Below are 72,089 nucleotides of genomic sequence, written 5' to 3'. Positions count from 1 at the left end.
ACCATAGATGCCATCAGGTTTGAAAGCAAGAGGAGCAAGAGCAGCAAAAGACGAAAAAGACAATGCTCTGTCAGGTAGCCAGAAGCACAATGAGGAGGAGCTCTGGGGTGTGGCCTTTTCGAGGGGTGCTAGTGCGCACTTCGCAGACAGCCGCGCATAAAGTAATGATTATTAATTTGCTTATATAGAGAAGTGTCTACCATTAGTATCACAGTCTTCAGTCATTTCGTCACGTGGACAATTTTCTTCAAGCCATTCCAAAGTACTGGACATTTCTGTGTAAAAAAGAAAAATATATTACTTTTAGTGGACCTAATACAGAAAGTTTAGAAATATATAAGAAAATGAACTTTACTTACTAGTTTCTGATAAGTTGTGTTGTTACTGTTGTTTAGGTCAGCTGTTGCTTCTTGCTGTGCAGTTTCTGTGAGGTAATTATGTTGGAGGCATATCTTTTGTGTTTTGGTATATTACATTTTAGTACATATGCTATTTAAATGGATGGTTAATGTGTTACATATATAGGTTCCACTTCTTATTTATTATTACATATCATGTGTTTATGTGCTGCTTTTTGTACTTGTTCAGTGTTTATATGGCAGTATAAAACAATTTAAGATACCCCCTGATTTTTTGGGTAGTGTTGATGTTGTCCGCGTCCGTCCACTGACATACGCAGAGTCCGCGGTCATCAAAATCACTAGCTGTGGGTTCAGTACGTTCTATGTTGCATGTATATAAAGTAAGGGAATCCTAGAAAACATGTATCAAATTCACACTATGAGTATGTATATTCAGTAAAAAAAAACGTTGCTAAAGGAGGTTATGGTTAAGTTGCACTACTAAAAACCTATGAAATTCAGTAAAAAAAAAATGTTAAATGGACATTATGGTTAAAAGTAAAACCGAAAAACCACTGAAATTCGCTAGTTATGGTAAACTAAGCAACCATAACTCGCGCCACCAATGTGCATAGCTAAGATTAACACCCAGGACATCAATGATGACATCACAAATGTCATTGATGATATCACTTGTCTGGCTCCCTCTTTTTTCCTTTACTGACATATCTTAGCCAGTAATACTTAGGAACAAACAAATCAAAAAGTACTATATGTGTATACTTATACTTCAAATATGTTCTTGCAGTAATTCATTTGGGGTTCACTTACAGCATATGAAACATATACATAAGGAGAATACACACTTGAAAGATACCAATGCTTTCGTTGTATCAAGACAATCAATAAGGTTATCAACATTTTCGTATTGTTCTGCTGTTTTTTTTATTACTGTACTTGCTCTGGATATGCTCATATTTGTATTCACATTTCTCTCTTTAGGGTGCAGTCACATCATGTTATAGGTATACATAGGGAAGTAGTAGGTTTGAAGCAGAGCAATAATTTCTGTACATAAAGATAATCAGGTAGTTATGAATAATGTCTGGTTCTACTGCTGTTATTTTGCGTACTTCACTTTTCCTGTATAAACTCATATTTGTATGTGTTTTTGTGTCTTTGTGTTTTGTATGTAATAATAAAATTATATAGGAAGTGGGTTTTATTAGCTACTTATTACATGTTGCACAGTACATAAAACTCTAATGAGAAAGCAATTATCATTTCACTATTCAACATGGTAAGATTATGAATATTGAATCTCTATCATTTATGTTGCACACAATGTTTATATTTATACTTGAGCAGCTTAGTATACTGTAAATAACTTCATAATAGAATGCTATTTATATCAATGCATTGCTTAATACACTACATAGCTCATTATATTTATTCCAATGATCCTTGACACTTTTTGGTCAACATTATAATTAGAATCCCTTGTACAGACGTTTCATAAAAAGTACATGCACATGTGATGTCATCAGTGATGTCCTGGGTGTTAGTCTTAGCAATGCATGGTGGTGGCGCGAGTTATGGTTGCTTAGCTTACCATAACTGGTGAATTTCAGGGGTTTTTCGGTTTTACTTGGAACCAAAATGTCCCTTTAACAACGTGTTTTTACTGAATCTGATAGGTTTTTAGTAGTGCAACTTAACGATAATATCCCTTTAACAAAGTTTTTTTTTTTATATAGATAGTTCTTCTCCATGCATATCTCGGTAGTGCTATGGCTAAGTACAATTATATCATCTGCATACTTGAGCATTTTCAAATGATTGCGTCCCCATTTAGGTGGGACATTTCTAGTTGTGTGCAGTCCCTCAGGTAAATCAGCCATTGTTAGAATGTTTTTCTAAATTCTGGCCTGGTGGAGCCTTTATGTTTGTTCATTGCTTTCCATAAAGACATGCCTGTGACATGCCTTGGAATGTTTCTGTTTTGCTTCTGCTGATTTCCTGGTGCTCCTGCATATTCACGTTGAGTCTACACAGGGCTAGGCAGCATGTCTTTAACTGCAAACAAAGTTCTTACATTCCATTCACCTGTAACCACCAGTCAAATGGGAATGAGCAATGGTCCTTCTATTCCTTTTTGCTGGTTGAGTGATCTGATGTCTGCAGACACTGATCGAGCATCTTCTTCAGATCTGTCTTGGCAAGACGCAGTCGGGGATAGCTTCTACCTGATCCTATGCAGGGCAAATGTGTGTTCTTGCAGGGACCTGTCCCAAAGGTAAATAGATATTTTGTAACATCGTAGGGATAAAGACTCTGCGATTAAAAAAAGAATTTGAGAACTCAATATACTCATAGGTCCCAGTTATCAGGCTGCATCTATTAAACCATTTGGCAGAACACAATGACTGGGGGTCATCATATTTAAATACTCTCAGTTATATTCTCAGGCTACGCTGAGATATGGATTATGAAAATGAATCTATGACCGTGTACATATCTCACCATCCGTATGCTAGACTTGGTACCTGATTGTATATGTACATTATGTGTAAGGACATCTCCTGTGTACAGCTGGCTGTTACATATTAACGCTTTGCACATGCAATGTTGATTGGCAAAAACTAGTGTAGCTCAAACAGATAACTGTGCTGGCACATTTGGAAAGGTACCAGGATGACTTTTGTACAACCTGAAACTGAAAGCCCACATGTACACCCTGACTTGACCCATGAGTTTCCGGAGACGGCCTGTAATTCCAGAAAACATCTTATATATCCTGTCCCCAAAGACAGATGCTCAAGGTGTTTATGGCCTTGATGTGTCAGATAGGCACTCTGAAGATAGGAATTAATGTGGTCTTCTCCATCCCAGCCACTATATCACATGTATGTATGTATGTATGTATGTATGTATGTATGTATGTATGTATGTATTGGATTTATACATTACATACACTGGATATTGCTATCCTTGACTCCTGTCATCTCGCACATGTCCACCTTCCCCTTCTTCTGGTTCTTCCTTGGACCTGATCCTATCCTCCGATTTTTGCCCATAATTCAGGTTCAGCCCTTCCTATTTATTAATCTGATGATGTTATTTTCTTTTCTGCTTACTCCTTCCTATCTTTCTTCCACCTGCCCTTCTTCTTCTACATGTTTCTGTCATGACCTGCAGTCTTTTGACAGCTCCTCATTTATTTTTTCCATAACTTCCTCTCTTTCGTCTCTGGACGCTCTCTCATAATTTTCAGTTGAGTCGTTTTCCTCCTTTCTCTCAACTTCAATTCACAATGTATTTATTTATTTATGTATTTTTATAGTTGTATTTTAGTTCATAGAACTTTAACAACTGTAACATCAAGTAGGAATGTTTACAAAATTACACAACAGTCATACATTCATCATAGCTATTCCTGTCCATAAGTGCATTAGTATAAGTGTTGCTAACTTCTTATACATGTTAACTGTTATCTGTTATTTTTCTTGTATCACTGGTGGGAATCCACTTCACAATGAAAAGATAACAGCAAAAGGAAAGGTATCCTACCTGTTCTTCGGTTTGTAATGAAGAATAAAGAAGCCTACCTGGAACAGTATGCCTGTACCTATCAGGCACTGGGAGAAAGCTCCAGGGAAGCCCTTGTGGGGAAGAAAGCCCTTTTGGAGCTGGGGAGTGAAGATAAGCTTGTTGAAACTAGTCCTGTAGTTATTTTGAGTGGTATGTTCTGGCAGGTAAGCCGGTAGTTGTGGTCAGGCAACTACTCTGGTGTATAAGTGAAAACAGAGAGACAGAGTAGAATCAGGAAAACATGGATGTCTTCTAACCTCTTGATTTCTTCGAGAAAATACCTGCTCATGTAGCTTTTAGGATTTAAGAGGCAGAGCTTTGTTTGTTGAAAATGCCCATTCCTAATTTAGAAAACAATGGGAATAAATCAGGAACAGAATCGGAAGGTAAGAAAGTTAAGAGAGAGGAGAAAACACCTACCAAGTATAGAGAGTGAATGTGGCTTCAGGCAAGTTGTTCCTATGAAACCGTATGGGTCGTGAAATGACGAGATTCAAAAAACTGTAGTTGGGGATTTCAACTGGGAGACAAAGGAGAGAGGTTAGTGAGAATGAAGAGTATTCAGAGGGCCGGAAAGAAGCCGAGACTAGCAACCTATGTAGTCAGATGGAAGTCCGCTCCGAGTCTGGAAAGCGAGTGCGCGTCCTGCATGCAAGGTTTTGCGAGGGAGGAATTTCCTAAACAGACACACAGAAGAAAATAAGTAAGTTGCCTAATAGCTCAAGATCAGAAAAGGGTAGAACTGCTAACATGCGAAAACTCACGGAGTGTAGCCTCTGTAGACAGTAGCAACGCGCTGTGGCACAGGATCCATGGGAACTTTTACTGCTTCTGGATGAAAGGGAGGGGCTTCTTCCTCACATCCTATCTGCAGCACTGCACTGCTACTCTGTGATGTGGGCGCCATGTTGGAAGAAAACATTCCTATTCTGGAATATTTATACCAGCGGGGCCACAATGAGCAGTCACTGCAGCAGATCGAAACAATATATTAATTACACAAATCAGATATAATACATTCTGAACAAGAACATAACTTCACAATACACATTCAAACATATAAATACTAATACTCTCAAAAGACTATAAAGTTCATTGATTTAGTGATGGTATTGCCTTCAAGTCATTTTAAGATATAAATACTATTCTCGTATTATTGTTATTTAATGTTCAAAAACAACTTTCTTTACTTTGTGATTCTCCAGTTCGATTCAGCCAAAGACCAAATCCTACAAAGTGCAATTTGTAAAGAGTTCATGTGAGAGTTTAGGAAAAATTGCCAGAAATGGACAGTGGCTATAGTGGAATACCGGTGCACATATTTATTGTACAGATTGTGATACAAGTTCTCTATTTTAGGGCATTTTGTAAGGATGTGCCGAGTAGTTTCGAGTGAATCTAATTTATTACACATCCTACAAAATCTTTAATTAACATCATGATCCCACTGTGAGCCATAAGTAGCTCTGACAGGTAGTTCATTGGTTTGCATCATGAGTCTAAATTGGCACACTGCAGAACTGGGACATCTAATTACATATATTTGTGGCTTAAAGTATGTATAGAGTATCCCTTCGATATATTTGCTATTATGTAGACCTCTCATGTATTCAAAATTGTTGGTCCAGTCAATTTTCTGAAGTTTCTTTTTGAAGGCAAACTTAATGCTCTCAACGCGGCTATTTTGAGAGACGTCTATGATCCAATTCAATTCACTGAAAAGCTCTCTACATTTTAGGTCATACATATTGGGGGTCTCCTTGTCCTGAATTTGGATGATATCAGTCGCAATAATGCGAAGGATCATGCTCACAGGGTGGCATAAGGCTTTTATGACAAAGAGACCTCGTTGTAGTAGAATAATACCTTTTAATGGAGCCAGGCCCATTTTAGTGTGAATGTACTAAATGGGGCATGAATAAGGTAGACGTAAAACAGTGCACCAAAAATAGCCTTCAATCTGACTAAGCAAATCGTAATTTTTTATCGTCTGAGCTTCTAACCCATTAGCAACCACAGGAATGAACCATTGGAAATAGAGCATTATAATGTCTCTCAAAGAATAGTGAAATGAAAATGAAAAACAAAGCTGCGGACAAGCATAGAGATGGGTTTAGCTTGTTGAATCTTCTTAGTCATTAGAGTTGCATAGCCTCTATCACAGTCAATTTCTACACCCAGATATTTGTAAGAAGAGGTGTATTCATTAGTGCCCCAACTAAGGGACATTCTTGGACGATTCACTTTTTTACTGGAAAATAGCATTACTTTAGTTTTAGTGATATTGATGTTCATATCGAGTTCTTTAGTAAAACATCCTAATTCCTCAATTAGTAGTTTCATGGCAGTGAACGTGCGGTCAACCATAGCCAGATCATCTGCATAAAGGAGGGCCATGATCTTAGTCCCCTTACAACTCACTGGGCACGTGGCACCCATTTCCAGACATCTTATTGGTTGTGCTATATAAAGATCAAACAAGAGTGCTGCAAGCATACATCCCTGCTTGACACCGTTGTTAATCCTCATAGAGTTGGATAGCCGACCCTCATTATCCAGTCGCATTCCAGCTACAGTGTTAGTATGTAGTTTCATAATGATTTCAAGTAACCATTTGGCACACTTTAGGTGTGCCAAGATTGCCCAGAGTCTCACACGTTTGACCTTATCAAAGGTGGAACTAAAGTCAACAAAGGTAACATAAAAAGAGGGATACGAGGATTGTTTTGCTCGCGTAGTGTTAGCATCTAGAATATGAATATTATGGGTGGTGCTGCAGCCTTTACGAAACCCTGACTGAAATTGATGTAGTAAGTCGTTGGTGTCTACCCATCCCTGTAAATGGTTGATTACAATGGCAGTAAAGATTTCACTTGTAGTATCTATTTATGGAAAGAATTCTGTAGTTGCTAGGTATTGATTGAGACCCAGCTTTAAAAATTGGTATCAAAATAGACATCAGCAAAGATGAAAGAATAGTTCTTTATTCGCAGACTTTTTTACACAAGATATATAAGATATCGACCCATTTTGTAGGGTCGCCCTTTATGACCATGGCTGCTAAGACATTAGGTCCAGGTGCCCTTGAAATGTTTAGTTTAATTATGATTTTCAAAATGTCGTTTTTTCTTAAACGCAAGGGCTATTTATTTACTTCAGAATCATATTCAAGCATCTGTGTACTATCATCATGGTGTTCGTAATATGGTTAGTCCATATTTCTTCTGCTATCGCATTAAGGGGCTGAGGGCCAGATGATACTCTGGCTTCATTTAACATATTCCATATCAGATGGGTGTCACCATCTTTTATAAGACCAATCATATCTTGCCGTTTTTTAGTGGTAGTTTGGAGTTTATGGCGTTTGCACCAACCTCTATATTTATATATTCATGGTTCGATAGAGAGGATTCTCTTAATTTCCGTAATTCACTACAATGTGCCCGTTTAGCAATCAAGATTGCATAATCATAATTGCTGGTGCCACTTTTCCCATTAGCAATACATGGAGTGCCGTTAACACTTGCCACTTCTTCAGAAGTTATCTTTATTAGATGTTCAAGTTCTCTACTACTCATAGAATCAATATTAGGTGTATTGCCTCTATCATCAATTGATTAAGCTTATGGATCATTCTCTTACACTTAGATGTATTCAACTTAATTTCCTCCCACAGTTAGACACTGTGCTGTTTGTTGGACCGCGCCATTAGGTTCAAGGTCACACAGATAAGAGAATGATCACTGAAGAGGGGCTGAACTGCTTCAAAATCATTAATGATGTCTAAAGCCGACATATTGCCACTTATGTAATCGAGCGTGGCAACTTTAGTACTGCACTACCAAGTACATTTCCCCGGAGTGTCGCTTTCATTCTGGCCATTTAGTGGCCACATCTCCCAACCTTTCATAAAATTAGACATTTTGCCTTTAATGTTCTGTTGAGGTTTGGTCATGGAATTTGTGGCCTTGATTTTATCAAGGACAACTTTCTCCGTAGACGTTCCACATTGCACGTTAAAATCTCCACTAAGCAATACCACATGGTTATCCACATTAAGTAGCCATTCAGCTAGTACAGAATCAATAGCATCATGCAGTATATTGGTTAATTTCTTTGCTAAATGTTAATAATTAACATATTATGAGTATTGATGATATGTTTTTAGGTTGTACTTGTACAATTAACATATTATCATGTTCTTCTGAGTTGGGAAGGATAGGACTAGCTAGGAAGTAATGAGACACTCCAATAAGAAGACCACCAAAAGGTCTGACAATGCTACCCTTCTGAGCATTGCTCTGAAATATCTGATGGGTATCAATGTGGTAGTCATTGAGGAGCCAGGTCTCCTGCAACAAAAAGATGGGAAAAGACATTAAGAGATCAAGTGAGGCACCAGGTTCAAGGACTTCTTAGATTTTCTATCGACCCGCTCACTTATTGTCACAATCTTAGTGTCTGCAAGAGAAAGAGGTGAATCGATTGTTTCTTGGGCATTTTTCAATGCCGCCTTTTTCTTCTTGATCAGAACTCTGGGTTGGAGAGATTCATCAGATAATTCATGAGAAGATTGGTCAATCTCAAAAACTAGTTCTGTATTAGTCAAGGAATCATCATGATCATTATAATTTATCAACCAGCTGGTCAGGGTTCCAATTTTTTTCAGTTGTTTCTTTTTCTTATGTTTTTCACGTTTACGGAGGCATTTAGAATTATGTTGCAGGGTGTCTGTGGAAGTGGTAGTAGAGTTGAGAGGTGGACAATTTGCATCAATAATTTCGACTGTGCATGACAGAATTGCATTTTTTGACGTTCTCTTTCTTTGGTTCTTTACCATTAGTCTTTGTTGTTTACGTGTATGATAGGAAAGAGGGGACTCAATGATGTTGTAAGATGCATTCAGACTGACTTGAATGGGTGCATGGTCCTGTGTGTTTCCTAGATCACTGGTACTTACAACTGTTTCATTCTCCACGTTAACAGCATTATGATTCTTGTGATGTGCCATAAGTGTATCTAACAGCTCTCCATTTCTTTGTGTTTGAAAGTATGTTTGGTCACATAGTTTTTCAAGGCAAAATGCATCAGGCTGAGCGAGGGTAGTGAGCTGTTTTCAACAGTCTTAGCTTCCTTTGATTGCACAGTGGTGGAATTCTCTTGAATTCTCTTGACATATAATTGGTTCATTAGAATTATTCTCTTGAAGGGATGATGCCGTAGATGTCTGATGAATGCTTGGTGGAAAAAGTGACGGTGTGCTGGAGAGACGTTGGGACTCCGTCACTATATTGCATGAAGCATCAAGAGGCTTGTGAGCAGTTATAGTATCGGGGGAAGGATTCAAAGCCTCTTCAGCGTCAGCAGCTTCAGCTGCAGAATGATTTGAACCACACAGGCGATAACACAAATCCAATAAGGAGTTGTCATCAATCACCCCCTTCGGACAAGGAGGAGGAAGGGTTACAGCTCATGCGGGGAGGAGCTTGGTGCACCATGACAACCGTCTTGTGTTGCGGGTTGTCTTGCACCACATCTCCCATTACAGATTTCAGGTTTGAAAAAGGCAGTGATTTGCCCTGGAAGTGTAACAGGAAGAGTATTGGTGCCTTTTGTGGGAAGACAATATTTTCACTTTGCTACATGAATCGGATACCAAAGCCTCACGATCTTCTCTGCGGTAACCGGATTTTCGCAAATTATAATGTTTTGATTTAGATATAATTTTACCAGGCATGATTAAAGACATGATTAAAGACTGTTATGTGATATTGCAGTCACTTTTTCACAACAGGTCAATAAACAAAACACAAAAGGCCAAGTAATACTTGATAGAAGAAATAATCGTAGCGATGATTGCAATTTTAAAAGAGGTTTATAACACAGTGGCTCCAATTACCGAACACGGTTGAACACACTCTGAACACACTCTGACTCACACTCCGCTCAGGCTACGCATGGTGGCTATGAGTAATTATAGAGTTCTGTGTACAGTCCAAGAGCGTCTCCTTAGAAGACATAAAGGAAGGAATTCAAAAGAAATAGCAAATCCAGGAGGCACAGAGACAGGTCTTCGCAGTCTCACAGTCGAACACACTCTGACTCTCACTGCTCAATTCACAATACTCTCGACTCTCTCTATTATTCTTCCCCATACATTCCTATACATAAGTCACCTGAACCTTGGCTAACCACTGCACTTATTTCCTTGTGTCACTTTCTGCTGCTCCCCCTTCTCTCTGCCCCACCACCACACTTGCCTGTGTTTGCCCACCTTTCACTCCCTTTCTGCTTCTGATAATACAGCTTTCTATCCAAAGCCCTTCCCATGTCCTTGCCTTCTGATGTCCGTCCCTCTTCTCTTACTCCCAAGGTATATCCCTGTCTCTCTTCTTACTCAGCTCTACTTTTGAACTTCTCTCTTTAGTCCTTTCTTTCTTTATTCAAACATGCTTCAATTTTCTACATTCTTAAGAAGCCTTCTATGGATTCTTCTCTCCCCTCTAGCTATTGCTCTATCTCGCTCTTACCTTTTCTCTATAAGATTCTAGAGCATATTGTCTACTCTAAAGTCTCTTATTATGTTAACACTTCCTCCCTTTTCCACATATATCAATCTGGCTTTAGTCTTCTCCATTCCACTGAAACGGCTCATCACTCTGTCTGTGATTCACTATTATTTGCTCTCTTGGTTTTAATTGATCTGTCGGCCACATTCCACAACGTTGATCACTCGCTTCTTCATTCTCTGTCTAATCTTGGTTTTCTGTTTCTATTCTGCAATGGTTTGACTCTTAGCTCTCTAATCGCACTTACTTGGTTTCTCTGGCTGGTCTAAAATCTCCTATTTTTCCTCTCCAGTATGGGGTTTCCCAAGGCTCAATTCTGGGGCCCTGGTCTTCTCTCTTCACACTATTCTGCTTGCTTCTTTTATCTCTTCCTGTTGTCTGTCCCATCATCTCTATGCTGATGATACCCAGCTCGTTCTCTCTTTCCCTTCATTCTCTCCATCTATACATTCTGCTTTGACATCTTGCCTTCTTGCAATTCAGTCTTGGATCATGGCCCACTTTCTCCATGTAAATCCTTCCAAGAGTGAAGTTATTTTCTTCTCTGCTGTCACTGTATCCCCACCTCTGCATCCCCTTCAATCTCTTGTACCCCTTTTTCTCTCCACATTTCCTTCATGCTTGGAATTATGGGGTCATTCTCGACTCGTCTCTTTCTTTCCCAAGCCATATTATGGCTTGTTTCTACTCAGGTAGGTTCCTCTCTTTAACATCTGCAAGGCTAGACCCTTTCTTTCCTTTAACATTCTGGTTTCCCCTCTTATCTTCTCTCATCTGTTCTACTGTTCATCCCACCTAGTAGGTCTTCCTGTGACCCATCTCTCTCCTCTTCCCTCTATCTATAACTCAGTTAATTGTCTCCTCTTCTCTCTATCTCTTCGTGATTCCATTGCCCCTGCTCTTGCCTCCCTTCACTGCCTACCCTTTGAATCATGTCTACTGTTTACATTTCTCTGTCTTGTTTTTAAATACCTATGTGGTCTTGTCCTTCCCTATCTCGCCTCTCTCATTTCTTGTCTCAAATTACTCTCTCCACTCTGAAGCTCTTTTTTTCCCACTGTTCCTAGTACTCCTTGTGGTAATTCCTGTTTCTGTTCTTTTTCCCTTCTGGCCCCTAATCACTTGAACGCGCTTCCTCTCTCCCTTTGTTCCCTCCCGTCTTTTCCTGTTTTCCACTCTCGCTCCCATACATGCATGCTTGTCTGCTAATTTGTATAGTCTATTTAATTTACATTACTTGTACCGTTTAATTTCTTGCACAGCGCTTTTGTGTATAGGGCTATGTAAATAATATTCATATCAAATCAAATAAAGCATGCTCAATCTAGGAGGCAAATGAGCATTCTGGGAAGCAGTGTATCCTTCAAGAAAGCAATGACATTAAATGACGCAAACAGCAGATTGTAGGATGAAACAGTTGTTCCATTGGTTGTTGTTTGGCTAGACATCTTTGCTGCATTTTGTAGGCATTTGGCAATGGAGAGGTTGAGATACAAAGTGACTTCTCTTTGGGCTGCAAAGTATTCAAGACTTAGAACCCAATTACACGCACCACTTTTCAAATCCAATTGTAATTTGTAAATGGTGACCATACCTTATTTTTCTATTTGAGAGTTCTCAAAGAAAGTATTGAACAAGTGTCAGCATATGATGCATAACAAAGCAGCATTACCAGTGAGGTGTTGCTTTCACATATTTATTCCTGGCTCCCTGTGGGAGATCACAGCCCAAGGTTGTGTGATGTTGATATCTAGTAATAACACCAGGACCCCTTACTTATTAACTGTGAGCATGCTTAATCCCAGCTCAAGTAGCTTCAGATCCATACTGAGCACAGTGCCATGATACATTTGTTTTTGCATAAGTAGTACTCTTCACTCACAGCTTTTAACTGTTGTTTTAATCTATACTCGCTGATATGCCCAGCATTGCCCGGGTTATTATTATGTCAGAACAACATGGAGATTCCTGAGAAGCATAATGGGTGACATGATGGCGATGGTATCAACAACTATGGCTCTAAAGTTCAATATTACTAAAGTGCATGTTCATTGTAAGGCTCCTTTAGAAATAACATGTTTTGTTTCCCTTACTAGTAAACATGGTTTACAGATTCTTTGGCAGGCACCATCTTGCAAAAATCCTCTGGAAAAGTGATTTCACCTGATGCTCCAAACATTTCTGTTTCCTTTCCCGGTGAACATGGTTTACGGCGTTGTAAGCCTCGTTTAGAAACAACATTTTTTGTTTCCCTACCGGGTGAACATGGTTTACATCTTCGTCAGGAGGCACCATCTGGCATAAATCTTCTGAAAATGTAATTTCACCTGATGCGGCAAACATTTGTGAACTTCTGGAATGCTACCTCTCCTCACCTTCACCTCTCTGTTCCATTCGCCTCTCATACATGTTTTCTTTCCCTTTCCAGTGAACATGTTTTATGGCTTCGTCGGCAGGCCACAAACCCACAAACACATTTTGACTTTTGCTGAAATCTAGAGAAAGGGGTGGGGTATCCATATGTCATATAGCTAGTATTGTCTGCAGGGTCCTACAAGGTAACTATGCTAATGTGGTCCAGATTGGTGAAATGGTGGGGAATTGTATAGAGAAAAATGCTTTGCCAAGACACAAACCAACAAACACATTTTGACTTTTGCTGAAATCCAGGGAATGGGTTGGGGTGTCCAAATGCCATGTACCCAGTAATTTCCAGAGGGTCCTAATAGAGAACCATGCAACATGTTGTGCTGATTGGTGAACAGTGTGGAATTGTATAAGGAACAATGCTTTGCCAAGCCACAACCCCACAAACGCAGAGACTTTTGCTGAAATCCGTGGAAAGGGGTGGGAGGAGTGCTCTCTAAATGCCATGTACTCAGCAATGTCCGGAGGGTTCTAACAGGTCCATGTGTAAAATGTGGTACAGATTGGTGAAGCAGTGTGGAATTTTATAGGGAACATACACAAAGACACACACCCACACCCACACCCACATGTTCACTTTTGCTGAAATCTGGGGAAAGTGGTGGGGTCCCAACAGGAGACTGCACAATTTGGTGCAGATTGATGAAACGGTGTGGAATTGTATCCAGAATATACACAAAGCCACAACCCGACAAACCCACAATCAAACTTGCACATTTGCTGAAATTCAAAGGGGTGGAGATTCCAGATGTCATGAAGCCAGTAATGTGATGAGGGTCCTAACAGGTGACTGTGCAGATTGGTGAAACGGTCTGGAATTGTATAGGGAGCATATGCTTTGCCACAAACCCACAAATCCACACATGTTCACTTATCTATATATGTATTATTTGATCATGTTAGATGTGGTTATTTTATCTTCTGTTGAATTCACATGTTTATACATTGCATGAGTTTCAGTTAATGTTTCTTTAATGCACGCATTGTCATTTAAGTATTTATATTGTCATAATTAAATATAACTTCCCTGAGAGTAACATGTTTACATATTGTGCTTTTTATTGGACTAGTCAGCCATCTCTCTGAAACCTTTCCATTCAATTTAATGTATCACCAATTGACAGCCTTCAAAGATGATAATCATCATGGCATGACTAGGGATCAAATCACCTGCACACAATGGCCCTTGCCCTGACCATACATTAACTCAAAAGTGGAGAGTTTTAAGTAGATGTACTTTCAAGCAAATAGGCATTCATGTGCCTGTTGTTTGCTGTAAAATTGGAAGACACATGTTTGAGCATGTGACTGATCTACCGTTATAGATTGGTAATCAGGATCGAAGCCTAGTGAATGCCTCATCAACTGGATAAATAATTAATTATTTGGGTAAGTGGTCATTCAACTAGGCTGTGGGCGCTGATCCCCTCTATCAGTGTTATTTTGTTATACTCATGGGACACTATTAAGAGTACTGTACAGTATTTTGTTTTTGTTTAAATCCGTTATTGAATTTCTATTTCTTTAATAGTATAATATAGTCAAAAGAAACTTTATGTACTGCATGTTTAACATTAAAAGTAACATGTTCAAACCTTCCCAAATAGGTTCCAAGGTGCTAATAAATTAATTACCAGACAATTCATCAATAATCTCTTGATATACCTCCATAGCTTGGTTAGATGATAGATAATATTCTGATTATTTCCAGTCATGAAAATATGTCAAATTGCACCACTCCCAATACACACAGAATTCATTTCACCATACACAAGCATTGTTCTTCTATAGATATCATTAGAACCTTCACAATAAAGCGTTATATGCTTCACAGTTTCTCATTCCTCACTACAACACTATTGGCACACTCTAGCTATTCTACTCATATGCCACCTAGCACCAGTAACCTCTCATTACTCAACCCGGTTGAGCTTCATCCTAATGTAATCCATTAGGATACTTTTATTTAGAGATGTCATGATATATGTTCGGTGTTTGTAGGGAGACATGTTCTATCCAATCGATATTGTGTGTGCAGTGTGCTGTTAACCTTTGCTACCAGGTTTACCATCTTTTATCTTCACAATATTCTTGCAACATCCTTTTTGTAAGAGGACTGAACGTTTTGTGAGAACTGATAAAACATCCCCCCTTCCTAGCGAAAGAAAATAATGTAGTCAACAACACTGTTTCTTAATAATGTTGAGTGTGATAAATATTCTTTGTTCTCCATTGTATTTATGTCTATGCTTAACGGTGTGGCCACATTTCAGCCCCATAAGTAAAGCTAGGCAATATCTAACCCTTATATATTTTCCAAATTGAGTTTACAGAGTTCCCCCATGTTTCTATGCAAAAGCCCCAAGAGCCCTAATTTTATTTGATACCAGTAGTTTTGTATTGTTGTATTGCTGAGCTGTGAAAGCAATCTCAGTCTATTATCTATAATCCCAAGATATCCAAATTATCTCAGTTTCATTCAGGTGCTACGTGAATCCCCTGTTCTTTATTAATCATTTAGGGCAGAAAATCATTTTCGTGTTTTCCCTGAGTGGACTTTCAACCCATAATCATTGGTAATACAATGAGAAGTCTTAGTTGACCCTGGAGTCATCGAGGTGCACTGTACATGAACACCAGATCATCAGCATAACCTAGCCAATGAATGGGCCAGAATACTGGAGGAAGATATTGCTGATGAAAGATGAGACTGGTATGGGTCAAACAGGGTCTGCACCAATATGTATTCCTGGCCGATGTTCATGGGAATCCAATCAGTAACAGGACCCAGCCCATTATCCCTAACTCTGACTTTACCAGATGTATGTAATGTTATTTTAATTCTGAACATTTCCAAGTGACTTTTTCAATGTAATAGCTTATGCCTAGTTGCTCCCTTTTCACTGTGTCAAATTCTGTACTATAATCAACACATTGGGCCTCATTATGAGGTTGACGGTCCGACAATAACAGAGCTGTTAAGGCAATACCGGCCTCTAATACCGGTCCATAGTATTATGACCCTAGACGCCGGTACCACCGGCATCGACAAGGACCCGCTGTGGCTGTGCACCACCGTATCGGGATGCGGGCGCGTGTGCGGGCGCCGTGCCCGTAATACTGGCATCCCGCAACGAAGAGGACATCACGAGTCGCACGGACATGTACATACCGGCATCGAGATGCTGGTAAGAAGGGCTACCATGATGCCACCAATACTGGTATCGAGGACCACCCATTAACAGCATTAACAGCATTAACAGCAAACTGATGTGGTTGAGCCCTTTGTTCCACTGGTGGCGGGCTTCTGCACAGAAGCCCTCCCGAGTGGTGCCATTCTGTTTGGGTACCACAGGGGGTGTTGGAGGGGGTTTAGGCACCCTGGACTGAGTTGCCTTGCCAACTCAAGTCGCACTCTGGTGTGATTGGCCCAAGTGGTGAGCCACCCCGCTCACCACTTAGCGTGTTTTGATTGACAGCTAGGCTGAATGAATGGGGGTTTTCTGCATAAAAGCAGGGCTTTTGGGACTGGATCTTCAGAAGTCGCCACAGGACCTAAGAATCTGACAAGGGTAAAGCTGAGCCAACCTGCAACGACGACACCTCCGGTGGAGCCCTGCTGAACCGACTCACCACTTCCCGACGACAGAGGAGATCTCCCTGCTGGAGAGTCTTCTTCCCTTGACTGGTGGGAACAACCGGTCCCTTGCTTTTTCTTCGCTCCCAGGACGTAGTGGTCGAATTGCCCGTGCTGAGCACCTCGGCAACCAGATAGCCACTAACCACTGTACTGTGACCAAAAGGTGGTGCCTTGTGACGGAGCACTCCGCGGCTGGTCTCTTCCCTGGTGGTGCAACGATCTTCGCTTTCCTCAACGACGAGATCATCTCTTCTTCTGGCAAAGTCCCGACTTGCATCCACCACCAGGAACAACTGCCCCCGCCGGAGCTGTCTCTTCACTTACAAGGTACTGTGTCCACCTGGCCTCCCTTGTGACGGTTAGCCTGAGGTGTCTTAAATCCTTACCTTTCCACTGGGTCGCCTCCAGACCTTCTTAATTTCTTGTTCTAAAACAGGTCCAACCTTTCTGTGACATTTTGCTACAAAGACTTGAAGTGCATTTCCACTGTGATACTTTTGGGACATACCGTCTTGCCTCTCTCCGAGTGGGCCTGGCCTCTGAACTTTGTGATCTACCATAGACCCTGCCTTACTTGTCTTGCATTTGCTTCGTAAAAGTGTTGGTACCGAGTTGGTTTCATACCCTGCCTTTTCTCTCCCGTTCATAACGAATATTAGAGTGCAATCTAGGTTAAAGCATTCACCTCTGTCTGCAAATATGTGGTACCGTGGAACCTAGACTTGTCGAAATATTGTTAGGGGATTGATATCTACTTATAGTAATTGTGATTGAAGTTGTTTGCCGTATTAGTGCCAGTGTGTTTTCCATAGATGTGTTTTTAAATAAATAATTATATATCTTTACACCCAAGCTCTGATCAGTGTCTGCTTGTTCTACTGTGAATTGCCCTATCTTGTATACTCTAAATACTGCCTAACTCATCTTGAGAGAAGTCTGATTGCTGAGCCACAGCTACCAGGTAAATCTGGGTGGTACAGACTGCTACCAATTGGGTTTACTGCTAACTCCTGTAGACTTAAATCTTTTGCAGTGGTCCCAGAGGGAACTGCACAGGTTTCTGCCTAACAAAGAGTTCGGAGAGTAGAGGCAGGCCGATTTAGAAAGAGGCTGCTGCAGTAGTGCAGCCTAGAATGGACCAGAGCTCTGAAGACAGTGAGCTTCTTGGGGAAAGCGAGGAATGGAAGAATACCTTTGAGGAGATGCAGCTGATAGTTTTACTTCTTAGAGACATCAGAGATGTGAGCAGAGAAGGAGAGGGTGGAGTCCGGTAGCATGGTTGACCGTATCAAAAGCAGAATAATGATCAAAGAAAATGAGGAAAGAAAGAAAGTTAGAGTCAAGGTTAGAGACCAGGTCTTCACGGGTGTTCTGGAGAGCAATTTCCATGCTTCTGGTTGCTCTGAAGACAGACTGGTGGTCGTGCAGACAACCAACAGATTCAGTGTGCAGATTAAGCTGAGAGATGGACAGCTTTTCCAAGAGTTTGCTCATGAAAGGAATGATGGAGATCAGGCAATGGTAAGCATGAGAGGAAGGATCGTCAGAGGACGTCATTAGAAAGGGGTGCAAAAGGGAGTGCTGAGAGGAAGGTTCCAGTGGCAAAGGATTTGATTGTAGAAATCAACTAAGGCTGGAGCAAGGGTGTCAATGTGGTCCTTTATGGTTCTGGATGAGCAGGGGAGAACCTGCTTTGAAACATTATCTGGGGTTGACAAGGGAAAGGAGTAGAAAGGAGGATGAGAGATGGTCACAGGCAGGCCAGGAGTGGAGGAGGAGGAGGATGAGAGGGTGGACAGGATGTCTTGAGTTTTAGTGATGAAATGAGAAGCTAAGGCCATGCAGAAGGCCTGGGATGGAAAATGAGAGGTAGAGACTGCAGCAGGACTGGCCAGCTCCTTGCAGATTTTGAAGAGTTCATCCAAGTTGTTAGATGCCACAGAGACACATGCTTGGATGTGGGCTGTCTTCCTTGTGAGGACAAGGAGTCTGTATTGCCTTTGGAGCAGGCAGCAGGTCAGTTTGTCAGGGGGTGCGCCTGATGCCCTCCACTTCCTCACAGCCACCCTACACTTGTGTTTAAGGGTGACGAGGTCGGAAGAGTTGCACTTGGATTTGGGCTTCAAACAGACCCTCATGACAGGGGCAAGGACATCAAGATTGTGAGAGATAGAAATGCACTTTAGATAGTGCTGTGTCAGGCTGTGAGTCAGTCAAAGGTGCAGAACGAGAAGAGAAAGTATCAGCAAAAACCTCAACTGACGCACGCTTTAAGGGTCAGATGACTGACAAGGTAGGTGGTAGTGCATGAGTCGGTTTGATCTGAGGGTAGCGAGAGAGAGGTGGGAGGAAAGGGGAAAGTGATTACTCCAGGAGAGAGAAGTAGTAGGGGATTAGAGACGGGAAGGTCTGAGGGGATCAGAACATCCGAGGTGTGCCCTGCAGAGTGAGTCGGGCCAGAGGGAAGAATAGAGAGAGAGTAGAGAGAGAGAGAGAGACAGAGGGAGAGAGAGAGAGAGAGAGAGAGGGAGAGGGAGAGAGAGAGAGAGAGAGAGAGAGAGAAAGAGAGAGAGAGAGAGAGAGAGAGAGAGAGAGAGAGAGAGAGTCGCAGAGGTTGCAAAAGAGTCCAGAAGAAGGGCAAGTAGCATCCAGGTGGAAGTTCAGATCTCAGAGGAGGAGAAGTTGAGAAGCAGAGGTGAGGAGAGAAGAGGGGAGGTCAGCTGACTCAGAGAGGGAGACGACAACCTGGCCAGGTGGCCTGGAGATAGTGGCCAAAGTGAGAGAGAGTCCATGAGCGATAGAGAGCCTGCAGACCAGGCATTCAAAGGAGGAGTAGTCTTGCATAGGAATGATAGAAGCAGGGAATTCAGATTATATACACATTTCCACATCAATTCATCTGTTGGTTTTATTTCTCCACAAACTATAGAGGCAGTCATTATTGTGTTCCTTATGCAACTCTTATGTTCTGTAATTCTCATTCTGATTTTCCTTTCAATCTTCCCTATTGGTAACTTATTTCATGGGGACCAGATCACATACACAGACATGCTGTAGTTGGAGTTAGTAAGGGTAACTTGTTTCAACATTCTATACATGACAATATCAACCTTTAAACTTCTAGGGTCTTGTTTGCAGTACCTGCATTGTCCATAAGGAGCATGTACTGCTACTCTCCCTATATTCCACATTTCAGGTACCATAGTAGAATTAGCCTTTCACATGTGTATTTTCATTTCTCATGATCTATTCCCTCAGATTGTAACTTCTCTTGAAATCATAAAGTGGTTCTTTCAGGTGGGTTCTTCCCACCTTCAAGGATCTTCCAATTTCTGAATCTTATCTTTCTGATTTTATTGGACAGGTTTTTTAAAGTACACACACAATCTAAACTGATCTCTATCAGTCTGCTGCTTAATTGTTCTTCTTCCTCTGCAATCACTGCTCTGGGTGAACAATTTCTCTTTTGATGCAACAACTAACCAAATGTTTGTTTAGGGTGAAAACTACGGTAGAACAATAGGATATTCTTTTCAGTTGGATGTGGAAAGGCTTAATAGTGAATTTCCTCTAAACCGTGTCTAAAAATAGGGTAATGCCAAAGAACAATGTTCTTATTCTCTGATAAATTGAGCATCACTTCCCTACACCACTTTGTAGTATTCTGAAATGGTGAATAACTAGTGATTACATCTAAGTACTAGATCTTTGTTCATACTACCTGAGGCTGGGTGATCTGATCCCAATCGCTCTTCCCCTGGCTGACTGCAGATCCTTTGCTGACACATTTCCCACCTTCCTCCTCCCCTTTTGTTAGCTGCACACTCAATTGTTTCTATGTTCCCCTCACCTTGTCATTACCTCGATGATTGTAATACATTATGTTGATGCTTTAAGCTATGTCTGTGCTCATGATATATTAAAATAAGAATAATAAGAATAATAAGAATATTCTTTTTTTCCAAAACCCACACCTATGTACTATGAGTCTGTATAGGTGGGACAAGGGTAGAAGGATTTTGTAGCGCTGAATTATTCTGTCTCCATTAATAATTATTTTAAATGTATTTTTTGCATAAACTGACACAATTCTAATCGAAATTTGTTTCAACGGTTGTAAAGAATCCCAATCTTTAATCTAATATGCTGACTTAATTTGGTGTTAGCACAAGGTCTGAAAGATAACAATACGACTTACCCACTCCGGGTCTGCCTGGGTTAGTTTTCCCAATCCAATTATCTGTCCTGTCCTCTTCCTAACAAAATGTAACACCTTTCCCTCCCTTTTTCCATAGGCTATAGAATCTTCTATTTCTAGGCCCAACTCTCTATGAATTACCTTGTTATATGTATTGTGTATTGTTTCATTTACCTCATTGATGTGTACTATCATTTCTTCAGCTATAGAAGCTGTCGCTGAACATCACAAAATCAGGATCCAGTGTCCATGGCCAGTCTGGCGAGGAGAACACGGGAGGGTGCTGGAGCCCACTGGTGGCCTCACCTGATGTCTGGGACGTAGAGGTAGGTGCATCAGCCACACCATGAGCTGGCCACAGTGGCCATGACATGGCCACCATCAGGCAGCGCCAGGAGGACATTACAGTGCTGGTTGGGCAGCATGTGGAAGAGGCTGCCTGTCTCAGGGGGGAGATCACGGAGACTGCTAGGCAGTCGAGGGAGGCGATGGAAGCCTGTACCAACAGGCAGTGCGTGGAAATTAGCCAACTGAGGCAGGTCCTCACTCGCCTAGCGGACGCGATGGACCGCCAGTTTCCACCACAGGGACAGACAGCCTCCTCATCATCTGCGAGTTCAAGGCAGACAAGCCCCCTCTGCCGCTCCATGCGCACCACGAGGTGCATATCATCCCAACCTCCTAATGGTGGTGGTGGCAATGGGAATTAGGGACAGCAGGGTCTAGCTGGCACGTGTGCAGCAGGACACCAACATTGTGCAAGGCACAGATGGGGTCGTTGTGGGGGGAGGGGGAAAGGGTGTTTCAGGAGTGTTGTAGGGGTAGGGGGGAAAGGGTGTTTCGGGAGTGCTGTGGGGGGAGGGGGGAAAGGGTGTTTCAGGAGTGTTGTGGGGGAGGGGGGAAAGGGTGTTTCGGGAGTGTTGTGGGGGGGGTGGTGGGTTAAAGGGTGGTGGGATAGTTTGGGACATGCACATTTTCATCTCATTATACCTTAATACACTGGTGACTAGTTAAAACACAGGCTTGGACTTTGTCATTGTGTATGTGTATTTTATTGGTGACAGGGTCCATTGTGCGCTTCACCACAGACACCAGTGCACTAATACCCACATCCATCCTACAGAGTTAAACCATGTGTCTCAGAATATTTGGTTGATCAGATGCTGTTGCACATCGCGTCCCTCCTGGGCATCGCCTCTTGCATGACCAGCATCCCTGTCACCTCCGTCCTCATCAAAATCATCATCCTCATCAGGTGGTTGCATTTCAACGTCAGGGGGCAGTGGCAAATTCCGTCTGATACACATATTGTGCAGCATGACACATGCCATGGTGATCTTGGCCACCTTCTCATGGCTGTAAAGGAGAGCCCCACCTGACCTGCTTAAGTACCTGAACCGTGTCTTCAAAAGGCCAAATGTCTGCTCAATCACGGCGCAGGTACGGGTATGTGCACAATTGTAGTCCTCTTCGTGTCTGTTCTGTGGGTTCCGTACAGGGGTAAGGAGCCACCTCTTCAGGGGATAGCCAGCATCACCTGTATGGGGGGAAGAATGGGGACCTGTTACTGTTCACCTCAAGTGCGGCCTGTAGATATCACACAAATCGACTTTGCATTTTGATTGAAATCCACGATTACCAGCATGCATGCAAACGGTCTGTGTGACTGCAATGTGCAAAGGTGATCTCGACCATGCAAGTGGACATGCCTGATTCATGCCTCCGACAGTAATTGACATGTCCTGGGTGAGGTCAGGTCTTAGGTGTCCCTGGGGCCAGGCAAATTTGGTACCACACTGCTATTGTACTGCCATTCCGACATTGATGACACCATGCTGTGAAGCATCACTTCAGTGGTGCTATAGGTGTGTGGTTCAGTGCTATGGCTAGGGGTGATCCCTTTGCATGCATTCAAAGGCACATTGCTGTATTGATGTTGTGCTGTGCTAAGTCTGTATTACTATCTTGACGCCATGTTGCTGATTTGTGTATTATGTGGTGTGGCATGATGTGCAATGTGGATGTGGATGGATGTGTAATATTTGGAAACCCGGATTGTTCTCAATGTTGTGCAGCTTCAAATTCCATGTGGGTTCTTCTCAAGTACATTGTGGCCTTCCCTGATGGACATTGGCGTACATCTGTATGTCCATTTGTCCTACGGACGACTGTCAACACCCAGTTGGAGTATGTATCTCGCCCCCCCAATCACACCCAGTTGGAGTATGTATCTCTCCCCCCCAATCACACCCAGTTGGAGTATGTATCCCCCCCCAATCACACCCAGTTGGAGTATGTATCTCTCCCCCCCAGTCACACCCAGTTGGAGTATGTATCTGTCCCCCCATTCACACACAGTTGGAGTATGTATCTCCCCCCCCCATTCACACTGCCATGTGCTTGCCCTGCTACTCACCAAGTAGCCACGAACAATGTCTGGCTTGTCGCTCCATGTAGCGTGGTATGGTTGAGTTCTGCAGGAACATTGAATCATGGGTTGATCCGGGAAATCAGGCACAACAATGTGTGATTATCTTGATTGCGTCACATACCATTTGGACATTGATAGAGTGGAATTGCTTTTTGTTTTGGTAGACTACTTCATTGTGATGTGGGACCACCAATTCCACATGGGTACAGTCGATGGCCCCGATGTAACTTGGGATGCCTGCCAGTGAATAGAAGCCAGCTTTGGTGTATGCGATCTCCTGGGCAGTCTGTGGCAGGAATATGTGTTCACGTGCATGCTTCAGGAGGGCATCGAGAACCTGGTTCAGCGTGCGTGAGAATACTGGTTGTGAGATGCAATGCATCTGCCCCACTGTATGCTGGTAGGTGCCTGTGGCCAGGAAGTGGAGCACAGTCACCACTTTCAGTAGAGGGGGGATGGCAGTTCTGATGTCTATGAGGCTCACAATGTCGTCATGTAACTTGTCCACGGTGCTGGTGATGGTATCCCAGTCCAGACGGTACAGGGTGTGTATCTGCTCAGGGGTTAGGTTAAATGGACTGGCTCGGATCCTGGGGTTTTATGGTAGCCTCTGTGGTATTACTAGGTGCCCTGGTGGTGCATAATGCGCCTGTCTTGCCCACCTCCTCCTCCTCCTCCTGCGTCTCCTCTGTGCTGCCTGTTGTTGTTGCTGGTGCACTGCAATCATGTCCTCCAGCCCATGTAATGCTGCTAGTATTGGAACCATCTTGGTGTGGGAAGGGGTGTGTGAAGGGATGTGGTGTGCTCCTTTTGTGCTGCCACAGTCTCCATTGCCTCCACCTGTGCTGATTGTGTCCACCTGTGGCAGGTGGGAACACTGCTCAGTTCTCTTAACGGGTGGTTCGCGATGCCGGTATTAGCACCATGCCGGTAAGGGTTTTTTGGGGCTTTACCATGCCGCTATTAGCATGTCCGCATGGCTTGTGATGGTGTGCTATTAGCGCCAAACCGCTATTTACGGTATGAAGGATCGCGCGCCCGCAAACTAGCCGCTATTAGTGGCACCATACTTAGCGGTGCCACTAATAGCGGTAACCCGGGTCGTAATTGCATGGGTATTTAACGATACCGGTATTCCCTTACCGGTAACGTTAATCCCTTACCGCACAACATGTAATGAGGCCCAATGTCTCACCTGCAATTCCTTCATTGCATTTCAATTTTTCATTTCTGTTAAAACCATCAGTTTTTTGTTGTTGAAATATTTGTGAAGAACGAGGTTAAATAGTGTTGAACCATAGAGTCAGTGTGAAAAATAGGTTCTGTTTCCATTCGAACTTTTCCTGCATTTTCAACCCGCTCATCACTGGAAGAACTCAAGAGGCCGATTGTTTCGGAACAGATACTTTTGTCGTTAAGGACTTCAGTTGCAGTGCATTTTTGCTCTCCTCATTCAGCTCGCTTAAGTTTACTTTTTGTTCAGAGGGAACCGCGAGAATTTCTCCTTTATTAGGTCTTGTTTGTACTGTGTTCTTGCTAGACAGTTTAGTAGATAGTTCCTGCATTTTTTTCTCTCCACGCACTGAGATTCCTTTGTTTTTTGTTTTCTTTTCAGAGCTTTTAGGGGATTTTTCTTAGCTCTTCTTGAAGTAAAATAGAAATTCTCCTTTGCGGCTGTGCAATCTTGTTGTACTTCATTGGGTTGAGCCTTTCTATGAGATTAAGCAAAAGCGAAGGACTATCAGGAGGAATTTCTGCCACACTTGTACTCAAATTGGATACTTGATCCACCATGAGCATTTCCAAAATTTTGTCTTTAGAGTTCATCTGAACCAAGATTTTTTCAACTTGTAAAAGTCTGTCATGTTACAATTTTGCAACTTCTAGATAATCAATTTTGTCCCCAGCTGAAGGGATTGTTTTATCAACTCCCTGCTCATCTTTACACTGAAGTATTTGTGCAAACGTCACTGGGACTCTGTGTAAAAGCAACGGCTCATCCAAGTTTTGCGATCCCACATGTTTTTTTCAACTTCGGCATCAGAGGGTAACAAGTCATTTTTTGTAGTTGCTGGTGCTCTTACTAGACAGTCCGCATGATATACCTGCCAAGCTTCTTGCGCCATGATGTATCCTTCAATTTTTGCTATTTGCGTGTTGTTTGTCGCTAGGTCCCTTTTTATCTCCTGCAGTAGAAGGTGCGAATATTCATGCCCACGATCTAACAAGTTTAAAATTCTTGTGAATATCGGCAGTTCGTTGATCTTATTGTCAAGCAGATCTTCTTCAAGATTTTCTTTTGATAGAGGCAGTTCAGGCACATTAGAGAAGTTAAACACAGGAATCGATGTATTCAAATTCCTCTGTTCAGAGACTGGTTCTGTGTGTTTAAACTAGAAGCATATTTCGTCGTAGGCGAACTAGTTGAAGGAATTTGGACAGAATTTCTCTCTTTTTTTTTTCTTGGTCAGCGCATGGATAACATGACTCTTTGACACTTGATTTGTGAAAATGTACATGGTCCATGCGCATTCCCTGTGTGGAAACTGGTGTTGATGGACCAAGAGATAATTGTACTCTTTTGTCCAGTTCAGACATAATTACAGGAGCAAGCATGGAAATGTCAGAAATGGGAAGCTATTTATTATCATGAATATCAACAATAATTTTTTGTATGTTAAGTGTCTGATCCTCTACAGAAAATGGATCATTTGTGATGTCATCATTTGCTTTTTTTAAAGAGCATATTTCTTTTGGACCAACTAATGCTATTTGACTTTCTGGTGTGAGACTCTTTTCAGTATTAGGCTTCATTTCCTCAGACTAAATTGACATAGATAAGAATGAAGATTTCCCATTAAGTGAGGCTAAGGGACTATTTTTTTTCTTTCTATTAACATTTTTTTGGGGATTCTATTGTGGGAAGTGTTTTAGACTGACACTCCTTCCGCTTCTTCCCATTTCTCAAGACCAACTCCATAACAAAATAGATATGAGGAAAGGACAGGGCCCAGAATGCTTTACAATAAACAGATACAGTACACAATTTTCACCCCAAAAGATTCATATCTAACGAAAAATAATTTCATACAAGTTGACTCACAGGATTATTGCACACGGAATACCGCCAATAGATGCTTTAACTGCTAGCCGAACCCTGCGATCCGCGCCGCGCACCATGAACAGCAAACAGTACTTCAGAGTACATCACGGTGCGCGGCGCGGGTGCACCTGGGCCAGGCTATTTGTTTTGTCCACAGAGGCGCACCCACGCACAGGGGGCGGGCTCACGTGGCAAAAACACACCTTAAAAGTAGAAAGAAAGAAAGGATGGCTGACAATAGGAAATGACAACTATAACGGCACCATTCAGATTGCACTTTCAATAGAACCAGTCAGCACAACGTGAAAGCAACAGCTTGACTTTTAGGTTATAATAACAACACGTGGGCACAACAAAAACATAACATGTGACCTAGGGCTATGAAGATAACACGTGGGCACAACGTGAAGCTAACCCGTGCGCACGGCAACAGACAAGGTTAGAAAACAGTGCGCTTGAATACGCATACGTATGTAGAAAGTCACCTTATTTTTGTAATGACACTCAATTAAGTCCAAGCAAATAGGTGTTGCAGACTCAGACGTCCTGACTGCATCTGGATTTTCCAAAGTTGAAAGAAAGTCACGGAACCCCAACAACAACAGCACACCGAGTATCAGGCACCCCCCGGAGCAAATAGTACTTCAGAGTACTTCACGGTGCACGGCGCGGGGGCGCCTGTGCCAGGCTATTTGTTTTGTCCAAAGAAGCGGACCCATGCACAGGGGGCAGGCTCACGTGGCGAAAACACACCTTATTTTTGTAATGTCACTCAATTAAGTCCAGGCAAATAGGTATTGGAGACTCAGACGTCCTGACTGCATCCGGATTTTCCAAAGTTGAAAGAAAGTCACGGAACGCCAACAACAACAGCACACAGAGTATCAGGCACCCGCCCGCAGCAAACAGTACTTCAGAGTACTTCACTTTACTTTGAATGCGTGTGATGTGGAAATACATGTTCTGGGCATTACCCTGTTTGTAGACAGGTTTTAGAGGAAGTTAGCTTTTAAGGCTTTGCAGAAACAAACTGAAAATAATTCCTTATTGCTCTACAGTTGTTTCTACCCAAAACAAACATGAGACATCTTAACATTTGGTCAGTATTTGCATCTAAAGAGTAATATTTCACCCATAGAATTTATTGCAGAGGAATTACAGTAGACTCATTCAAAAAGTGTATCTTTGGATTCCTGTGATCAATCCCTCAGAAAGCTAAAAATACTAACAGGAATGCCTGGAATATGAAGGTAAAAATAAAGATCAGAACAGTATTGTTTGTATGTGTACTTTAAAAAAGCTGTGCAATAAAATCAAAAAGATAGTATTGAGAAATTGGAGTATCTTGGAAGGTGGGAAGAACCTGTTTCAAGATTTCAAGAGAGGTCAAAATCTGAGGGATTTCTCTATATCACTGTTTAATAAGCTTTTGTGAGCTATACAATATATTTTGCGCCCCTAAAATGAGGACATAGTTTGCTGTCATTCACACATCATTTTCAGTGTAGTCTAAGACATAAATTGCAATGTTCTGGTATGAACGCAAACCTGTGTGGCTTTTAAAATGTTAATAGTGCCACAATGAGCGCTCGGTTTCTTGACCTAAGTAAAGTAATAATATGGTTGTTAACCTTTCCATCTAGGTGACGCAGTTGATGACCGTTTGTAAGGAATGTATTATATTGCCATGGGGATCATTAGGAAATGATATTACAAGAGGGGAAGAAGAGGTGTAAAAATAACATATACAGATGATAATTGAAGCACTCCAACCTTGGCAGTCTTTCATGTCATAATGTTGAAATAATTATGTAAAAAAGTGGGATGCTACTGCTAAAATCAGTTGACATATACATGTATATTATTTTTTTATTTATAAGTGATTTTGCCATATAATTTATCAAACAGACCCTGCAGTAATTGTTTGGTAAATTGTTAAAAGAACATGGATGTTAACAATATTATGAAATACTTCAGGTCAGAGGACCATAGAACATCTAATGGTATTTTTGAGATGTTTCTATTATCAACCTATCAAGTTATTACAGAGAATATAAAAATATGCTTTTTTTCTTAGGAAATACATGTAGAAATGTTATACTAAAGCTGAAACTGCTATAAATACCTTGGGCCTTATGACAAGTTTGATGGTAAATCAGAAGTACATCCACGGATTTGCCATCACATGTGTTTACCATTACCGATAGTCAGTCCTGTGGCATTACCACTGGATTATCAGTGGTGGTATGGACATTTAAATGTATACCTTTAGAGTCTGTTGCAATGTATACACATTGTTTGGCAGATTTACCATGAGCAGTAATAATGTGCAGTACATCTTCCAATTTTTGTATGTAAAGAGGAGTTTGTTTAGCTGCAATTTTGCAGGAATTGCACCTTCCACTGTACCTGCCTAATCAGAATTTCGCAGTGCAGTAAAAGTGGCAGTAATTCCATTGCCACAAAAAAGTGGCAGCAACTGGATTACTACCACTTTTATGATGCCCTGCCTAACACATGAAAAGGCCCTTTGCATCAAATTATTGTTTTTGTTGTAATACATTCAAATAATATCAAGGAATGGAATATTTTATGTTTGTTTGGAATCATTGTGCAAATTGAATATTTTGTACAATAGTCTTTAAAAGGTGTAGATGCATTAAATGGTCTAAGTATAATTGTAATGATTGATTTAATTCATGATTATTTTTGTTGGAATAGGTTCAACTGCGTATGGAGTGCACAGTGTCACTAGCAGATAATCTTCTGGAATTCCTCATTAATGTGATAATTCTACAATCCCATACTCACAATGTCACAAAGCCCACCTGACCCCCCCCAGCACACCACTCTAGCCAAGTGTCATCAAACCTATCCAAGCAACAACATCAAACATGACATTTCACCCCAAGACATCAAAACCACTCTATATCTTTGCTGCAGCTGTACCCTATGGTAGCTTAGATCCATTGTCTCTGCTTCATGGTTCCAAAGATGAAGATCACTGGAGCCAATTTGCCAATTCTACATTGTGGGATGTTAGCCCAGATTATGAACAGATCATCTATAGCATCTGCAAGCTTTTTCCAAGTGAGATGAACATATGCTGTTCTAACATCTGGTGTCATTTCAACAATATCAAGGAAAGATACATCAGACACCAATGCATCATTGGCTCTTAATCAGTGAACCATAATACGGTTGTTTGTGAACACACACGCCATGATAGATAACATCCAGGAACATTAATGACAATGTAAAATAATGTGTAGCTGTTGTGCCAAAATGACTTGCCATCATTGCCTCAATACTCACCTGCTCTTTTTCGCTCTCTGCTTTAGTCAGGCAGTTGACTATTGCACTCATCTAATGCCAACACACAATGGCCCTCATTACGCGGTAGGTGGTAAAGGATTACCGGTACCGGTAAGGTCACTGGTGCCGGTAATCCCTTACCACCCTATTCCGAGGTCCCTTAGCGTGTCCCTTCCTCAACGCCTGGTTTTACCAGGCATTATGGATGGGACCCGTTTAGGGACTTCAGAGTTAATAACGGTACTGCTAATTGTGGTACCGTTATTAGCTCCATCCCCATTCCCATTGAGCCCTATGGGGGCTCGAATGGGAATGGGGAATGGTTCCCGGAAGGCGGAATGACCGGGTCCACCAAGGTTGGAATGAACTGGTAAGTCCCTATTTCGGGAACCCGGACCCAGAATACGGTAAGTGGGTAGCCATGGTGCTAATAGCACCATGTCTACCTCCTACCGCATAATGAGGCCCAATGTCTCTGCAGAGAAACCAGAATCTCCTCCCACCAGACAGGAACCCCCTAGATATGCAGACTCATGTTCTATTATATGGAACTAAAAAAGCCAAGCATTTACTGTTCCTTTCTTTGCTTTGAGCTTAACTGTGGTCAGCAGGACATGAAAAATGTTACTTAAATTAGCATCTTCAAACATTAATCACGACAGCACATAGCTGCTCTATTTGGGCAACCCACCAACTTATCTCTTTGAATTTCTTCAGTAGGACTGAAGGGAATGGTAGTCCAAAAAATTAAGCTAGAAATCACAGATAAAAAAAGTAATTTATTATGTCAATGCTTGTGGGACAGGTGTAGATGAGAAGGAAATCATTCAATGTCAAATGGCACTACTAAACATTACTAAACACTTTGCATTACTACTGCGTAAAATGTGTCTCCATAAATAAATAAATACGTACATGAATGAATGCATGGGGAAAGGCTGAGGGAGAGGGTTTTCATTGCATGAGGGATCTGCGTTTATCCCATATGATCTTCGTTAGCCACATTTTCTCACCTTTGTGTTATTGTGGCCTTTAACGCCCCCAGTTATTTTTCTATTTCTAACAGATTACTATTAGCTTGTCATCTTCTCCATTGGATAAAGACATGAGGGTCATTACGAGGTTGGAGGTAATGGAAAAATGATGCCGGTACTGGCATCGCATACCGCTCTGGGCTATTCCGACCTAAGAACCCGGTATTAGAGGCACCGCTAACAGGAGGACATCACAAGTCAGGCGGACATGCAAATACTGGCATCATGAAGGTGCTAATAGGGGATACCGGCATGCCGGCAATACCGGCATCGCGAAGCACCCGTAAACTGCTATGTACAGTGTTCCCAACTGCCACAGGTGCACACAATCAGCACAGGTGGAGGCAATGGAGTCTGGCCCAGCACAAAAGGAGCACACCCACACACCACACCCCTTCCCACACCAAAATGATTCCACTAATAGTAGTAATACTGGGGATGGAGGACATGCTTGCACTGCTACACCAGCAACAATAACAACAACAACAGCAGGCATCACAGAGGAGACACTGGATGTGAAGGAGGGCGAAACAGGCCCAGCATGCCCCACCAGTGCAGCCAATGGTACCACCCAGGCAGCTCCCAATCCCTCGCATCAGAGCCAGTCCATTCAACTTAACCCTTGCGCAGATCCACACACTGTACCGTCTGGACCGGGACACCATCACCACCATCGTGGACATGATACACAACAACATTGTCAGCCTCATTGAAGTATGCACCGCCATCCCCCCTCTACTGAACGTAGTGTTGGTGCTCCACTTCCTGGCCACAGGCACCTACCAGCACACAGTGGGGCACATGCATGGCATATCAAAACCCTTATTTTCTCACATGCTGAACCAAGTGCTGGATGCCCTCCTGAAGCACACAAAGGATTAATATCCCTACCACGGACTCCCCAGGAGATTTTTGACACAAAAGTTGCCTTCCATGCACTGACAGGCATGCCAGATTATATAGGTGCCCTCGACTGCAACCACGTGGAGTTGGTGGTCCCACATGCCATGGAGGTGGTGTACCGCTACCGCAAGCAATACCACTCCATCAATGTGCAGATGGTATGTGATGCCAGCAAGATCATAACACATTGTTGTGCCCGATATCCTGGATCAACACATGATTCAATGGTCCTGCGGAACTCTACGCTACCACGCTATATGGAGCGACATGCAGGACGACGTGCCTGGCTGCTTGGTAAATTGCATGACAGGCACATGGCACTGAAATGGGGGGGATAGATGCACACATCACCATGGTGTCATTGGTGATGTGACAGCACAATGTGCACATCACAAAACACTGCACCAAAGCATCCCAAACTGAACATGACAACCAAATCCCATAGCAATGAAGTAAGCTGGACACTTATTTATTTATTTATTTATTTAACATTTATAAAGAACTCACACAGCCCGCAAGCATCGAGGCGCTGTTACAGGAATTGTTCGTTTTTCTTAGTTGCGTAATTGTGTTTTTTTTGTTGTCTTAGTTTCGATTTTATTACGCGCTTAAACACCCAGAGGTTTCTAAGCGCGGACCCGGGAATCAAACCTGTTGTTGCTTTGTGTCGTCTTGCTTCCAAGACGACACGAAGACCTATCAGCTATCCTCCCGGGACCTATCACAACATGCCAAACTTAAAAACACCCCACATCCCGCAACACGTCCACCACCCATCATCGTACCCCAGCCTCTGTAACACAATCCAGCACAATGCTATGAATATTCACTATGTAAATGTCTGCAGCAAATCACTACAAAGGACAAGCATTCATGGGAATGCACTGAACAAAATCACCAAGGGAATCTACTGCTTGTCACAGGGCCGCCACCACCACAGAAGTGCAGCATGTCACCATCATAATAATCAGCTCTGAATGCCTAATATCGCAGAGACTACTGACAATGCTGCCAGTTAGAAAATCATACAGATCACAACAAATCACAAATTTGACACAAACACAGCGGTATGCGTCCACAATGCATGAGCAACATCAAGGCAGTGTACACTGTGTATCATCTTGGAGATGCAACCCACACCATAAGTCGATGGCACAAAACACATTGAGGGCATTAAAATTGTGTGTATACGACCAGGGACATGTGCATGTGACCAACGATAATCTGTAGGCATGTGTGACTAGTACAGCTGTCCATCATGAATCGACTAACAAATACCTTTTATTGCCTCTCAGGTGGCTATCCCTTGAAGTCGTGGCTCCTCACCTCTGTCTGAAACCCACAGAACAGGCACGAGGAGGACAACAATCATTCCCATACCCGTACCTGTGTGGTCATCGAGCAGACCTGTTGAAGGCATGGTTTTCGCTGCCTTAGCCGGTCGGGTGGGGCACTCCTCTACAGGCATGAGAAGGTGGCCAAGATCATCATGACATGTGTCATGCTGCACAACATGTGTATCCGACGGAACGTGCTCCTCCCCCCTGGCATTGAACTACAACCACCTGGTGATGATGAAGGGGATGAAGAAGATGTAGGTGCACATCATCGTGGTGCCGATGCACAGGAGGGACGTGCTGTGCATCAGTCAATGATTGCACAATATTTCTAACACACATGGGTGCAGAGGCTGACATGAAAGTTTTACAGAGGGCACTGGGTGGGAGATTACATGTACACTATGCACTGTATATGAATAAATGACACATATGCAATAAGGAAAGTCCACTCAAGATTTTATTTTCACACAACGGGTGTTTTTAACTGTCCAAATAAGATTAACATGCTCAAACCTTCCACCTCAAAAACCCTCCACAACTCCCCCACACACCCTCACCCCCCCTCCCACCACAACTCTGCCACACATGGTGTCCAAGCAAAAGCTTCATGTGTCAGTGTCTACTGCCTTCATCATGCTGCCCCGTCTACATCCTGCCACTCCCTGCACCTGGTGGCGGCATTTCCGAGCGGTGCAGGGTGCGCACCGACCTGCGTAGGGGGCTAGCTTGGGTGGAGCTTGACGAAGATGGTGTGGCCGCCTTCTTCATTCTGGGGACTGGATGCTCAGCCTCCATGGAATCTGCAATGCAGGTGAGGACCTGCCTCAGGGCAGACATCTCCTCGCACAATATATTGGTGCTTTCCACAATGACCTGCCTCAGGGAGGCGGTGTTGTCGTGCCCTTCATGCCTTGCTTGGGCACTGTCTGCAACAAACTGTCTCACCAGGGGAGTGAGCTCCTCGTGACGCTGCACAGCATGTCCTGCCTGCTGCACCCCTGCCTGTACACCAGTGGAGGTGGAGGGTGAATGTGTGACATAGGCAAATATATTTGGTTCCTCTCTAGGACTCATGCTCCCTTGTATGGACTCCCCCCCAGACTGCTCCGGGGTGGTGTCGTGGTAGGAGTCAAAAGGTGTGATCTGGGGGGATGGGGCCGGACTTGGTGTAGCAGGTAGGTCAGAGGAGTCATCCTTGACAGGCACACACACCTGTCTCTGCATGACGTAGCTGCCGCCTCCCCTACAGAGCTGTTCTCTGCAGATTGTGCCCCTTCGACTGTCTCCTGTGCAGGTGTCACAGGTGCTGTGGGTACTGTGGTGATGGACTTTGGTGGCACCAGTGCCATGGCATCCTGGGCTGTTTTGGTCTTCGGTGCCTGTCGTGGCTTGTGTGGGGCTTTCGAAGTGGAAGGCCTGTTAGCTTCATCCCTGGCCCTATTCAGGGTTGTAGTCACCTGTGGGGGTGAGTCCCGGGCCTCGCTGTCAGGATCTGAGCCTATGGGGGATAAAGAGAGGGACGGCATGAGTGATGGTTTGACAGGCATCATGCATACATTTGCATTATTGCTCATCTACACATTTGAGGGGAATTGGCAGTGGAGTTTTGATGATCACGTTGCTTGCTATATGGGTGGATCATGCAGGCATCTATCAGGGTCACTCATGTTGGGGCGGGCGTATGCTATGTGACATGCATTTCTCTTGTGGCCTGCGTGCAGTATGACTTATGCCATTTTCATATTTGTGTGATGTGGTCAGGTATGGCATTGCCATGATGCATGCATGTGCATGTGTCTGTGCTGCGGACGACAACTAGGCTGGGAATGTGTATGTATTGGGCCTTGCCTTGCCTCTTTAGATAGACAAATTGGTGGACTATCATCAGACTTTGCATTACAGTGTTTTCTTAGGACATTCTCCTCCTTCCGCCGATGGGGTGGTGCCACGCTCCATATCGCCCACACCTCCGATGGCCTCTATGCCAATCGTGCTGGCACAGATCTCCTCCCACCGGCTTAGCTTTATTGGTGAGCTTGGTTCTCCACCAGTAGCCATGGCCTGGCTCCTGTTTGCAGACAGGATGTTCATGACTCGCAGGTGCAGGTCATCCCATCTCTTCCGAACATCCTTTGTTGTGCGGGGGGTGTTGCCTACCACGCTGACTCTTTGGGCGACAAGTTCCCAGATTTCCTTTTTCTTGATCACTGCTTCCCTCTTGAGGCTGTTTGAGAATACAACCTCAGCATTGTCAGCCAGGGTCTCAGCCAGCATGGTGAGTTCATCCTCATTAAAGTGCTCCTTGCGCTGGCGATAGGCGCCTTTTTTCATTGCTGTGAGCATGATATAGTTGTGGGAGGTTGATGTATGTACTCAGCAATATGCTCCAGGTCCTGTGTGCTGAGGTTGGCAATGGATTGTGTTTTTAAAGATGGCCGCCATGCTCTTTCCCGTTCCTGTGCGATGACGATACTTCCGGTTACGCTTATTTACAGTCACTGCTAATGCCGTTTCAATTGATGCCGGTAGTGCTGTCGACTTTCCATGATGCCGCTAAGGGCCATTTTCTGGACTTTAAAGCAAAGCTTGTGAATGCGTACTCGTTATAGCCCTCTATTAGCGGGCTCTTTACTACACGGACACAGTATTTGCTCCATGCCGGTAAGGACAGTTACTTACCTGCAAACTCGTAATGAAGCTCAATATTTGTTCTGCCTATTTTTAAAGGACACATGCACAGAGTCTAAAGACTGCAGACTCAGCCTGATCTAGACTGTACAATGGACCATTGTGAGTGAATTAATATTGTCACTGGAGGGTTACGCCCCCCAGCTGATTAGGCAAGACCAGAAACTCTTCTGTCAGGTCACGCTTATCCAAAAGTACATGGGCATACGTCCATTTGTACATGAACATTTTAGACAGGCTTCAATCTTAAATTAATTGACTCATTTGGTGATGCAGGATAAACCTCTGGAAGGCACAGTCAGAGGTATTCTCGAACATTCTTTGGTCAGATGGCTGGAGATCAATAAAGGAACCACATCTGGGAGGCCGGTCAGGTCAGTTAGGTGGGTTTGGCGGTGGTCCATTTATGTTTGCCATCAGCCCAAATTATAGGGGGCCTGGTTTCTCCAACAGTATGTTGCCATAAACATACAGAAACAGGGGAACCATAGTGTGCAACTTTTTGATCACATGATGTTTCTGACTACAGGCACATGTGTATAGCGGAATGTATGAACCATGCACTATTCTTTCACCCAAAATGAATAGAAACACAATATACTGACCAAGCTTTATCCGCAGTATGCACTGTCTGGTCAAAATTTAAGAGTAAGGGCACCATTTTTATAAATCAGTTTGCCATGTGGGTGAATGAGTAGTTGCACCTCAAAAGTCAACAGCAGTAACCCATCTCCAATGGGTGGTTGTATAGGAAAAACTGTTCAGCAGATGGCATTAGGAGCATTAAAATGTTGTAACATAGACAGAGGCCGTACCCACTGGCCATGGCCATCGGCCATGGCTAGTAGTTTGGTAGTGTTCTAAAATATACAGTGGGCACTTCCACAGGACGTGCCCACTGGCCATGGCTGAATGCCATACCCACTGGCCACGGCCAATTGCCATGGCTAGTAGTCTGATAGTGTTTGAAAATGGACATGTATATTAGAGTTAAGGTGTGAATACCATACAAAATCGGAAAAATGAATTGCTAATAACTTTCGATTCCTACAACGGATTTGGCATATATTTTCCAAACAATTGCATATGTACAGCTTCTGCCGCAGCCTACTAACCCCCTCCCCCCACCACTACCCTCAGACTGGATGTGTGGGGAAAGTGTCATTAAAAATTAAGAAAGTAAAAAAACAAACAGTTTTGGCCTAGTCCCCATTAATTTTCTCATAGACAAAAAAGGTCAAATAGACCTCACAGCGAAAACAGCTGGACAGAATTGCACATGGTCTGAAACCACTTGGTCACGATTGACTCACAATTGTTTGGTGTCTGCGGTTATGAGATCACTATTTCTTTTAATATTTGGTGTAGAAGGTTAGGGTGTTCCCATGAATATTGGAAAATGAAAAGCAGAAAAACTGTGAAATGGCATCAGGCTAGAGGTGGGATGGGGCTTAGAGGGCACCATATGAAGGTTGGGAGTTGGAGGTGGGCTAGCGACCTAGTTTGAAACACAAACATTTTCCTGTAGTCACAGTTAATCAGTCTGATAATTGCAGATACCAGATAAAATGACATTGAGCAATGAGAGTGTGTCACACAGAACGATTAGTGTTTGAGGTGGTATGGAGATGGCTAGGGAGGCAAATGGGAGTTTGTAGGAGTGGGGGGACGAGAGCATTATGCATTGATGGGTGGTAACACCGAGCTTTTTGGTTCTTTGAATTTTGTGGATCCCAGTGTCAGAGGATCGACTAAAGCCTGGTAGCTGCTACATAACCCGGTTAACAGCAATCTAAACATTAACATATTCAACACATTAATTTTTTATTGTGCCCACCTCTCTCTACATTTATCACTGGGGAGACGTTGCCATAAAGAGTGGGCAGTTAGTGAGCTAGTGGAGGTCCAGGGAACATATTCTTTGCTGTTTTCCCAGATAATTGTAGTTATCCAAAACTACTGATAATCATGGATATAGGTAGTACATTGCTATTATAGCCACAGTAATGGGGGAAAAGTTGAAGATAAAAATACAAAAAAAGGATATTTGTACAGCTACAGTGAGGTTGGGGGTGAAAAATCACTGGCCATGGCCAGTGGCGTGGTAATATTTTAAATGGCTGGAGGCCTGATAGTGCTGTAAAATATACAGCAAGCAAGGCCAGAGGCCATGGCCAGTGGCCTATTAGTGTTAAGAAAAGGCCATGGCTCGTTGCCAGGGAGTGATTTTAAAAATACAGTGGGCATGTGGGCAAGGCCATGGCCAGTGTCCATAGCCAAAGACCATGGCTGGTGGCTAGGGAGTGATTTAGAAACTACAGTGGGCTTGCTACAGCATTTACTAGAAATAGATCAGCTGTAGGTGTTCCCGAAAACCACTTAAAAGCCAAACTGATAATAACTAAACTTCTGATTGGTTAATGAGCAGACATACTGAGGCATTGATGGTTGAAACAATTTATATCAGTCTTAGGTATAGCTTGGAAATGTAGAGTGGTACTTAAGCAAATGTAAACTAGCACTGGAAAGAGTAATATGATCTATACTGAGCTAAGACATCTAAACGTTGATTCACAGGCGAAAATAATCAAGGTTTAATTGTGATGATGAAAAATTTAGATTTAGTTACTTACTAAAGGCTTTGCGAAGCTAGGTAATGTGTTATGACTGTCGGTAGTATCCATTTTAGAATCCCCCTACTAAGAAAGTCCATTCAACTGAACAAGGTACCACTAGAATGCTGAATATCAATTGTGTTCGAGGTTCACCAAAACTCTAAAATGTTAAAGAGAATCAGTTCATCATATTCAGGATGCTTGAATGGCTGGCTACCCAGCCTGATTCTAAGAATTATATAAAAGACCCACAGTGAGGAAGGAGTCTCCCACTCTAGGCTTTGTTTTTATTTTCTTAATGAAAGGGAAAGGTATAGTGATGATGTTGCATGCTAACATAATATAATTGTATGTGATACTTTCTCAGTCTGAGAAAAGGATATTTAATTTGAAATTAATCTTTTTTTAGCATTGGCAAAAACGGTAAGGTAATTGTTTGTAATGCTTAAAATAGTATGTTTCTTCACTGAATGCTGGGAAAGGAACTATGGATTGAATTGTGTTTCTAGGTTTCAAAGGATGTTATGATTTCCTTTGAGACTTTTTTACTAGCATATTTTACTTTCTTTGTTGTGTGATTTTGCACATAATTGATTTTGCCCCCCCCCTATTGTGGGAACGGAAAACAGTTTAGGTATGGTGCAACTTTATTAATACAACTATGCTTGAATGTGTGACACAAGCTGCACTTCTCATGTGAGATTGGTTGAAGGATAGTAGTGGTAAAATTGGGGAGTCAGTAGCATAGGTGGCAAGTTGATGGGTGCATAACACAACATACTGCTTGCTTGTAGAGTAATGTATGCATGGTATTCGATTGCCACAAAGTAGTACACTTAATGTACAAATGCAATAGTTAAAACAAAATAATAAAAAAAACACAAAAATGTACACTAATGAAAGAAATAGTGTTAATGAAAGTTAGCCCTGGCTATAAATCATGGCAATACAACTCAACACATGAGAACATCACTGGCAGTTAATAAGTGCACAACAGTGTATGCTGAATCTCCTGCTGCCAATATGCCAGCCTATTGTCCTGCTGCCTATGTGCCAGCCGAACCTCTCCCCCCTAGGATATTACTTTCTGCAATCACCATCAGTGCCGAATGCAGGGTGGCCAGGGTGCATGTACCCTTCCATGATGCTGGTAGATGCAAGTAGGCTTTTTTGCCACACACCCAATACATGTCCATGAGTGCAGCTGTACCTTTTTTCATATCTAGGATGATGATTGTTTTGTTGCACCGTTTGTTAGAACCCATTTGCACCTTTCATTCCCCGTGAAAACAAAGTTCATGCAGAATTTCATTCTGCGTTTTAAAAGGCTTCTCGAGAGCGGTAACCCATGTGAGTTTTGCAATATGATGGGACCAGACGGGAGCACACGTTTCTTTGACCCATTGAATGTTTTCTTCAGTTAGTCCTCTTAGTGCCTCAGCTTTGCACTCGATTGTCTCGTCATGACACTTTTTATCTTAAAACCTTGTTCGTTTGATGATAAAAAATGGTTCTTTGATGAATATCACTCCTTGCCGCTTGCTTGTGCAGATTGTCTCGTTCTGCAGCATTTGTATTGTAACTGTGTGTGCGCTCCGAATTCTACATAATACGAGATGAATCAAACTTTGGGCATCTGACAAGGGCACTTCTTGAGGTATAAGTATTTTAAGTGTACCTGATGCATGCAGTATGAGAGAGCAAACATAGCATCTCTCGTGTGTGGCTTGTTTTGCTGTTGCACTCATGTCTGAATACCATTTGTTAGACTGGTCTGGGTGGTGGGGGTCTTCTATTTCATCTAATCCCAGGCTGTGGTAAACATCATATCTTTTCCCCCCACCCCCCTTTTCCATCTCCTCCTCCCCCCTTCCCTGTTATCTATCATTTTCATTCTTGTATACTTTATGGGAAAGACATCCAACCATGTTGTGTCACTGTTTTCGCTAGCAGCTTGGCAGGCCTATGATTCTGGAGTTTCTTTTGTAATTGTAGTGGCAAGGTTAAAGTGCATTATAGTACCTTCTGAGGTAGGTTCTGTGGTTGTTTGCACATCAGTATTTATCAGGTCAGGCTCACCCTCCCAGGTGTAATCCCCATCATACTGATTGGTCTTGTTATATTTACTTTGTTTAATAGCAGCAATAGGGAAAAGTGGGGCCGTGGCCATGCGATTTTTGTACAATGTAGTAAGATTTCTATTTGCAGAGTGATTATCTCTCCACATGGTTTTAACTCCAGCCCATTATAGTGTTGAGCCCTCTCATATCAGGTTTACCCCTCTCCCCCCTCTTTCATATCCTTAATAATGAAAGTCACAGGGCCTCATTACACGGTAGGCGGTAACCATGGCGCTATTAGCGCCATGGTTGCCACCGGTATTTTACCGTGTCCGCCTTGGTGGATGGTGGAATTACCGCCCTACTCCAAGGTGAGCTGGGGCGGTAATTCCCCATTCACCAAGGCACTTCCCCATTCCCATTTTTGCCCCCATAGGGCTCAATGGGAATGGGGAAGGCACTAATTACGGTACCGAAAATTGCAGTACCGTAATTAGCACCAGGGTCCCTTAGCGGGCCCGTTCCTTAACGGCTGGTAAAACCAGCCGTTAAGGTCGGGTCCCGCAAAGGGACCTCGTAGTAAGGCGGTAAGGGTTTACCGGTACCGGTGCCCTTACCGGTACCGGTAAACCCTTACCGCCTACCGTGTAATGAGGCCCACAGTGTACTACCAGGCCATAAAAAATAACATCACAGAAAACAATATTGTTGCATATTTAATACCACATTCTAGATTGTAATATTTATCTATTCTACTAACTGCCTTATCACTAACTACAATTGTGTTGTCGTCATTAAGTGCCCTCCTTCTGATATTGTTTCACCTGGGGAGGGGGGTATAAAATTGTTAAGTGACATGCATACATTTAATCTTTTCTCACATTAATTTTGATTTCATCATCATATTTACTTTTTCAACTAATTTATTACTTTAAATTATAATGCTGTTAGTGTGCACACTTTTATGCTATTCTACTGTCCTTTAAATTTGAAGTTAGACTAATTTTTATTCATTTTTCTTTTAGTACTGGTAGTCATTTTTCTGTACAAACTGTCAATCATGGTCATGTAAGAGAAAGCAAAAGGAGAGAGAGAGAGACAGAGAGTACGACTGTCAGAGAGAAAGAGATAAAAAGAGAGCTAAAGAGTCCTACTTTTTCTTTACATGCACACATGTACTCCAATGTTTACACCTCTAATTTCTTTTGTTTTGCAAAGTCTCTTAATCATCACTCTCTTTATTTTTGTCTCTGTACACCTTGACCCTTATCTACTTGCAATTTCGTTGCTATCATTTTGTTGACATTGAGGGATTGTACTATTGTGTGTTCTACTCACATCTGACAGATGCACCCAATATTTCTATCCCTTTACCTTTACTGTGGTTGCTGTGCAGTAAATAACCTCATAGGGCCCATGAAATCTTGGAGAGTTCCATCTCAGCACAAAACTCTGCCCATACACATATTCTCCTGGCATTAACTGACCCTTTGGGCTGTCTTGTGCTGGCATTGCAGTGTCTGTCTCAGCATTTTGGGTAAATGGTGGCGCAATTTGTATTGCTATGCTACGCACTGCGCGTGTCAGTTGGGTGAGGTATTCCTTAAATTCATCCCCCAGCACTATGGTAGCTCTGTGAGCATCTGAAGCGCTTCTTACTGGGGAAAGTGGCGTATGAATGTGCCTTCCCGTCACTATTTTGTGCGGGCTCAAATGATGGTCTTTACTTGGTTGCGTTCTGAGTTGGAACAGTGCTAGGGGAAAGCAATAGACCCAGTTTTTCTTAAGCGTGTTACAGAGCTTGAATAGTTTGCTTGTGAGTAGGCTATTGATCTTTTCTATCTTTCTGTTAGCCTGTGGGTGATGAATCAAACATAATTTGTGCTTACCACCCAACAAAGAGGTCACTTTCTTAAATAAGTAATTTACAAAATGAGTGCCATTATCTGATCTTACTACGTCACATATGCCCCATATTGAGAAAACCTCCCGCACTAGGAACTTTGCGGCACACTTCGCGTCAGGGTGGGGGCATGGTCCAGCTTCTAACCACCTTGAGAATGGACAAACTATTACAATCAGATATCTTGCTCCATTGCATCTCTCCCCCATATCTGCGTAATCAATGTGGAGCTCTCCAAAAGGCCCTACAGGACGCGGTAGTGTTCCTCGCAACATTCTTAGAGTCATTCCTGAGTTGTATGTCTAACATGTTCTACATCTACATCTATTGTGAATTTAGACAAGTGTTTGTGTAAATTTGGAACAAACCAATGTTTCTGTATTTCAGCTGCAATGTGTTTTTAGTCACATGTGTTGGGAAGTGTAGTTGTTGAAAAGCTACTTCTATTAGCTCTACTGGGATCACTACCTTCCCTGTTAGTTCCTGCATCCATATTAAATCTGTCGGGGACTGTTTAAGCCCTCTCTTCCCCCACAGCTCTTGTTCCTCTGTAGGTGCACGTTTTTGGAGCTCTATTATTTGGGCAATTGGTGTATGGCTGTATCCTCCCTTTGGTGTATCTGTGGTGGGCGTTTTGATAATTAATTCTATTGCTTGTGGGATATTGAAATACGCTGCGTCTTTTTCTGCTGTGTCGGCTGCCGTGTTTCCTAATGAGATCGCGTCCGTGTTGTTGGTGTGTGCTTGGCATTTCACCAACGCTACCACTGATGGTTATGCTAATGCCTCTATCAGTTCATTTAGTAGGGCTGCATGCTGGACTGGTGAGCCATCTTCCCTTCGAAACCCTCTTCGTCGCCATCGTGACAACCCTGAGTGTACTGTTGTTGTTGCATATGCAGAGTCAGAGTATATTGCGACAGCACATCCTTTAGCAGTGTGCAGCGCTTCAATTAGCGCTGTCAGCTCTGCTGCTGGGGCTGAGAAATGAGAGGGGAGGCGCTTTTGTACAATAATCTCATACCCTTCTTCTTCCATTCTTACCACTGCCGCCCGTACCTGCTTCTCTCCTGTTTCACTGTCTATTGAGGCTGACCCATCCACAAAGTATATTTCCCCCTCCTGTAGTGCATTTTCGCTCGGTTTTGAAATATCATCTTCCTCTCCCTCATATGTAGCGCAATCATGAGCTTGGATGGCTTCTACTGTGCATGGTTTGGTAATGAATATTGCTGGGTTTACTGTCTTACATCTGACCACATAAACATTTGGGCTTGAGATTATTATCTCATAGGCTGTTGCCCTATGTGTTGTTAGTGTTGATTTTTAACGTTCTAGAATAGCAAAGAGTGAGTGTTCTGCGTATCGTGTCACCGAGCATCCCATCATGATGGTGTCGCTTTTTTCTATTGCGAAGGCCCCTGCCGCGAGAGCTTGTTTGCATGCAAAGTGGCCCTGCATTACTGAATATAATATACTGCTGTAGTAGGCCAATGGCTTGTGACCTAGTGATGTTTTTTGGGTCAACAGTGCAGTCATTAAAATATCATTGCAGTGTGAAAATAGGTAAAACTCCCGATCATAATAAGGGTTCACCAAAACTGGTGTGTGTGCAATGAGATCTTTCAATTTGAAATATTGTGTCGTCATCTCGTCTGTCCAGTTTAATGGGACATTATTCTTTTGCGCTTCCTTTAAGGCCTGTAACAGTGGGCGTGTGTATGCTGCGTGATCAAGTATCCAGGCACGGCAGTACTTACAGATGCAGAGAAATATTTGCATGTCCTTCACTGTCTTTGGCATTATCAGATGGCGTATTGCTGCTGCTCTATCTTGTAAAATTCTCTTGCCATCTTTTGAAATTAGCTGTCCTAAATAGAGCACTTCTGCTAGGCAATATTGCAGCTTACCTTTGTCCACTTTGTATCCTTTCGGGGCCAGTACATTTAACAATGTTATTGAATTGGCACTGCACTGTTCTTCACTTTTACTGCAGACAAGTAAATCATCTACGTACTGTATTATTGTGCTCTCTTCATTAATGTTTCCAAGATCTTCGTGCAAAATTCTATTGAAAATTTTTGGACTTTCACAATAAACCTGTGGTAACCTACAATGCTCAGATCTGTTCCCCCCTAGCGTGCACGAAGTGAGGTACTGACAGCTTGGATCAAATGGTATTGAGAAGAAGGCATTCTTCAAATCCACTACTCTGAAACAGGTGGCATCTTTAGGTATGCAACACAAAATTGATGCAGGATTAGGTACTAATGGGACCTCTTTCTGTATGCCATCATTAAGTGGGCGTAGGTCCTGGATCATCCTCCAAGCCCCGCTTGATCAGAAAAATCACTGTGTTACATGGTGAATTGGATGGAACTATTATCCCTTGTTGAAGTAATGCATCTATTGTTTCTCGAATCCCTTCCTCTGCTTCCCTTGATAGTGGGTATTGTTTTACTTTGGTGGTATTGCACCTGGTTTTGAGTTTTATTTTGATGGGCATGACCTCTTGCAAGAGCCATACATCATGGGGGCCTATGGTCCATATTTCTGGCAGGACCTTTTCCATATCTTCCTCAAATATAGTAGGCGGTACATTAACACTGGCCATGAGAGGGTTGTGTATTTCCCTGTGTTGAATCATGATGTCACATGGTACACTTATTTCCATTATAATTTCCCCATCACTTTCACACAACATTATATCTGGATCTATGCATAGCACTGTTCTCCATTCGCATCCATGTGTGTCCAGTCCTATCACTGCGATACGTTTACTAGAAACATGTACCCCTTCCAGATCAATGGACAAAATTGTTCCTGGTACAACATCTGTATTCACAATTGGGCGGAAGACAAAATCTGAGGGTACTTTCCATTCTTTTCTTGTTATCTCTGGCACCACTTGTGCTAATACTCTGATACCATAAATGAACATATCCATGTCAATGGGCACCCCTCTTACAGCAACTTCATTTGTCATTATACTAATCATCAACATTGCCCTTAAAGGGCACACTCCTGGAGTGGAGCAAACTATTCCCTGCTCAGTAAAGGAGATTGTCATTTTCAATTTACTCAGGAGGTCTCTTCCCAACAAATTTATTGCTGAGTCTTCATGATACAGTAGAGGTGCTCGCACTGTTTTTCCTCCCACCGTTATGTCGAGATCTTTTGTGTAAGGAACTTTTAAAATTGCCTCAGAGAACCCTTGTGTTTCCAAATTTGTTCCTGAGAGCCAGAACCGGCCTTCCATGAGACACGATTGTTCAGCTCTCGAGTCCACCATGAAGATTAACTGTTTGTTGCCTATCTCTGCCCCCACTAGAGGTTCCTCTTCTGCACGTAGGCTAGTGGATAGGACTGGACATGCAAGTGCTTTCTGTGGCTGTCCTAGACTGCATATGTCTCCGTTCCTGGAACAGAGAATACATTATCTCCCACTACCGCTGCACCGCGAAAAAGGTACTGACGCGCCATTTGCAGATGTTGCAAAAATGTTATTGTTTGCATTGCCGATAGTGTTCTGCCTTGTCATTTGTTGTTGAATACCTCTCTGCTGTGGTTGTTGCTGTGGTTGCTGTCTTTGTTGCATTTGTGGCTCATTATAGCATTGTTCGTTATGCCCATTCCCTCCCGTAGGTTACCCATAGGAACTGCCTGGGTGTGGGTGACCATACTGTTTTAGTCATTTCCCATGGGGGGATTTCCTTGGTAATAACCCATAGGCCGCATTCTGCACTCTATTGAGTATTGTCCCCATCTCTGCAATTCCAACATGACCCTTGTGGTCCCCCCTCATCCCAGGCCCTCCAAATCCTCTGTTCCACATTACTCCAAACCCCCCTCTTGATCCTCGGTACCCACCTTATCCTCTTGCCACTGGGGCCCTCCATACTGCTCCTCTCCGTCCCACTGCTCCTGCCCATTTGCAGCCCATGTTGCAGCCATTCTTGCTGGTGTATTTCCTACCCCCTCTTCTCCTTCGCCCTGTCTGTCAGTTGATGTTGTGGTATTCAGCGCTGCAACCTTCACTAATTTATTTTGCACTATTTTGCCTTGTCTGCCAACCTTCGCTGTACTATCTCTCTTCCTCTTTAGTTTAGTTTAGTTTAGTTTATTATTTGTAGAGCGCGCCAGACCCTGGGGCATCAGGGCGCAAATGACAGGAATATGATCGACTTAGTTACAGGTACATGGTAAGTAGGACAGTAAAGGGACATCAGACAAGTTACAGTAGGCAGATATATACAAGGCAGGATCTAGGTCCAGAAACAAGTTTTACAGGTGCAGGTATTCTTGAGAGGATATAAGATAATAATATACACAGTAATAATATACAGGCACCAGGAACATTACATTGCAAGGAGAAAGAAGCAGATTCAAATAGCCTGGTAATGGGTGCAAGTAGAGCGTCAGGTTAGTGCGTCAACGGATACAAGCATGTCAGGGTAGTTAGGTGTAATTTGCTCTCAACCAATTGGTCAAGTTCTGTCTGAATTTCACAAAGGGCTAGGGTTCTCTAATGCCATGGGGTAGGGAGTTCCACAGCTGCGCAGCTTTGACTGGGAAGCTGTGTCCTCCTATAGTAGCGAGTTTAAATCGCAGTTTGTGTTCGCTGTTCTTGTGGGTCTGGTCGAGGTTCTTATACGTAGCCTATCCTTGAGGGAGGGTAGTGCTTTGTTGTTGAGGCACTTGTGGGTAAGGGAAGCAATTTGGAGTTGAATTTTATCAGAAGTGAATAGCCATTTGAATTCTCTTCTTACCGAAGATATATGCTCATTTCTGTTAATCTTGAGAGCTGCTCTCAAGGCATTATTCTGGAGGACCTGGATTTTATGGATGGTCTGTTTATTAGCCCCAATGTATAGTCCATTACAATAATCCAATTTGGAAAGTATAAGGGTTCTGGCAAGCGTGATGCAGCTGTCTGTAGAGAGGAATTGTTTGCTAGCTCTGATAAGTTTGCATGTGTATGCAGTAGCTGAGGCTAGAGAGTTAACTTGTTTTCTTTGATCCTCCTACAGTGGTGTACGATTATGCTCTGAATCTCTGGCAACCCTTGACTTCTATCCCAGCTATTTTGTCCAAGGCCTTCTGTACCTCTTTTGGGAGGCCTTTTTTGATTATGTAGTAGAACAAGGCGGTGGAATGGTCCCACACCGTACCTGTTTCAGATCTCCACAGGTCTTGCACCCGGAGGATGAATTGCATAGGCTCCTCCTCCTCTCCCATAGTGCATTGCATCACTAAGTGTAAATCTGGAGTCTCTGGAAAAGTTCTCTGCAACGCATCCCATACTTGTGCTCTAACGTTATTGCAGTCACAGTTCATCATCACTCCTGGGAACCCCACCTTCACCCACACTGCGTCTGCTTGGTCACCAACGGCAGAAACTCTTCACATTCCCTATAGCTAACGGCACCCCTGCTGTGTGTTTCATCCACTTCCCCACCCCACCCGAAAGTGGAGGGAGAAGTTTCAACAAGTTATTCTTGTCCATCTGTGCCCATGGTATGTAATGCGGTCTCCCTGCTCCCTTGTGTATCAGAGGCATTTTTAGTTTTGCTTGTCCTCCTTTCTTACTTACCGTTCCCTTATTTGTCTTACTCACCAGCATATTCCCTACTCTTTGCCTTAACCTCCCTTGCCGTCTTGGTGCAGCCCTTTCATCCTCTTGGTCAAATTGGAATGGCAGTGGATATCCTGCCGCTGCCGCTCCCTCTTCATATTCATCTAAATCACTCCATACTTCCTATATCTCCTTTTCTGAATCCCTTTCTCCTTGCCCCTCCCCTCTTTGGCTGTCTGGGGTTGCAGGTCGTATTATTCTTACAGGTTTGCCATTTAAATGGAACAGAAACTCTCCTGATTGCCACTCTTGTTCCTGCCCTTTTGGTATTGGCGGGGATGGTGTGGATCCCCTTGCGCACTTGGGTGAGGTCAACTGCTTCCCCTGCCCCTGGCAACATATGGCCTCTATCACACAGTGCTCTTAATCGCGTTATTTCCATTTGTGCGTGTGCAAGCTGTCTGTCTAAATCTCCTGTTAGTCACGCTAAATTCACTGAAGGGGCCCTAATTGAGCCGTATAACCCTCCCGTTTCGTATGGTGGCGGGGCGGTGGCTGATGCAGTCGCTGGAGTAGTTGATGCGGTGGGCGCTGGCCCATACAGAGTCTCACTGTATCCCACTTTGGGCCTTGTCAACAATGGACAGATTCTAGTGAGGTCATTCTCTTTTGTTGTTATTGTGCATTCTCCCCCTGCAGCCCCTTCTCCCCCCTCGGGGGCCTTCTCTTTCTCAATTATTGTGTCTTTACTTACCTCGCAGCTAGGCGCTACCTCTTCAAACATCCACCATAGATCTAGTACCTCCCTTCTGTTCTGCAAGTGTTTTTCCCTGTATTTTGCTAGCAGGTGTGTTGATACTAGATCCAATACCCTCTTATCAAATGACCCTCCCTCAGGCCATATAGGCAATACACTCTCTCCTTTTATTTCCACCACCCATTGGTCATGGTATTTCTGTATTTTCACACTATACAATGGGAGATGTTGACAAATATGTGCTAATGGTGTTTCCCCTCACATACTGCCGTATTGTTTGCTCTTACTTGTGTTCACCTCTTTTTCTGAGTATTCAATCACTTAATAATTTCCTTTCTGTAACACGTCTGTTCAACCTTGTTTAACTCTTAACGTCCAAAAATATCAACAACCTTTTTTGGTTACACCCTTTTGCCAGAACCACAAATTATTTCTCAACATGAATCACAAATTATTTACCAATATTTCTCATCAGAACTTATTGTTATAAATACACAGATACATAGGCACTTACTGACAAAACAACATGTAACACTTTAACACATTAAACATGTAACATAAACTATGTTTCAGTTTACCCCCTTTTTTAATTACTTTAGTTTATTGTCCCTCGTTCTTACTTTCTCACGCACTCCCCACCTCTGAGCCCCCTCAGGCTACCTCTCCAAGAATTCTGCTCACACGGAAAAAGAATATTCTAAATGACTACTCTGAGTCTACTAAATATATGAGACTCCTACTTTTTTCTCTTCATCTTCACTTGTTCCCTGCACTGGACGAGACTATGCTATGCAGCGCCGGCTTCTACCCCCTTCGGGCTAGGATCCCTTATTTCGGTTTACCTGTTTTTTCCACAATAACCTAGTGGCCATATAAAGGATAGATAAGAAAAAGCCTCAGTCACATTCAAACAGACCCTGACCTTCACCTAAACTTTTATATTTACCCACTCCTTAACGTGTTAACTTCTTCCCAAAACTTCTGTTCTCTCCTGAAAATCTCGCAACCGGTACTCAAGTGTTCAGTCGGGTGGTCCAAGAGCCATAGTTCACGGTCTATCCACAGTCTGGTCCGCACCCCAACCAAGCCGTGACCCGCCTTGGTGAGCAGTTTTAATTGGGCATTTGGAAAACGGGAACCTTTGGAACCTCTCGTTTGTGTGTGCGAACTGGTCAACCGCGGAGGCGATGGTTTTGCTGGGGGGCGTCCCGGATCTTGCCGCACTGCACGGGGCCTCGGGGCACCTGTCCAATCACGTCACAGGGGTCAGCAAATGTAAAGGCCCACTCCCCATCTTATACGTGCAATACAAGGACATATGACACACCCCAGCGGGGAATGAGACTAAGAGAACAGGCTGCGAGAGTTAGTTTTCTTTTATGTAAAATTGGCATCCAGAGAACTCTCTGGCAAACAATACACTTACAATAGATTATAATGGCAGAAATCATCATTAATGATGTCAGACATGAATGTTGCAAAGTTCATTATGATTGGACACAATCTCGCATTTTATAGGTGCATATAGGAGCTGCTCCTCCGTGGTTAGCTGCTGGGTTGGCAGGAGAGTGAGCGTCACAAGGTCCATCTGTCTGTGTACAGGCGGGGTGAGGACCAGGTCGTGGTGAGGTAGATTGGGCCCTAACTAAGCTAACGTGAGATGCTACCATTAGACATGTACTAAATAATGGTCACTACAGTTCCTTTGAGTATATCATCATGCATCTATAAATATAACACACATAATTACAGCATTATTCATTGGGACTTATATGGAGCATTGGGCTTAAGATCGTGGTCAGTCAGATAACATTGGCTGTGGGGGTGGTTCCGGCTGCAACAAAAGAGGCTATAAGACATTCTGACACTTGTTAGTTCTAGGGTGCAAAATACTGTGATAGAGATTTGGTATTAGTTGGGGGCACACTGGGGTGGGCTTCACAGCAGGGTTACACGTCTAGTACATCAAGAGAATACCTTACGGGGATGCAGGGTTGAAGTGGCAGTAATTTTCCAACAACGGGGGTAAGAGGGCATGGGCAGTTTTGTGGAGATGGATGAGCTAAAAGCCATGTTTAAGCCCAGTTTACACACAGGACAGTGATCTCAGAGGAAGGGTGAAATGTTACAGTGGTGTATTTGTTTCAATTATCTCCGGCTTATCCATGAGAATGGAGCTGCGAGGCTTTCAGACACAGTGAGAAAAGGTGGGGGCCAGGAGCGCGGTGTACGCGGCACTGCAGAGGGGAGAGAAGCATTTGTGTATTATCGCAGTGAGGCCTAGTCCAAAGATGGAGTCGAGAGGGCACAAAATGGATGCCAAGTGTCTCTCGCAACAGCCCCACCTATGCTATGCCAGCATAAGGGATGACGTTAGCATGGGGGCAATGGAGTCGTACCCCACCATTGGTCGAGCAAGTGATCCACTTCGTGCTGAATGTATGAGGGGGGCCTAAATGACCCCTCACTCCCACACACAGGTTATTGGTGTGTATGGCACACCATTCTGCTTGTTTGAGGAGGAGCCTATACCCCACTGTTGATTGAAGACACAGTCACCCAGGATTAATGACCAACACATAGAATTTCACTACCCATGCCTTCACCAGAAATGGAGGCCCAGGCGTTCTTCACTAGGTGGGACAAGCCACATAAATAGCTGCATTTCTTTGGTAGAGTAGTGATACTACAGAAGGTGCCTAAAATCAAAGGGAAAACACCAGAAGAGCATCACCTAAACTCCAAGAAATTGTCAGCGCTTCCTAGAAAAACACATTTCTTTTTATCACTGTAGATAAGTGATTTTTCTTCAGAGTATGGCTTTTCCCTGTCTGTTTCCCTATGCATGTTGTCGTTATCCTGGACAGTCAAATCAATGCTCCAGAAGCACAGACAAACCACACTTACATTGTTATTAAAAAAATATATATTACCCGGCCCACAGTAGCAGCCGTGTAGTTATGTTTAAGTTGCTAAATCCATAGGAAGACCTCTTTTTGGGCGGCTTATAACTTCGCTCTTCCTGGACGAATCCTCACCAAACTTCGCAAAAAGTATATGGCCCGCTCTGAATTGTTTTGCAAAGTTTTGTGAGGTTCGTCAAGTGGGGGCAAAGTTATAGGGGGGATTCCAATTCTTTTTTTTGTTCATAGACTAAATGGAGAAAAACTTTGCTCATGCCTATAGCCCAAACAGATGGATGGATATTCACCAAATCTGCAAGAGCGGCGGCTTGGTCCCAATGCGTGCTTTTGTAAATTTGGTGGAAATCCATCCAGTAGTTTTTAAAACGACCAAAAAGTAGGTCCAAAAAAATGTGTAATATCTGGGTTCGGTTCGCTGACCCATTTCCATGTTCGCTCCACGGACAGGGCTCTGAATGGCTTAGAAGGCAAAGCGGTGTCCGTGGACATCAGACGCGCCCACTGATTGGATGGTGAAAAGCATGAAGTGCATCAGATTTTTGGAAACACCCGCCATCTTGGATTCAAGGACATTGGTTTGTGTCCGCGGGCTTCATGGTAAAAACATATTAAAAAACACAACATTGCACTTGTCAAACTTATCAAATAATCTCTGGGGAGGTGAGGGGTGGTGAGGATGGGATGGGATAGGGCTGCAAGAAGCAAACAAACTGGTGTTTTTTGCCATAAAAGTCAGTGAACATTCTGGATGTTCAGGAACAGTCCTGTGAAGTTCGCGGACACCTCTGCATTACAGGGTTGGTGAAAAGCAGTCCTTGGATGGCTTATAACTTTGGTGCCACTTAATGAAACTGCATGACATTTCGCAAATATATTCTTGACCTGATTCCGAATGGGTTTGCAAAGTATGGTGGGATTCTGTCAAGAGGGGGCAAAATTAGAGGGGAGGTCCCAAAATAATGTAAAGGCTTATAAATGTGGTGTCATTTGACGAATGTACACTTAACTTGGCAAACTGATAATAGATCTAGATATATATGTTTCTGCAGAGTTTGGTGGGATTTTGTCAAGAGGGGTCAAAATTAGAGGGGGGTCCCAAAATATTTTAAAGGCTTATAAATGTGGTGTCATTTGATGAATCTACACAAAGGTTTGCAAAAAGATTGTAAGTCTAGATGTATATGTTTTTGCAAAGTTTGGTGGGATTTTGTCAAATGGGTCCACAATTAGAGGGGGGTCCCAAAATATTAGAAATGCATATAAATGTGTTGCCATTTGACTAATTTACACAAAGGTTTGCAAAAAGATTATAGATCAAGATATACATGTTTTTGCAAAGTCTGGTGGGATTCTGTCAAGAGGGGGAAAAATTAGAGGGGGGATACGAAAAAATTGTAAAGGCTTATAAATGTGGTGCAATTTGACGAATTTACACAAAAGTTTGCTAAAAGATTTTAGATCTAGAAATACATGTTTTTGTAAAGTCTGAATGTATTTTGTAAAGTGGGGGCTAAGTTATATGACTAATGTATGTGCATACATTATACACTTTTGTAAAAATAAAACATGGGTGGATTTCCAGGAAACTTGTGTAGAGCATTGGCAAGGACCTTAAAGCATGGTTTTGCAAATGTGCATGTGTTTTATTTTTTGACAAGTGTCATAATGTAGATGCAAAAAATAGTGATATACCTTTGGTGACTGGGTGTAGCCTGTGGCCATCGGAAGTGAATAGCCATTTGAATTATCCTCTTATCGAAGATATATGCTCATTTCTGTTAATCTTGAGAGCTGCTCTCAAGGCATTATTCTGGAGGACCTGGATTTTATGGATGGTCTGTTTATTAGACCCAATGTATAGTCCATTACAATAATCCAATTTGGAAAGTATAAGGGTTCTGGCAAGCGTGATGCAGCTGTCTGTAGAGAGGAATTGTTTGCTAGCTCTGATAAGTTTGCATGTGTATGCAGTAGCTGAGGCTAGAGAGTTAACTTGTTTTCTTTGATCCTCCTACAGTGGTGTACGATTATGCTCCTGATCTCTGGCCAACCCTTGGCTTCTATCCAAGCTATTTTGTCCAAGGCCTTCTGTACCACTTTCGGGAGGCCTTTTTTGATTATAAAGTAGAACAAGACAGTGCAATGGTCCCACACCGTACCTGTTTCAGATCTCCACAGGTCTGCACCCGAAGGATGAATTGCATAAGCTCCTCCTCCTCTCCCATAGTGCATTGCATCACTAAGTGTAAATCTGGAGTCTCTGGAAAAGTTCTCTGCAACGCATCCCATACTTGTGCTCTAACGTTATTGCAGTCACAGTTCATCATCACTCCCGGGAACCCCGCCTTCACCCACACTGCGTCTGCTTGGTCACCAACGGCAGAAACTCTTCACAATCCCTATAGCTACCTGCACCCCTGCTGTGTGTTTCTCAAATGCATGTATCCACTTCCCCACCCAACCCGAAAGTGGAGGGAGAAGTTTCAACAATTTATTCTTGTCCATCTGTGCCCATGGTATGTAATGCGGTCTCCCTGCTCCCTTGTGTATCAGAGGCATTTGTAGTTTTGCTTTTCCTCCTTTCTTACTTACCGTTCCCTTCTTTGTCTTACTCACCAGCATATTCCCTACTCTTTGCCTTAACCTCCCTTGCCGTCTTCGTGCAACCCTTTCATCCTCTGGGTCGAATTGGAATGGCAGCGTATATCCCGCCGCTGCCGCTCCCTCTTCATATTCATCTAAATCACTCCATACTTCCTATATCTCCTCTTCTGAATCCCTTTCTCCTTGCCCCTCTCATCTTTGGCTGTCTGGGGTTGCAGGTCGTATTATTCTTACAGGTTTTCCATTTAAATGGAACAGAAACTCTCCTGATTGCCACTCTTGTTCCTGCCCTTTTGGTATTGGCGGGGATGGTGTGGATCCCCCTGCGCACTTTGGTGAGGTCAACTGCTTCCCCTGCCCCTGGCAACATCTGGCCTCTATCACACAGTGCTCTTAATCGTGTTATTTCCATTTGTGCACGAGCGAGCTGTATGTCTAAATCTCCTGTTAGTCCCGCTAAATTCAGTGGAGGGGCACTAATTGAGCCGTATAACCCTCCCGTTTCATTTGGTGGCGGGCGGTGACTGATGCAGTCGCTGGAGTAGTTGGTGCGGTGGGCGCTGGCACATACAGAGTATCACTGTATCCCACTTTGGGCCTTGTCAACAATGGACAGATTCTAGTGAGGTAATTCTCTTTCGTTGTTATTGTGCATTCTCCCCCTGCAGCCCCTTCTCCCCCCTCCGGGGCCTTCTCTTTCTCAATTATTGTGTCTTTACTTACCTCGCCGCTAGGCGCTACCTCTTCAAACATCCACTATAGATCTAGTACCTCCCTTCTGTTCTGCAAGTGTTTTTCCCTGTATTTTGCTAGCAGGTGTGTTGATACTAGATCCAATACCCTCTTATCAAATGACCCTCCCTCAGGCCATATAGGCGATACACTCTCTCCTTTTATTTCCACCATTGTTCATGGTATTTCTGTATTTTCTCACTATACAATGGGAGATGTTGACAAATATGTGCTAATGGTGTTTCCCCTCCCATACTGCCGTATTGTTTGCTCTTACTTGTGTTCACCTCTTTTTCTGAGTCTTCAATCACTTAATAATCTCCTTTCTGTAACACGTCTGTTCAACCTTGTTTAACTCTTAACGTCAAAAAATTTCAACAACCTTTTTTACTTACACCCTTTTGCCAGAACCACAAATTATTTCTCAACATGAATCACAAATTATTTACCAATTTTTCTCATCAGACCTTATTGTTATAAATACACAGATACATAGGCACTTACTGACAAAACAACATGTAACACTTTAACACATTAAACATGTAACATAAACTACCTTTCAGTTTACCCCCTTTTTTAATTACTTTAGTTTATTGTCCCTCGTTCTTACTTTCTCACGCACTCCCCACCTCTGAGCCCCCTCAGGCTACCTCTCCAAGAATTCTGCTCACACGGAAAAATAATATTCTTAATGACTACTCTGAGTCTACTAAATATATAAGACTCCTACTTTTTTCTCTTTATCTTCACTTGTTCCCTGCACTGGACGAGACTATGCTATGCACCGCCGACTTCTACCCCCTTCGGGCTAGGATCCCTTATTTCGGTTTACCTGTTTTTCCACAATAACATAGTGGCCATATAAAGGATAGATAAGAAAAAGCCTCAGTCACATTCAAACAGACCCTGACCTTCACCTAACCTTTTATATTTACCCACTCCTTTACGTGTTCCCTTCCTCCCAAAACATCTGTTCTCCCCTGAAAATCTCGCAACCGGTACTCACATGTTCAGTCGGGTGGTCCGAGAGCCACAGTTCACGGTCTATCCACTGTCTGGTCCACAGCCCAACCAAGCCGTGACCCGCCTTGGCAAGCAGTTTTAGTTGGGCATTTGGAAAACGGGAACCCTTGGAACCTCTTGTTTGTGTGTGGGAACTCTTCAACCGCGGAGGCGATGGTTTCGCTGGGGGGCGTCCCAGATCTCGCCACACTGCACGGGGCCTCGGAGCACCTGTCCAATCACGTCACGGGGGTCACCAAATGTAAAGGCCCACTCCCCATCTTATACGTGCAATACAAGTACATATGACACACCCCAGCGGGGAATGAGACTAAGAGAACAGGATGTGAGAGTTAGTTTTCGTTTATGTAAAATTGGCATCAGAGAACTCTCTGGCAAACAATACACTTACAATAGATTATAATGGCAGAAATCATCATTAATGATGTCAGACATGAATGTTGCAAAGTTCATTATGATTGGACACAATCTCGCATTTTATAGGTGCATATAGGAGCTGCTCCTCAGTGGTTGGCTGCTGGGTTGTCAGGAGAGTGAGCGTCACAAGGTCCATCTGTCTGTGTCCAGGCGGGGTGAGGACCAGGTCGTGGTGAAGTAGATTGGGCCCTAACTAAGCTAACGTGAGATACCACCATTAGACATCTACTAAATAATGGTCTTTACAGTTCCTTTGAGTACATCATCATGCATCTATAAATATAACACATATAATTACAGCATTATTCATCGGGCTTAAGGTCGTGGTCAGTGAGATAACATTGGCTGTGGGGGTGGGTCCGGCTGAAACAAAAGAGGCTATAAGACATTCTGACATTTGTTAGTTCTAGGGTGCAATATACTGTGATAGAGCTTTGGTGTTAGTTGGGGGCACACTGGGGTGGGCTTCACAGCAGGGTCACATCAAGAGAATACCTTGCAGGGATGCAGGGTTGAAGTGGCAGTCATTTTCCAACAACGGGGGTAAGAGGGCATGGGCAGTTTTGTGGAGATGGATGAGCTAAAAGCCATGTTTAAGCCCAGTTCACACACAGGACAGTGATCTCAGAGGAAGGGTGAAATGTTACAGTGGTGTATTTGTTTCATTTATCTCCGGCTCATCCATGAGAATGGAGCTGCGAGGCTTTCAGACACAGTGAGAAAAGGTGGGGGCCAGGAGCGCGGTGTACGCGGCACTGCAGAGGTAGAGAAGCATTTGTGTATTATCGCAGTGAGGCCTAGTCCAAAGCTGGAGTCGAGAGGGCACAAAATGGATGCCAAGTGTCTCTCGCAACAGCCCCACCTATGCTATGACAGCATAAGGGCTGATGTTAGCATGGGGGCAATGGAGTTGTCCCCCACCATTGGTCGAGCAAGTGATCCACATCGTGCTGAATGTATGAGGGGGGCCTAAATGACCCCTCACTCCCACACACAGGTTATTGGTGTGTATGGCACACCATTCCGCTTGTTTGAGGAGGAGCCTATACCCCACTGTTGATTGAAGACACAGTCACCCAGGTTTAATGACCAACACGTAGAATTTCACTAGCCATGCCTTCACCAGAAATGGAGGCCCAGGCGTTCTTCACTAGGTGGGACAAGCCACATAAATAGCTGCATTTCTTTGGTAGAGTAGTGATACTACAGAAGGTGCCTAAAATCAAAGGGAAAACACCAGAAGAGCATCACCTAAACTCCAAGAAATTGTCAGCGCTTCCTAGAAAAACACATTTCTTTTTATCACTGTAGATAAGTGTATGGCTTTTCCCTGTCTGTTTCCCTATGCATGTTGTCGTTATCCTGGACAGTCAAATCAATGCTCCAGAAGCACAGACAAACCACACTTACATTGTTATTAAAAAAATATATATTACACGGCCCACAGTAGCAGCCGTGTAGTTATGTTTAAGTTGCTAAATCCATAGGAAGACCTCTTTTTGGGCGGCTTATAACTTTGCTCCCCCTGGACGAATCCTCACCAAACTTCGCAAAAAGTATATGGCCCGCTCTGAATTGTTTTGCAAAGTTTGGTGAGGTTCGTCAAGTGGGGACAAAGTTATAGGGGGGGGTTCCAATTCTTTTTTGTGTTCATATGATATGATATGATATGGCATTTGTAACGCGCCTATACACAAGTGTTTCAAGGCGCGACGAGGCGGGGGGGGACAAGGGGAGACAGACAACGATCCTACTAGGCCAGGTGTCATTCAGATCGCGCAAGTGCAAGGGTAGAGGGGACTCGGAAAAAAAGTGCAAGGGGAAGGGAGAGGGGGAAAGTGCTGTACATGGTTAGTATAATACAAGATAAATAATAGGGCCAGCTGGTGGCAAGTGCAAGGAAAAGTGCAGGACATGGTTAGTAGAATACAAGATAAATAATAGGGCCAGCTGGTGGCAAGTGCAAGGTAAGTGCTAAATGGAGAAAAACTTTACTCATGCCTACAGCCCAAACCGATGGATGGATATTCACCAAATCTGCAAGAGCGGCGGCTTGGTCCCAATGCGTGCTTTTCTAAATTTGGTGGCAATCCATCCAGTAGTTTTTAAAACGACCAAAAAGTAGGTCCAAAAACATGTGTAATATCTGGGTTCGGTTCGCTGACCCATTTCCCTGTTCGCTCCACGGACAGGGCTCTGAATGGCTTAGAAGGCAAAGTGGTGTCCGTGGACATCGGACGCGCCCACTGATTGGATGGTGAAAAGCGTGAAGTGCGTCAGATTTTTGGAAACACCCGCCATCTTGGATTCAAGTACATCGGTCTGTGTCTACGGGCATCATGGTAAAAAAATATTAAAAAACACAACATTGCACTTGTCAAACTTATCAAATAATCTCTGGGGAGGTGAGGGGTGGTGAGGATGGGATGGGATAGGGCTGCAAGAAGCAAACAAACTGGTGTTTTTTGCCATAAAAGTCAGTGAACATTCCAGATGTTCAGGAACAGTCCTGTGAAGTTCACAGACACCTCTGCATTACAGGGTTGGTGAAAAGCAGTTCTTGGATGGCTTATAACTTTGGTGCCACTTAATGAAACTTTCGCAAATATATTCTTGACCTGATTCCGAATGGGTTTGCAAAGTATGGTGGGATTCTGTCAAGAGGGTGCAAAATTAGAGGGGAGGTCCCAAAATAACGTAAAGGCTTATAAATGTGGTGTCATTTGACGAATGTACACTTAACTTGGCAAAATGATAATAGATCTAGATATATATGTTTCTGCAGAGTTTGGTGGGAATTTGTCAAGAAGGGTCAAAATTAGAGAGGGGTCCCAAAATATTTTAAAGGCTTATAAATGTGGTGTCATTTGATGAATCTACACAAAGGTTTGCAAAATGATTGTAAGTCTAGATGTATATGTTTTTGCAAAGTTTGGTGGGATTTTGTCAAATGGGTCCACAATTAGAGGGGGTTCCCAAAATATTAGAAATGCATATAAATGTGTTGCCATTTGACTAATTTACACAAAGGTTTTCAAAAAGATTATAGATCAAGATATACATGTTTTTACAAAGTCTGGTGGGATTCTGTCAAGAGGGGGAAAAATTAGAGGGGGGATACGAAAAAATTGTAAAGGCTTATAAATGTGGTGCTAAAAGATTTTAGATCTAGATATACATGTTTTTGTAAAGTCTGAATGTATTTTGTCAAGTGGGGCTAAGTTATATGACTAATGTATGTGCATACATTATACACTTTTGTAAAAATAAAACATGGGTGGATTTCCAGGAAACTTGTGTAGAGCATTGGCAAGGACCTTAAAGCATGGTTTTGCAAATGTGCATGTGTTTTATTTTTTGACAAGTGTCATAATATAGTTGCAAAAAATAGTGATATACCTTTGGTGACTGGGTGTAGCCTGTGGCCATCGGAAGTGGGGTTAAAGTGGCCATGTCCACCTTGGACTGGCTTTGTGGTAAAGTAATTGGAAGTGGGATAGCTTTGAAAAGGAAGAACAATGTGCTTGTGGTAATCTGGTCAGGCTGGTATCCACTGTTCCAGTTCCTGGAACGGAAGATGAACACCACAATTTTCCCATTAACATAACTCAACATGCTAATGGAAATGTTGCAAAATCTATTGAGTCTATGTACTTTATTGAGAAATGTAAAGTAAGTGGAGTCTGTTTTTTTGTTCTATTTTTTAACTGTGAAAGGTGGTTCCTAAAGAAACATTTCTTTTGTTGTTTTTTGATGTATTTTTTTTTTTTGGCAGGAGAGCTTAGAACGGAAGGTGGGGAGGGAAAAGAGGGAAGAGGCACAAAACACTAATATGGAGGGGCAGGGGGACAGGGGCAGATGTTGCACATGTGTTACTTCTAAGGTAGGGGGTAGTGTTTCTCATGTTCCTTGATTAACGCTTCAAAAGCACTTTGAAATTACTTCCCTCTGCAGAATCATGTGTTGTAGTATATAAAGAGGACTGTTGTCTTAAAACAATATGGATCAACACCATCTTTTATTGCTTGCAAGGTAGCTGGTGGGATTTGTGATGTCATCTTTGATGTTCACTGTGGTGGCATGTGCTATGGTTGCTTAGCTTACCATAACTGGTGAATTTCTGAGGTTTTTCATTTTTACTTGTAACCATAACGTCCCTTTAACAAAGTTTTTTCAATGAATTCCATAGGTTTATATTAGTGCAACTTAACCATAACGTCCCTTTAACAAAGATTTTTCATTGAATATAGCAACCATTCAACCACAAGCAAAAAAGTGTAATCTTTGTTAAAATAAATGGAATCCCCACACTCCTCAGCCAAGATCATTTGACATCATAATATAGAATGTTGCTATGAAATTAATGTTCTGAATGTTGGTTTCCTTTAGCAACAACAAATATGATGCAACTACCAGTACTAGCTTTTTTCTGGGAAAATGTCTTGGTGCAGGCATTGCAGTCTTAGCCAATGGACATAATTGCCAGAGCAATCAGACTAGCTTTCTAATTTTTAATGATGGTAAAAACAATAGGTGATTTATTTGTTTCATTGCAAGACAAACAGATAGCACTCTACCCATTAACCCGTTCCCTTCTTACAAACCTGAACTGCACTGGAAACCCATTCCCTAAATCAACCACTGACTATAGAACCATCAATACATTCTATGCCGGCACTTCTGGCATACTATTCCAACCTTAAACAAAGAGTTTATTCATGGTAAGATTATACATCTTTTCCATCAATATCACAGGGTGATGTGTGACAATAGTCCTTCCCATTCACAATAGCTTTTCTGATGTGTCTCCGGTCCCACTCCTCAAGGTGAGAGGCATAGGAATTCTAACCCGATGATCATATCCTGTCTCTGTGAACATTCCATTGTTCAATACAGCCTATGCTGTTGTGATCAAATGGCCTTAGTCAAGGGCCTTGACCCAGTCACCTCAGACAGGGAAAGGGCTCATAGTCAGCGGTTTGGTGCACATGCACAGTTTATATCAGACATTGATTGACAGCCAACACAGAAAAAGCTAGCCCACAAAGGTCTGCTAAAAGAAAAGAACAATTATAAAAGGCTAATGACATGGGACACATACTGATAAGGAAAAAACTATTCTTCTGGGAGCATTGCTAAAAGAAATAAAACACCACTCCTTCAGCTGTGTCTCATTCAGATTGTTCAATTATTTACTCTGGGAGCCGCATGCTAGCACATAACTATCAAGTCGGAAACAGAAAAGAGGCCAAACCAAACTTACCCAGGAACTTGTTAATGAAGCAGGGTTTCAAGAGTTTAATGACGGTCGGAAATTGAGTATGAGGGTGTCTTCACTGAAGGAGAGGAACACTTGAGTTCTCAAGAAAGAACACTCTTCACAAAGTCCTGGATGCAGGGTATGTTTCAGGTTCAACAGTTGTAAGTATACCCTCACCTCTTTCTGGATCTTAAACATGGGTGGTTGCCTCAGAAGACCTTCTTCCTGTCTTCTTCTTCTTGGCGAAGGTATTCTCCTTGAAGAGGTAGGGAGGATCCCCCCCTCTAGCCACAGTGTCCGCCTAAGTAGACATTCAAGACACAGGGACAGCAGGAAGGTAAGTACTTGTATTGGGGAACAATCCTTAGCTCAAAAACCCCCAAGGCTTAGATGGTTTGCAAGAAAATGTCTGTGCAGTTTGATTTAGTAATCCAGCAAGCACATACATATAAAGTAGCAGGGATGTCATTTGGGGTTCAACAGGGGTTGCACGTGCGACCCCTGGGGTCTCCCTTGCTACCCCTTTGAGCCCCCTTGCTACCATGTCCAGTGCCATGTGGCTCTTTTTTCTGGAGTAGCTAGCTCTCTTGCTCAAGCCTGTTAAAAAAAAACAAAAATACATAGGTTTCACAAATGTGAACAGTGACTTTATAAAATAGGAATAACAAATAATGTTTCTTTGTGGAAATGTATACAATTATTGCTAGACTCATTAAAGGTTTATTACAGGCACACTTCACTGATTGACTGAACACCTCAAATTCACAATGCAGACAAAAACTTTCAAAAAGCATTTAAAGTAGAATAAGCATATATTTTAGACTATGTATTTTGCTTTTCGCAAGTTGCAGTTATAGCATGTTTTTTCTGGTGTTGTCTCTGTTATCTTTCATCATAGGACATTCTATATCGGTGTTGGCAAAGATTGCTACCTGATCATCTTCCTGTATCTCTTTAAAGTGCTTGCATAACTCAAGAGGAAAAAAAACATTTCAAGTTCTTGTTTCTATACATTACTACCATCACACTCTCACACTTTCAAAACAAGTATCATTTGTTTGTTTCAGGTACACATCCTACCATGCTAGGTCTGCAGAAGTGTGGTGTGCTACAAAACCTGATTACCAGCATTGAAACCTTTAATTCCACTTATGCAGTGCTTCTGTGGGGACTTGCAAGATGGCACTGGGGCAAACCTGCCTAACCTCTGGGTTTTCCCCAGAGACTCTGGGTTTACAGCCTCTTCTCCGGGACTCCGGGGTAGCGCCTGGAGTCTCCCGGTTTTCGGGACCTGTCCAATCCTCCATCCGATCGGTTACAAAAGACTGCTGCCCGTAGCCAAATTGGCTGAAGGTGTGAGCGCGACCCAGGCAGGACCAAGAATAATACAGACTGGAGCAAAATAAACGCAGTAATACTGCTGGATTGAAAAGAGTATTTCCATGTTTATTTTGCTTAAGCTTTCATTCTTTTTGGCCAGTTTGACTTATGTTTTGGTCGCAACATAAGGCAAACTGGCCAAAAAGAATGGAAGCCTAAGCAAAAAAAATGCAGTAATACTGCTTTTTAATCCAGTGTCATTAGTGACACCTGATTAAAGCAGTATTTAGCGTTTATTTTTTTCAGCTTTCATTCTTATTGGCCTGTTTGACTCGGCTCAAGTCCAGTGGCGTAACACAAAATGTGGGGGCCCCCCTGCGAGCCATGCTGAGGGGGCCACCCCAGCTCGGCAAAAAATCATGGGTCGTGCCACACTTTGGGGCGGCCTAGATTATCACGCTTGCACAATACGCATGAACGTGCTGCTGAAGGAGTATACCGCACACTGTACTAGGAGAAAGATATAAATATATGTTTTAATGCAATATACAGCACACTTTCTGAGAAAAATTGGCTAAAAAGTCAGAGTGTTTGCCATTGTTTTGTAGAGTAAAGCCAATCCAATACATGCAAATCACGCGTTGCTATTAAAAATGCCATGCCACATTGAAAACATGTCCCACTGGCTGCACAATGTAGACCAGTGTAGACACATTATAACATTACAGTAAAGCATGCCAGGCCACATTTAGACATACCTAGACAGGTTGCGCAAAAATGCCAGTCGAAGCAATAACACTCATCAAGAAGAGAGCACACATTGAAGCCTGGGTCTCTGCTGCCTCTAACAACACGGCCAAACTCTTTAAAATCTGCATGGAACTGGTCAATCCTGTTGCGGTCTCCACCTCTCCTGTTCCCTCCCAGACCATCTGTATGTCTCTGGCCTCTCACTTCTCTGCTAAAACTCAGGACATACTGTCCACTATCTCCTCTTCCTCTCCCTCTCTTGGCCCCCTTTTGGCCATCTCTACCTCTCCTCGTCCTTTCTCCTCTTTCTCTCTGACAACACCTGACAAGGTTTCTAGACAAGTCTGATCCATGAAAGTGCTGTCCAAACGGTGCTCCCATGCTCCTCAAGAACTATCAAGGACCATATTGACACCCTCTCTGCACCTTGGCCGATTTCTGTAATCACTCTTTCACCACTGGAACGTTCCCTCTCCCCTTAAGCACTCCCTTGTGCACCCACTCCTCAACACGCCATCTGTCGATCCTACCTGTCAGGCAAACTATCGCCCAATCTCCATCACCCAAATTCCTGGGCAAACTCTTGGAAAAAAGCTGGCCATCTCCCAGCTTACTCTCCACATTGAATCTGTTGGTTGTCTCCATGACCATCAGTCTGGCCTCAGAGCCAGTGGCACCAAAACCTCTCTCCTGAACACCTGTGAAGATCTGCTCTCTAACCTTGATTCCAGCATTCCTTCTGTCCTAATCCTCCTTGATCTTTCCTCTACTTTCGACACAGTCAACCATGCCATCCTGATTAATCGAATACGTGAGAACCTGGGCATCACGGATCAGGCCCTGGAGTGGCTGGCCTCCTTCCTCTTGGACTGCCCCTCCCAGGTCCAACTTGGTCCCTTTCTCTCTGCCACCTCTCTACCTGTGGCATTCCCCAGGGCTCTATCCTCTCACCCTTGTTTTTCAACCTCTACTTGGCCTCTTTGGCCTACCTTCTCCTCTAACTTTAAGTGTTATGGGGATGGCACTCAGCTTTCCTTGAGGCTCCTCTCATCTCTTGCTCATTCCTGACTGTCTATCTGTGATTCAGGATTGGTGAGCCGCCAATGATATCTACCTTAGATGGAGATCCTTCTCATTGGGACCCCTGCCCCTGCTTTCCCTCTCTCACCCTGGCCGCCCACCTAGGGCCCTCTTCCTTCACCTTCCTGCGAGGCAAAAAACCTCATCGACTCCACTCTCTCTTTCTCTCCTCGCATCTCGGACGTTGCCAAGAAGTCCCACTACCTACCAGCTACTCCTCCTCAAAGGGACTCTTCCCTTTCTCACTTTCCCCCAGAAGCTCACTGTCTCCAGAGCCCTGTTTCTCTCTAGGCTGGACTACTGCAACAGCCTCTTTCTCAAGCTGCCTTCCTCTCTCCACCCTCTGCAACTTATCCAGAACAGGACAGCAAGACTTATCCTTGGCCACAAGCCCAGGGATCATATCTCTACAGCCCTGAAATCTCTCCACTGGCTCCCGGTGGTTGCAATAATCAAGTTCAAGACCCTTTGCAATGTCCACAAGGCTTTCTGGGGGTCGGGCTCACACTACATCCAATGCTCTCTTCCAAAAAGACCTTTTTTCTTGAGCCCTTCTTGAGCCCTTCCCCCGGCTACCTCCAACTCTCTAAGGGCTAGACGCTTCTTCAGGCAGAGAGTGGGGGGTAGATCTCTTTCCTCTGCAGATGCCTCCCTGCCCCTCCCAAACTTTAGCGGACCACCTGATGTTCCGGAAGCAGCTCAAAATGTTCCTCTTCTCCTCTGCTTTCGCTCTCTCCCTCCCCTGCTGACCTACCTGACCTCCCCTGCTGACCTACCTGACCTACCTGTCCGCTATACCAACTGGTTGCTTGGCTACCCTCAGAGTCTCACTGAGTCCAGGGTCTTTCTTGATCAGTCACCCTTGCACTGCCTCTGGCCTACCACACACTTAGGGACTGTAACTGTAACCCTACAGTCCCTTGTCCTCCTTGCACTACCTAGAGCCTCACTGTCCTGGCTGCACTTACTCAGAGCATTACAGCCCTGTTTTCCCCTCCCTTCTTCCTTGTACTTCCCCCTCCCTTTCCCCTTGCATTTCTCATTCTCGCACTTGCACAATTTGAATGACACAAGGCCTAGTAAGATCATTTGTCTTGTCCACCCTCTATCTTCACACCATTGCTTGTCGCACCAAGAAACACTTGTGTATAGGCATGTTATAATAGACTTATATCATATCATTTTATCACAGATGCTCAAAAAAATATACAATGCTGCAGTAAGAAATGGCTAGACTGGTAGCACCCAAATGACAATCTAGCCAGGTAATTACCCTTAGCAGGACTGCTTTATCAGAAATGTGCAGTTAAAAAAAAGGTCATAATAAACTGAGGAATAACTAGACTGGGTGCCCCAAAATGCCTCTCTAGCCACTAATACCACATATCATGCCTGCTTAGCTGGGACATGGACAACCATTATGATTTATCGCACAATCCCACCGCCCACACATCCCCTCTCCCTCCCATGCCCTACCTTAACCTTCAAAATCAGCTCCTTGGCCCAGAATTACCTTCACGTCCCTCTTCCTTGTCCCAGAGCTTACGTTTGAGGATCCTTGCCTCATAGGTAAGTACTGGCATGAGGAAGAGTGGGATTAGGAGTAATGAATATACAGTTAGCTAAGTCAGGCATTACCTCCGTGTACCTCTACCTCATCCCAGTGCTTGTGTATGAGGCATGGTGCCTCATACCCAAGTACTGCCTCATACACAAGTACAGGGGCAAGGAAGAATAGGGCTAGGACTAATGACGATTACCAATAAGTAATTAAGGCATTAAACACAAGTAGGGGCTTAACAATATTCAGTTGACTGGGCTGCAGCACTCACCCCCAGAAAATGTGGGCTATGTTGACTCAACCTGGCTGACCTTCAGAGCAGTTACCGGATAGAACAGGACACAGATGTTTAACAGAACAGAACAGGCACCTGGGTTTCGCTGTTAACAAGTGCCCAGCCGTAACTAACGTAAAGCATTTCACTGTTAGTGCCTGCATCCAAATGCCAAATTTTTTAGGCAATTGAAATTTGATGTGGGTTTAGTACTTTCATGCCAGGGAAGTGATTGGAAGGGTAGAAAGGGAACAGGAGACTGTTAATTCTCACAACAGTTCACAAGTGGGTGCTTTTACACTTAAAGGAGAGAGTTAACTGCTTGTAACATTGAAGCTGCACTAGAATAGTCTCATTAAAATGCGTAAAGAAGTTAGATGCCCCCACACAAATAAGTTTGCTTCCCACACCACCCGTGAACTTAGCGCCTCTTGCAACATTGGAAGAATCCGCCCCCCGAAATGTAGGTTTTGTTGTGCCCCTGAACACAAGCACAAACACCATTAACCTTATACATGCATGCACGCCCAGCCATCCTTACATTTAAGTGTGCACTCTTTCACCATACAGGCACACCCAGGCAGCCATTCATACATTTAAGTGTGCACCCTTTCACCATACACGCACACACGCACACCCAGTCACCCATATATTTGTGTGCACCCTTTCACCATACACTCACACAGGTAGCCACCTCCACATTTAAGTGTACACCCTTTCACAATACACTCACACACCTCATTGGTTTGAGGGTCGCCCTATTACTAAAAAAGAAATTGGACCTCAGTATAAGTTTTCTGGTCTGGTAACAACGGTACCGGTAAGCTTGCCGGTACCGTTGTTACCAGACCAGCAAACTACGAGTTCTGCTCCCGGGTACCTTCCCGCCCGCCAGGTCTGACCTGGCAGGCGTACCGGCACTCGCAAGCAGAGCATGTCAGATGCACCGGCACCATTCTGTGGCATGTGCTAGCGGGGGCCACCACAGTGCTCAAGTCAAGGGTCCACCAACTTCCCCCACCCACCAGCTAAAGTGAGAAACATTGAAGGTCCGCTTTGAATTCATGAAATAAATCTTACCTCAGGGATTGAACCACAGCTATCAGGTTTGCAGGCTGGACAGCTCACCAATGTATGATATAACCTCATGAAAATTAACAAACAACTAAGGTGAAATGTCCAATTTCGGTACTGCAAGTTCTAGGGAAAACCTTTGTATTGGTTCTTGGAGTTTAAAACATGCACAAATTGTAATGTTTTGAAAAACACTATTTGAGGAAAATATCCTCTCTTGGTTTTGTGTCTGTATTGATTTTATGGCAGGCGTATGCCATTATCTATGCAATTTGGGTAGTTATGAATGGCCAATGTAATTAAATGTATTGCATTCTACTGTAAAGTGCAAACTGCACACGTGTTACAGTTCCAAACCCCAAACCGACCTATCTCTATGATATAAAATATTCTAAAACCTGCCACGTATATATCACCACCAGAGCAGTAATAATGCTCAGAGCAAAATAAAAGCCGCAAACATCAGGGATATGGTGGAGCATATCTGATACGTGAGGTAAACATAGCATATTCAATGTGCTCCGGTGAGGGGAGTATATCTACACTACGCTGAATAATAAGAGCATTCTTGACAATGACATATGGTGATACCTTTACTTCTCACCGGCGACTAGTGTGCCATACTCATGAGTTACTCATGCGGTGGCCATGTAGTGGCTCACCTCAGTGAGCAGTGGAACTAATGTGCTATTATGCTTTCTACCAGTGCCTTACACTGGAGGTCAGATTTCTGTTGTCACTTTTCCAGGATAATGTTGTTGATTAGACACTTGGTGGGAGTGTTGTATTTCTCACATTACACAAATACCCCCGTTGAGCACATATTTAACTAATTAGAAGCCAGTATGAGATAAACAAAAGAATGGAAGGGGCCAATGCAGATACATGTGCACATGAATGTACGATAACTGGACTGATATGTGAATTACCGTGTGCATTACTAAGTGAAATGAAGACTCAATGACAATATACATGAAAGAACTCCACCAGTAGAGAGACACAGCTTCGGCAGGCGCGGGCAAGGAGTCGTGGCTGACCGCTGCTGCAGGCGAGTTGGTGAGCATTTCGCAGCACACACCTCAGCCTGGGCCTGCTTAGCAGCACCGCATGGCCATTTCGAATACCACGGCTCAGCAACTTTGCAGTAGTCTAAGCCGTGCCCAACCCAGCCAGCAGCACCCGCGACCCACCTCAGACAGTCATGATGACACTGACTGTCTGACTCACACTTTAATTACTTACTGTGTTGATTCAGGCTTCTCAGCAGGGAATAGGAGTCAGACTCAGGCCGGTGCGCTTGAGAAACAAAGCACACGTGCAGTGCTGCTCTCGCAAAATCGCTGCGTAGCAGGCTGTGGCCACATCCGCTCTCCCTCTCATTGGAGTAATGCCAGAGGTTGCAAGAGATTGACAGAGGTCGCTGGTCAATGGGCAGCGGTTGCTCTTGCGACCTCTGGTGACCCCTAAATGACGTCCCTGCGTGGGTGCCATTTGCAAAACAATTAGGCCGGTAATGCATGTAGCAGTCGGAACAGGAACCACAGCATGAACAACTCATACATGCTAGTCAAGGCTTGCACCAGAACATCCACACATATCCCTAACAGTGCTTTACAGGCTGTCTTCTATGACAAACCTATAGCCATCATCTGTATATTGCCCGCCATTACACCTCCATCCCTTGACACCATACCCACCCTCAATGTCTCTTGCACTCAGTGTCGCCAATACAACACTCACATGGCACATGCAACATCAGCTTTCAATAAAGTGTTAGAAAATGAAAATTTACAATTTGTAGTGGGAAGGCACAGTGCTGTAATGCTCAGAGGGATATTAATGTTCCAGCTGATTTATCTTCTAGAAATGGCACAAATAAAAGTGTTACATCTCAATGGATCTCCAAGTCATACAACTAATCACTGTTCTAATTGTAAGGTGTTACTCCCTATGTTTCTGAAAGAAGGGGTCAGCAGCAATCTGTCGGAGTCTTGGGCATGGGATTCTTACTGTTAGGGAGAATTCTCGGTTTAGGCTGAATTTCCTAACCTAGTGAGTCCCCCAGCAGCTTTGCTGGATTTCTGGAGTTTGTTTTTTCCATCCTGCCAAGAGTGAGACTCTTTTTCTCCCACTCTTGGACATGTATGTGTGTAATTCCTTTGATATGTCAATGTGTTCGATGGGCTATGGGCTCTTTTACTCCATAGGGTCTCAGATGTTTTGCTATGTGTGTCACACTGCACCCTACGTGTCGTGACACGGGGGCGCCCTAGCGGGTCCCCCACCATAGACTCCATACCCGGGGACTGACTACTGTCTCCCCGGGCATGTAAAGTCACCATTGGCTTTACTAGACCTAAATTTACTAACAGAACTAGTACCAACCATCTTATTGTGGACGTACTAGTAGGAGTGATTCGATTACTCCTGGATCTGTTACTCGAGGGGGCACTGTCCCGTCCCCCCTCGTCGAGTTTTGGCTGGTGGCAGTGGAAACTACTTGTTATGTTCGACCCCGAACATAATCCTATGGGATTTGTCCCATTGTTGGAGATTGATACTTTTTCTCATTAATCTCTGACATACCACTGATCTACTTATCTTAAATAGGTTTATCGAGTGGTATTTTCTGCCAGAACTCGGTTTGTAAAATGGCGTCTGTGTTCGTCTCTGTGACTCCTAAACCAAAGGTTGAGCCCTTTGTTCCACTTTTGGCGGGCTTCTGGACAGAGACCCTCCAAAGTGGTGCCATTCGGTCTGGGTTACCTCAGGGGTGTGGGAGGGGGTTTAGGCACCCTGGACCGAGTTGCCTTGCCAACTCAGGTCGCACTCTCAAGCGATTGGCCCAGGTGGTGAGCCTTCCCGCTCACCACTTAGCATGTGTTGATTGACAGCTAGGCTGAATGAATGGGGGTCGTCTGCATAAAAGCAGGGCTTTTGGGACTGGATCTTCAGAAGTCGCCACAGGACCTAAAGAATCCAACGAGGGTAACGCTGAGCCGACCTGCACGACAACACCTCCGGTGGAGCCCTGCGGAACCGACTCACAATTTCCCCGACGACAGAGGAGATCTCCCTGCCGGAGAGTCTCTTCCCCTGGCTGGTGGGAACAACCAGTCTCCTTTGCTTTTTATTCGCCGCAGGACGCAGTGGTCGAATTGCCCGTGCAGAGCACCCGGCAACCGGATAGCCACTACCCCTGTACCACGACCGAAAGGTGGTGCCTTGTGACGGAGCACTCCGCGGCTGGTCTCTTCCCTGGTGGTGCACCGGACTTCCATTCCTTCGACGACGAGATCATCTCTTCTCTTAGCCAAGACCCATCGTGCATCCACCACCAGGAACAACTGCCCCCGCCGGAGCTGCCCTCCACAACAAGGTACCGTGTCCGCTTGGCTTCCCTTTCGATCGGTTCGAGTGAGGTGTCTGAATCCTCTCCGATCTGTTGGGTTGCCTCCAAGCTTTGCTCATTCTTTGTTCTGAACTGGTTTCATCTGTCATTAAACAATTTGCTACAAAGACTTGAATGCATCATCAATAGAGACTTTCTGGGACATCGCGCCTTGCCTCTCTCCGAGTGGGCCTGGCCTCTGAACTTTATGACCTATTGTGATTTTTGCCTTCCCGCCTTGCATTTTATCCACCTCAGAGTGAACCGTGTTGATTTCATTACCTGCCTATCTTCTCTCTCCCATCCTAACTAATATTCGAGTGTCATCTAGGTTGAGGTATACACCTCTGTCTGAAAATAAGTGGTACCGGTAGAACCTAGAGTTGTCAATATTGTGTTAAGGGGGATTGATCGTTTTCTACTACGTAGAGTAATTGTGTTTTGATTTGTTTGCCGTGATTTGCTTTAGTGTTTTTCATAGACGTTCTGTTATAAATAAATAACTTACTATCTTTACACTAAGCCTCGTTGCGTGTTTTCTTGTCTTGCTGTGAAGAATTGCCCTATCTTGTATACTCCACATACTGACCAACTTTTCTTGAGAGAAGTCTGACTGCTCAGCCACAACTACCACTTGAATCTGTGTGGTACAGACTGCTACCAAGTGGGTTCATCGCCAACACCTGTAGTCCTAAATCTTTTGCAGTGGTCCCAGAGGGAACTGCTCAGGTTTCCGCCTAACACTGGTGTACAGCGGTGGGATTAGTATCGAGTATACAGTTTAGAGTGCTTTTCGACACTGTAGGATAACCAACCACAAAAACTTTGCACAAAAAGCAACTTTCAAAAAACATGTCTACGATGGAAACTTACAACCAAGAATCTTTGTCAGGTGAAAATACTGAGATTTTGCGAGCTCTCTGTAGGCAAGAGAATCTTTCTGTAAGAGGCAAGAAGTTAGAACTGATAGAGAGATTGCTGGCGAACCAAAGTCTGGGTACTGGTTCAGAGGAACCAAACTCTCCAGCAACTGTAGATAACAGTAATGGTGTTGATCTGAATCGTAATTCTGATGAGAGCGATGAAGAGGCTGACGAGGACGGAGAGGCTAACGAAACTGTCTCCGCCGCTCCTCTACCTGCCTTACCAACTGTGCCTACGGGGCCCATACCAGGTCCCACAAGTAACC

The sequence above is a fragment of the Ambystoma mexicanum genome, chromosome 9, assembly GCF_040938575.1.
Source record: "Ambystoma mexicanum isolate Mex_15411 chromosome 9, UKY_AmexF1_1, whole genome shotgun sequence".
Lineage (NCBI taxonomy): Eukaryota > Metazoa > Chordata > Amphibia > Caudata > Ambystomatidae > Ambystoma > Ambystoma mexicanum.
Note: the sequence above shows the minus strand (reverse complement) of the source record.